The 72,089-nt window shown below is 36.1% G+C and overlaps 1 protein-coding gene and 1 non-coding gene across 2 annotated transcripts; both read left to right on the top strand.

Moving 5' to 3' along the window:
* The first annotated feature begins 19,849 nt into the window (after window positions 1-19,849).
* Window positions 19,850-25,768, top strand: LOC125164014 (disintegrin and metalloproteinase domain-containing protein 20-like). The gene is made up of 2 exons (XM_047856415.1): window positions 19,850-19,972; window positions 23,159-25,768. Exon 2 carries the CDS (start codon window positions 23,295-23,297, stop codon window positions 25,614-25,616), a length of 2,322 nt encoding a protein of 773 aa, XP_047712371.1. The 5' UTR covers window positions 19,850-19,972; window positions 23,159-23,294; the 3' UTR covers window positions 25,617-25,768.
* Window positions 25,769-62,216: 36,448 nt separating this feature from the next.
* LOC125165095 (U1 spliceosomal RNA) lies at window positions 62,217-62,380 on the top strand. Its single transcript, XR_007151981.1, has one exon. It is a non-coding gene; the product is annotated as a U1 spliceosomal RNA (small nuclear RNA).
* The last annotated feature ends 9,709 nt before the right edge of the window (window positions 62,381-72,089 follow it).

Below are 72,089 nucleotides of genomic sequence, written 5' to 3'. Positions count from 1 at the left end.
CATTCTTTTCTCTTGCTGCTTTTAAAATTTTCTCTTTATCACTACTTCTTGTCATTTTAATTATTATACGTCTTGATGTGGACCTCCTTGGGTTAATCTTGTTAGGGACTCTGTGCCTCCTGGATCTGGATGCCTGTTTCCTTCCCCAGATTAGGGAAGTTTTTAGGTATTATTTCTTCAAATAAGTTTTCTTCCCCCTTCTCTCTCTCTTCTCTTTCTGGAATCCTTGTAATGCAAATATGACACTTGATGATGTCACTGAGTTCCTGTAACCTAGTCCCATTTTTTTATTATTCTTTTTTCTTTTTGCTATTCAGCTTGGTTGCTTTCCATAAGTCTTTCATCCAGATTACTGAGACATTCTTTTACATCCTCCAATCTGCTTTTTATTCCCTCTTGTGTATTTTTTTAATTTCAGTTGTTGATTTCTTCATCTCTGACTGGTTCTTTTTTACTTATCTATAAATTTGATGAAGATCTCACTGAGATCCTTCACTTTTTTCTCAAGTCCAGTGAGTATCTTTATGACCATTACTTTGAATTCTTTATCAGGCATATTGTTTATCTTTGTTTCATTTAGGATTTTTTCTTTGATTTTGTCATTTTCTTTCCTTTGGGACTTATTCTTCTGTCTCCTCGTTTTGTCTAATGCTCTGTGTTTGTTTCCATGTATTAGAAATGTCAGTTACATCTCCTGGTCTTGAAAGCAGTGGACTTGCATAGAATAGTTCCTGTGGTGCCCTGTAGCACCATGCTACCTGGTCACCAGAGTCAAACACTCCATGAGTGTGTCCTACGTGTACTACGTGTGCCTTACTGTTGTGGCTGAACCATGTTTGTCTTCCATTCTGTCAGCTACAATGATCTGCTTTGTCTGCTGTGGGCACACTGGGCAAGGTTTGGTCTCTGCACTGTTGAGGGGCCCGTCTGAGCCCAATGGGGGCTTGTAGGTAGACAGTGTCAGCAGTCAGGTTAGCTGTCTTCAGTTTGCTGCAGGTTCATGCACACCAAATAGCAGGACTTTCTTTCTGCACCACCAGCTAAAATATTCTTCTTCTGGAACTTGAGGTGCACTAGTGTGTGCAGTTTTCTCCTGCTCCCCTAGGTGGGAGTCACTTTGCAGTGGCACTGTTTCCTGATGGGGCTGCTTACCAGACATGACTGGGCAGGAGCCTCTTTGGAGTACATTTGCCTGAAGCTAGCAGGTTGGATGGGGTGTGTTTGCATGTGAACATGGGAACAGGGCACACAGTGCCAGCAAGATAGGTGGACAGTGTTTGTGCTGGTTCCCACAATCTGTCTATGTGAGTTAGGGGAAGGAGAGAGAAATGACATCCACCAGCACTTTTGTTCTTAGGCAAGGCTCCCGAAGGTTCCTGTCCCTCCAGTACACGTTCTGAGGCTAATACATGAATCTCCTTCACGTATACCCTAGGCACTTTCTAAACTGCTGTTTCTGTGCTGTCTCAGCTGCTCTATTTGTTTTCTTGGCTCTTTTAAGGGTGGTGATTCAGTTTCTTAATTCCCTCTGGCTCCCTGGGGGCTAAGCCTGCTGATTTTTAAAGTACCCAGAGTTAAGTCCCACTGATTTAAAAAGCATGTAAAATTAAACCCCATTGATTTTCATGGCCAAATATTATGGGAATTTGTCTTTGCGGTATGGGTTCCCCATACCTGGGGAGACTGACATGGGGTCTGAACTTCTCACTTCTCTGTGCTTGTGGTGTTCCTCCAGTTTGTGGTTAGTTTGGGGGGGGGGGTTTGGTTTCCAACCATTATTCATCCCTCATACCCTTTTCAGTGTAGCCTCCTCCCTGTGATTAATCGAAATGTCTGTTCTGCCAGTCTTTGGTCATTTTCAGAGTTAGTTGTACAGATGTATCTGTTATTTCAGTGTGTCTGAGATGAAGTGAGCTCAGGATCTTTTTACTCTGCTATTTTCTCAGAATTCTATTATATGGTATTGTTAATTATTTTTTTATAATCATCATGCTACCTATAAGATCCTTAGAACTTATTCATCTTATAGCTGAAAGTCTACCCTTTGACAAACATGTCCCCATTTCCTTCACCATTAAGGTCCTAGCAACCACTGTTCTATTCTTTCTATGAAGTTGGCTTTTTTAGATTTCACATAAAATGATATCATACAGTCCTCTCTCTCACGGTCTAACTTATTTCACTTAGCCTACTACCCTCAAGTTTCATTCATGTGGTCAAGAAAAAAACAAGATTACCTCTTTTTTTGTCTGAATATTATTCTATTTTATGTATGTACCACATGTTCTTTAATCATTCAAACATAGTTGGACACTTATAACTTGGGTTGTTTCCACATCTTGACTATTGTGAATAATATCACAATGAACATGAGAGCACAGATATCTCTTTGAGATATTGAGTGAATTCCCCTTAGGTATATGCCCAGGAGTGGAATTTGCTGGAACATATGGTAGTTCTATTTTTAATATTTAAAAAACTTTGTATGCTTTCCCATAGTGGCTGTACCAATTTATACTCTCATCAACAGTTCACAGGGGCTCCCTTTTCTCTGTGTCCTTGCCAATGCTTGTTACCTTTTACCTTTTTGATAATAGCCATTCTATCAGGTATTGGATGATATCTCACTGTGATTTTGATTTGAATTTTTCTGAGGTATGTGATGTTGAAGCTCTTTTCATGTACCAGTTGGCCATTTGTATATCTTCTTTACAAAAATGCCTATCAGGTTTTCTGCAAGTTTTAATAAAATTTTTTTGGAATTAATTTGTATGAGCCTCTTATACAACATATTATAATATAATTAATATATTGAATATTAACTCCTTATTAGATAGATAGTTTTCAAGTATTTTCACTTATTCTGCAGGTAGCTTTTTCATTTTGTTGGCTATCTTCCTGTGCAGAAGTTTTGTAGTTTGATGTAGTCACATTTGCTAATTTTGGCTTTTGTTGCTTATCCTTTTGTGTCATATTTAAAAAAAATGCCAAGACCAAAGTCAGTAATCTTTTCCCCTATATTTACTTTTAGGAATTTATACTTTTTGTCTTCCATTTATAGTCTTAATTGAATTTGACTTAAATTTTGTGTTAAATATAGAGTTCCACATTCAATTTTTTTGCATGTGAATATCCAGTATTTCCAACACCATCTATAAAAAAGAATACCCTTTATCCAGTGAGTATTCTTGACTCCCTTTTTAAACATTAGTTGATATATAAACATGGGTTTAGGTCTAGTTTCTTAATTCTGTTCCAATCATCTATGTGTCTGTTTTGTGCAGTTCTGTGCTGTTTTGATTACTGTAGCTTTATAATAAAGTTTGAAATCAATAATTACTCAAAAAGTCACATTTATTTATGAAGTTCTTTATCACTGCAGATGAATTTTTGGAATTAGTGGATAAACTGAAGTAGCTTGTTTTCGTCATGGATGCCATTAATATTTTCCTCATCTCTTTACAAATGCCATTTTCTAATTATAAGATAAATTTTCTGCTTTCTTCTCACCACTTTCTCACCTGCACTTGGATCCAACCTTGTTATATACTTTCTTGACTAACAGAATGTGGCAATAGTGACATTTGGCACTGCTGAAAATAAGCCTAAGAAGTATTTCAGTTTCTTTCTGGGCCTCTCAGAATGTTTGTGCTTTGAACGCTCTAGTGCAATAATAACTCCATGTTTTGAAAGTTGTATTATGCTCTTGAATAACAGACCCTGACAAGCCCAGCCTTCTGTTAAACTCTGAAAAGAAGACAGATCCTCATGAGCAGATGAGACATCGGCTCAATGTCACTAGGTGAAATTTGGTTTTCATCACATAGAACAAAAAGAGAAAATTGCCCAACCAAATCCTGCTTTATTACTGGGCCACACATTTGTGGACTTAAAATAAATGTATTTTGTTGACGCCACAAAATTATCATCATCTGCTAAATAGCAATAAATAACCTGAGCTGATTATGTCCAGTAAGCTTTTCTTTGGGTCAACTTCTCTTTGCTTACCCAGCCACAAAGTAGCCCCCAATTCTACTCTATAGAAAAATTATTTCAAGAAAGGGAACCTACATGGCATAACTTTGCAGGAATCAACATGAACTACATGGGATTATGAGAAGAATATGAAACAAGCTTTTTAAAAAATGCTTCTTACTGATAGCTAATCTTGGGATTTTGAAACTTCTTACTGCCTAAAAAGTAAAAATTGAAACTTTATGAAAAAGACAAATATATGATTTCACTCATATGTGGAATTTAAGAAACAAAATAGATGAACATAGGGGAAGGGTATTAAAAGAGAGGGAAACAAACCGTAAGAGACTCTTAACTATAGAGAACAAACTGAGGGTTGACGGAGGGGAGGTGGACTGGGGATGGGCTAAAATGAGTGACGGGCATTAAGGAGGACACTTGTTGGGATGATGGGTGTTATATATAAGTGATGAATCAGTAAATTCTACTCCTGAAACCATTATTACACTATATGTTAATAGTGTAACTATTATTTAAATAGACTAGAACTAGAATTTAAATAAAAACTGGAAACAAAGCAAAACAAAAAAACCTCACAGATAATTTTGGATTCAGAAAAGTGGGATGCTTCCCTTGATTTTTGGTCAAGAATATTCATAAATCTCACTCCACAAAAATCTACATGAAATATTTGATTGGATTCTTCTATTAGCCTTTTGATGTATTCCTTAACATCTGGACATTTCACTTACCTATTGATAAAATGTACTGTATGAACACATATCTGGGCATTCCAATAACACTTAGGCACTTGTGTCACTTTCTTAATTCCTCAATTAGTATCAAACATTTCTAATCTAAGACTAATTTAGGCTCTGCCTTGGGTTAAAATATTGACAGTTATTTGTTTTCACCAGTAACATTCATGTGGATTCTGATTTTTAAGAAGTGGTACGTTTCTTCAGAGATATCTTTGGGGTAGTAGATGATCTTTTATTTTTCAAGTGGCAAATAAATGTCAATTTCAATTTTTTATATTGTTTGCTTATTATATATTTCTTTAGGATTTAGATATTTACTGATATTTGAGACGACATATCATAGAAGTCATTAGTCTCTTGATATTTCAATCACAGATAGAGCATTTATGTTTGTATTGTCTTGCAGGAATGTGTGATTTTTATTTTTTAACCCAAACCACTGGCTTTTCACACAAACAAAATATCCTTTTCTATCTCTATTCATATGGGTCACGTAGTTAACACCACCTATGAAAAGGAATCTCTACATGAGATGATGTTTATATAAAATGGCTTACAGTGAACTTTTGAATCTAATATAGTGACGTACTTGAGTAGCATTTTAGAGTAAAAAGAAAACAAAATCTCCAAGAGAGTGATCAGCTTTTTTTTTCTTTTTCTATTCTTTTGGTTAGCATGTAAAACAAATAGAACATAGCATTATTACCTTTTCAAGACCCTTCAAATAAAACTAAAGATGTCAGAAAAAGGAAAAATATTTCTTCAAAGTACAACAGTTATTGATTGTTGTATAAGATATTACTCCAAATCTAGTGGTTTAAAACAACACAAATTTGAGAACTTATTATCTTAGAATTTTAGTGAATCAGGCAGCTGGGTATAGAATAACTAAGTCTTCTACTCAGGGTCTCACAAGGGATAATCAAGTTGTTGGTCAAACTGTGTTTTCATCTGGCAGTCAGTTGAGAATAAACCCACTTCCAAGTTCGTTCACATTGCCAGCATGATTTATATACTGCAGCTATATGTATAAAGGTCCTGATTTATTACTGTCAGCTGGGTGTCTCCACTTTTCTGAAAATAACATCCTACTAGATTCTCAAGAAAATTCTCAGAACGTTCATGTTTTACCAGTGATGCTCCTCTGAAAGATCCAGTGATGTTAGCTATATTGTTGTTTAATTCGCTCATTAATCAGCATTCTTAAATAAACGCCAATAGTTCTGTTTCAACTTTAAACCTTGAAGCTTATGACAGTAGGCTCAAGAATTGATAAAAATGGTCTGTTTGGGGAGTATCAACAGTTTTTTTAAATGTTTATTTATTTTAGAGACAGAAAGAACGTGAGCAGTGGAGGGACAGAGGGACAGAGAGACAGAGAGAGAATCCCAAGCAGGCTATTTGAATATATACCCTGAAGTGGAGTTGCTAAACTATATGGTGGACTTATTTTTAATGTCTTGAGGAATCTTTATACTCTTTGCCATAGTAGCTTCACCAATGTACATTCCCATCCACAGTGAACTAAGGTTCTTTTTTCCCACAAACTGAACAACACCTGCTATTTCTTTTTTTTTTTTTATAATAGCGACACTAACAGGTGTGGGATAATATCTCACTGTTTTGACTTGCATTCCCTTGATGATTTGTGATGTTGAGCATTTTTCTGTGTCTGTTAGTCATTTGTATATGCTCTTTTGATAAATGTCTAGTTGAGGTAGAAGAGGGAGAAGATGGCGGCGTAGGAGGACGCTGGGCTCACCGCGGCCTGATCACTTAGATTCCACCTAAACCTGCCTAAATAACCCAGAAAACCACAAGAAGACTAGCAGAACGGAGTCTCTGGAACCAAGAGCAGACAAGAGGCCCACGGAAGAGGGTAGGAAGGGCAGAGAGGCGGTGCGCGCTCCACGGACTGGAGGGAGGGAGCTGGGGTGGAGGGGCAGCCCGCTGGCCAAGCAGAGGCCCCGAGTCTGGCTTGCAAAAGTGGAGGGGCCAGATGGAGTGTGTTCCAACAGCAAGAGGGACTTGACATCTGGAAGGTTATAAGCTAACAGCTCTGCTCGGAGAACGGGAGGGCTGGAGGACAATGGGAGAGAGAGTTGCTGAGCCCCAACGACAGAGCTCAGCTTGGCGGGGAACAAAGGGGATCGCCAGCGCCATCTCCCTTGTCCATCCCCCAGCCAAAATCCCAAAGGGAACCAGTTCCTGCCAGGGAACTTGCTTGCACCGTGCAAACACCCAACACTGTGCTTCTGCGGATCCATCCTTCCAGCGGGTCTGACTCCCTCCTGGTGCACAGGGCCCCTCCCGAAGCAGATCTCGAAGGAAAAGCGAACTGAGCCTGCCCCTTCCGCCCCCGTGCACCTTGCCTATCACCCCAGCTAATACGCCAGATCCCCAGCACCACAAGGCTGGCAGTGTGCAAGTAGCCCAGATGGGCCACACCACCCCACAGTGAATCCTGCCCCTAGGAGAGGGGAAGAGAAGGCACACATCAGTCTGACTGTGGCCCCAGCGGTAGGCTGGGGGCAGACATCAGGTCTGACTATGGCCCCTCCCACCAATGCAAGTTATTCAAGACAGCACAGGGGAAGTGCCCTGCAGTCCCGCACCACTCCAGGGACTATCCAAAATGACCAAAGGGAAGAAATCTCCTCAAAAAAATCTCCAGGAAATAACGACAGCTAATGAGCTGATCAAAAAGGATTTAAATAATATAACAGAAAGTGAATTTAGAATAATAGTCATAAAATTAATCGCTGGGCTTGAAAACAATATAAAGGACAGCAGAGAATCTCTTGCTACAGACATCAAGGGACTCAGGAACAGCCAGAAGGAGCTAAAAATGCTATCAATGAGCTGCAAAATAAAATGGAGACAACCACGGCTCAGATTGAAGAGGCAGAAGAGAGAATAGGGGAACTAGAAGATAAAATTATGGCAAAGAGGAAGTTGAGAAAAAGAGAGATAAAAAAATCCAGGAGTATGACGGGAAAATTAGAGAACTAAGTGATGCACTAAAGAGAAATAATCTACACATAATTGGTATTCCAGAGGAGGAAGAGAGAGGGAAAGGTGCTGAAGGGGTACTTGAAGAAATCATAGCTGAGAACTTCCCTGAACTGGGGAAGGAAAAAGGCATTGAAATCCAAGAGGCACAGAGAACTCCCTTCAGACGTAACTTGAATCGATCTTCTGCACGACATATCATAGTGAAACTGACAAAATACAAGGATAAAGAGAAAATTCTGAAAGCAGCTAGGGATAAACGTGCTCTAACATATAAAGGGAAACCGATAAGACTCGTGACAGATCTCTCTACTGAACCTTGGCAGGCCAGAAAGGAATGGCAGGAAATCTTCAATGTGATGAACAGAAAAAATATGCAGCCGAGCATCCTTTAACCAGCAAGTCTGTCATTTAGAATAGAAGGAGAGATAAAGGTCTTCCCAAACAAACAAAAACTGAAGGAATTCGTCACCACTAAACCAGCCTTACAAGAGATCCTAAAGGGGATCCTGTGAGACAAAGTACCAGAGACATCGCTACAAGCATGAAACCTACAGACATCACAATGACTCTAAACCCATATCTTTCTATAATAACACTGAACGTAAATGGACTAAATGTGCCAACCAAAAGACACAGGGTTTAGGAATGGATAAACAAACAAGACCCATCTATTTGCTGTCTACAAGAAACCCATTTTAGACCTGAGGACACCTTCAGATTGAAAGTGAGGGGATGGAGAACTATTTATCATGCTACTGGAAGTCAAAAAAAGCTGGAGTAGCCATACTTTATCAGACAAACTAGACTTTAAATTAAAGGCTGTAAGAAGAGATGAAGAAGGGCATTTTATAATCATTACTGGGTCTATCCATCAGGAAGAGCTAACAATTATAAATGTCTAAGTGCCGAACACAGGAGCCCCCAAATATATAAAACAATTACTCACAAACATAAGCAACCTTATTGATAAGAATGTGGTAATTGCAGGGGACTTTAACACTTCACTTACAGAAATGGATAGCTCATCTAGAGACACAGTCAATAAAGAAACAAGGGCCCTGAATGACACATTGGATCAGATGGACTTGACAGATATGTTTAGAACTCTGCATCCCAAAGCAACAGAATATACTTTCTTCTCGAGTGCACATGGAACATTCTCCAAGATAAATCACATACTGGGTCACAAAACAGCCCTTCATAAGTATACAAGAATTGAGATCATACCATGCCTACTTTCAGACCACAATGCTATGAAGCTTAAAATCAACCACAGGAAAAAGTCTGGAAAACCTCCAAAAGCATGGAGGTTAAAGAACACCCTGCTAAAGAATGAGTGGGTCAACCAGGCAATTAGAGAAGAAATTTAAAAATATATGGAAACAAACGAAAATGAAAATACAACAATCCAAACGCTTTGGGATGCAGCGAAGGTAGTCCTGAGAGGAAAATACATTGCAATCCAGACCTATCTCAAGAAACAAGAAAAATCCCAAATACAAAATCTAGCAACACACCTAAAGGAAATAGAAGCAGAACAGCAAAGACAGCCTAAACCCAGCAGAAGAAGAGAAATAATAAAGATCAGAGCAGAAATAAAAAATATAGAATCTAAAAAAACTGTAGAGCAGATCAATGAAACCAAGAGTTGGTATTTGAAAAAATAAACAAAATTGATAAACCTCTAGCCAGGCTTCTCAAAAAGAAAAGGGAGATGACCCAAATAGGTAAAATCATGAATGAAAATGGAATGATTACAACCAATCCCTCAGAGATACAAGCAATTATCAGGGAATACTATGAAAAACTATATGCCAACAAAGTGGACAACCTGGAAGAAATGGACAAATTCCTAAGCACCCACACATTTCCAAAACTCAATCAGGAGGAGATAGAAAGCTTGAACAGACCCATAACCAGTGAGGAAATTGAATCAGTTATCAAAAATCTCCCAACAAATAAGAGTCCAGGACCAGATGGCTTCCCAGGGGAGTTCTACCAGATGTTTAAAGCAGAGATAATACCTATCCTTCTCAAGCTATTCCAAAAAATAGAAAGGGAAGGATAACTTACAGGTTCCTTCTATGAAGCCAGTATTACTTTGATTCCTAAACCAGACAGAGACCCAGTAAAAAAAGAGAACTACAGGCCAATATCCCTGATGAATATGGATGCAAAAATTATCAATAAGATACTAACAAATCGAATTCAACAGCATATAAAAAGAATTATCCACCATGATCAAGTGGGATTCATTCCTGGGATGCAGGGCTGGTTCAACATTCGAAAATCAATCAATGTGATACATCACATTAATAAAAGAAAAGAACCATATGATTCTGTCAATCTATGCAGAAAAAGCATTTGACAAAATTCAGCAAAGTGTCTTAATAAAAACCCTCGAGAAAGTCGGGGTAGAAGGAACATACTTAAACATCATAAAAGCCATTTATGAAAAGCCCACAGCTAACATCCTCAATGGGGAAATCTGAGGGCTTTCCCCCTGAGATCAGGAACACTACAGGGATGTCCACTCTCACCGCTGTTGTTTAACATAGTGTTGGAAGTTCTAGCATCACCAATCAGACAACAAAAGGAAATCAAAGGCATCAAAATTGGCAAGATGAAGTTAAACTTTCACTTTTTGCAGATGACATGATATTTTGCATGGAAAATCTGATAGACTACACCAAAAGTCTGCTAGATCTGATACATGAATTTAGCAAAGTCGCAGGATACAAAATCAATGTACAGAAATCAGTTGCATTCTTATACACTAATACTGAAGCAACAGAAAGACAAATAAAGAAACTGATCCCATTCACAATTGCACCAAGAAGCATAAAATACCTAGGGATAAATCTAACCAAAGATGTAAAAGATCAGAATGCTGAAAACTATAGAAAGCTTATGAAGGAAATTGAAGAAGATTTAAAGAAATGGAAAAACATTCCGTGCTCATGGATTGGAAGAATAAATATTGTTAAAATGTCAATACTACCCAAAGCTATCTACACATTCAATGCAATCCCAATCAAAATTGCACCAGCATTCTTCTCGAAACTAGAACAAGCAATCCTAAAATTCATATGAAACCACAAAATGCCCTGAATAGCCAAAGTAATTTTGAAGAAGAAGACCAAAGCAGGAGGCATCACAATCCCAGACTTTAGCCTCTACTACAAAGCTGTAATCATCAAGACAGCATGGTATTGGCACAAAAACAGACACATAGACCAATGGAATAGAATAGAAACCCCAGAACTAGACCCACAAACGTATGGCCAACTCATCTTTGACAAAGCAGGAAAGAACATCCAATGAAAAAAAGACAATCTCTTTAACAAATGGTGCTGGGAGAACTGGACAGCAACATGCAGAAGGATGAAACTAGACCATTTTCTTACACCATTCACAGAAACAAACTCAAAATGGATAAAGGACCTGAATGTGAGACAGGAAACCATCAAAACCCTAGAGTATAAAGCAGAAAAAGACCTCTCTGACCTCAGCTGTAGCAATTTCTTACTTGGCACATCCCCAAAGGCAAGGGAATTAAAAGCAAAAATGAACTACTGGGAACTCATGAAGATAAAAAGCTTCTGCACAGCAAAGGAAACAATCAACAAAACTAAATCACAACTGATGGAATGGGAAAAGATATTTGCAAATGACATATCGGACAAAGGGCTAGTATCCAAAATCTATAAAGAGCTCACCAAACTCCACAGCCGAAAAACAAATAACCCAGTGAAGAAATGGGCAGAAAACAGGAATAGACACTTCTCTAAGGAAGACATCCGGATGGCCAACAGGCACATGAAAAGATGCTCAATGTCGCTCCTCATCAGGGAAATGCAAATCAAAACCACACTCAGATATCACCTCACGCCAGTCAGAGTGGCCAAAATGAACAAATCAGGAGACTATGGATGCTGGAGAGGATGTGGAGAAACGGGAACCCTCTTGCACTGTTGGTGGGAATGCAAATTGGTGCAGCCACTCTGGATAACAGTGTGGAGGTTCCTCAAAAAATTAAAAATAGACCTACCCTATGACCCAGCAATAGCACTGCTAGGAATTGACCCAAGGGATACAGGAGTACTGATGCATAGGGCCACTTGTACCCCAATGTTTATAGCAGCACTTTCAACAATAGCCAAATTACGGAAAGAGCCTAAATGTCCATCAACTGATGAATGGATAAAGAAATTGTAGTTTATTTACACAATGGAGTACTACGTGGCAATGAGAAAGAATGAAATATGGCCCTTTGTAGCAACGTGGATGGAACTGGAGAGTGTAATGCTAAGTGAAAAAAGCCATACAGAGAAAGACAGATACCATATGTTTTCACTCTTAGGTGGATCCTGAGAAACTTAACAGAAACCCATGGGGGAGGGGAAGGAAAAAAAAAGAGGTTCGAGTGGGAGAGAGCCAAAGCATAAGAAACTCTTAGAAACTGAGAACAAACTGAGGGTTGATGGGGAGTGGGAGGGAGGGGAGGGTGGATGATGGGTATTGAGGAGGGCACCTTTTGGGATGACCACTGGGTGTTGTATGGAAACCAATTTGACAATAAATTTCATATATTAATAAAAATAAAAATAAAAGTCTAGTTGAGTCTTTGTCCACTTTTTATTCAGTTTTTTTTCTGTTGAGTTGTAAGAATTCCTTATGTATTTTGGATATTCACCCTCATCAGATTATGGTTTGCAAATATTTTCACCTATTCTGCATGATGCCTTTTTGCTAGCTTTATTTTCCTGTGCTGTGCAGAGCTTTTTGTTTTTCTATGCAACCCCACTTGTCTCTTTTCAAAGTTTTTAAGTCTTTATCTCATTCAGTTAGTTTATTCTTAAGTATGCTATTCTTGCTGACACTACTGTAATTTATTTTTTAATTTCTTAATTTCCTTGTCAGGCTCTTCATTGTTAATACATAGAAATTCCAGTGACTATCGTATGTTTGTTTAGTATTCTGTGCTAAACTGATTTTATTTTTTACTCTTAATAGTATTTTTATGGAGTCTTTAGTGTTGTGCACATTTCAGATTATATTATCTGCAAAGAGGTAATTTTACTTCATCATTCCTAATTTGGATGCCTTTTCTTTCCTTTTCTGGCCTGATAGCTTTAGGAGGGTTTCTAGTACTATGGTGAAGAGAAGGGACGTAAGAGGGCATCATTACCTTGCTCCTAATCTTAGAGGAAACCTTTCAGTTTTCACTCTTAAATGTGATGTTAGTAGTGGGCTCTTCATGTGTGTCCTTTATTATGTTGAAGTAAATTTCTTCTATACCTATTTTGTCGAGGGTTTTTATCATGAGAATCCGTTTAATATTGTCAAAAAATTTCTGCATTTCTTGAGATAATTATGTGATTTTTATGTTTCATTCAATTGATGTGGCTCATCACAGTAATTGATTTGTATGTGCTGAACCTTCCTTGTATCCCAGAGATAAATCCCACATGGCGTATGACCCCTTTAATGTGCTCTTGCGTTCAGTTTGCTAGTATCTTGTTGAGAATTTTGCAACCATATTTGTCATAGATAGTAACCTGCAGGTTTCTTTTTTTGTAGTGTCTTTGTCTGGCTTTGGTATCAGGTTAATATTGGCCTCATAAACTGAATTTTGAAGTATTCCCTCTTTTTTTCAATTTTTTGGGCAAAATAGGTGAGATGATTATAAAATACAAACTTCAATTATGAGATAAGCAAGTCATGGGGATGAAAAGAACGGTATAGCAAATGCAGTCAAATCTATTGCAATAACTTTGGTGACAGATGGTAAGGACACCTGTTGGGGTAAGCATTTGTAATATGTGCGATTGTGAATCATTATATTATACACCTGGATCTAACAGAATGTTGTATATCAAATATACTTTGATTAAAAACAAAAATCTAAAAATCCCTTATTCGCTTAAGGACAATTATTGGTATAAGGACTGTTGTTCAACATGATTTCTTAATAGAAAGGATTTATTTTTAAAAAGACATCAACCTGACCTCACAAATTAAAATATCAGTTATCTCATTGTCTCTCATATAGTCAACATTGTCCAAACAATCTAATGACCTCTATGTAACAAAGAAAAACACACAAGTGACAGAATAAACTAACTCAAACATCTATAAGCATAATGTGGGTAAAATTTTACCCAAAAATGTTTGAATATGTAATAGGGTATTGTGTACAATTATTTTAACTTTTTAAAAAATGTTTATTTTTGAGAGAGAACAGCACAAGTAGAGGAGGGCCAGAGAGAGAGGGGGACAGAGGATCTGACTCCATGCTGACAGCAGAGAGCCCAGTGCAGGGCTTGAGCTCACCAACTGTGAGATCTTGACCTGAACCAAAGTCGGACACTCAATTGACGAAGCCACCCAGGTGCCCCATATTGTGTACCACTTTTATGAGCAAGACGAAGTCAGATTGGAATCTCTACTACAATAGTTATTTCCACAATGACAGTTGAACTTTATTCAGTTACTTCAATAATTTAATTGTTATCTTGTTACTCTAATAGAATTCAAATTTTCCATTTTATTATTTTTATTATTTATTTATTTATTTTTAATGTTTATTTAATTTTGAGAGAGAGAGAGAGAAGGAGTGGGGGAGGGACAGAGATAGGGGGAGATACAGAATCCAAAGCAGGCTCCAGGCACAGAGCCCGATGCAAGGCTCAAACTCGAACCCGCAAACTGAGAGATCATGACCTGACCTGAAGTCGGCCATTTAGCCAACCGAGCCACCCAGATGCCCCTAAATTTTCCATTTTAAAAGGCTAAAGTTTAAATTTTACCTCACATCTCAGAAAATAACATTGTATTTTTCCAACAGAAGACTATCTTTAATACTCCCTGGAGATTAAAACAAATTTCATTTTATAGTCAATATATTTAAAGGAACATATAAAATACTCTCACTAGATAAACACTTCCAGGTCTACTTCATTTTAGATAGTTCTAGGAAGATAAGAAAGGACGTAGATATTTTATATTCAGAATATTAAAAAAAAACGCTGACTCATCCTTGGCCTAAAGATCTATTTTTATTTCTAATAAAAAGGCATCCAATGCTTCAAAATCTCCACAATGCTTGCTCTATGGAATTCTTGCAAAGAGACTCAAATTTTTGTCTTGCTACATATTCTACCTTCATATATTCTGATTTTGTCAGATACTTTCAGGAAACTAGTATATTTGCCCATAGCCATACATCCAAGGGAATTGGTTCTGTGTCCAAAAGGGACATACATTAAGGGATACAGCTCTATATTATATGCAACTATAAAACCAGAAGTGATGCCAAAAAATACCAGGCATAAAACTGTGTCTCAAATTATTATTTCAGATACCGTTAATCATGAATACTGTTTCAGACTCCAGGACATACACTAATCCATTCAAGTAATTATGGTTATAATCATAATACTGGAAAATCTTGTGTCACTGCAGAGCTTATGCAGAGGCACGTTAAAATATGTCCAGAACTAGATGACTTTGAGGAGACTGCATCATCCCAAAACTCTACAGATGAAAGAAAACCTTGCCTGATGTAGACCAGCAGCAATCAAAATATTTCCCTTTTATTTCAGTTGGCCTCTTTGTTGACCACTCTCCTTTCAGTAAACTGGTGTGTACCAAATGTTTGTGCCTCCCCCACAAAATCTGTATGTTGAAGCTCTGAATGAATTCCTATGTGGTGGGATTAGAAGGTGGGGCTTTGGAAAGTTATTAGGTTTAGGTAAGATCACAAGTAGGGAGCTTCCATGTTAGGATTAGTGACTCTTGTAAGATGAGAACATACCAGAGCTTTCCCTCTCCACAATGTGAAGATATAACCAGAAGGTGGCCCTCCTTCAAGCTGGAAAGAGATCCGTCACCAAAGAATCAAATCAACTGGCACCTTGGGTAGGACTTTCCAGGTTCCAGAATAATGATCAATAAATATCTATAGCTGAAGTCACCCCTTCTACACAATATGTTGTAGCAGCCCGAGCTAAGAAAAAACACTTTCTATTTTCTAACTTGCTGTTAGGTTTCTAGTCACTACTTTTGACTAAAGTCTATTTTGTCTGATGTAAGTAAATCTACCTTTTCTTTCTTATGGTCTGCACTTATATAAAGTCTCTTCTTTCATCTTCTTACTTTGAACCTATGTGTCTCTTTAAAATAAAATCAATGTCGGGGCGCCTGGGTGGCGCAGTCGGTTAAGCGTCCAACTTCAGCTCAGGTCATAATCTCGCGGTCCGTGAGTTCGAGCCCCACGTGGGGCTCTGGGCTGATGGCTCAGAGCCTGGAGCCTGCTTCCGATTCTGTGTCTCCCTCTCTCTCTGCCCCTCCCCCGTTCATGCTGTGTCTCTCTCTGTCTCAAAAATAAATAAATGTTAAAAAAAATTTAAAAACAAAAAAATAAAATCAATGTCTTGTAGGCTGCATATAGTTGGGTCTTCTCCTCATCCTTCTTACTCTCCTCCCTGTCCTCCTCCTTCCCCCTTCTACTCCTCTTCCTCCCTTCTCACCCCCATTCCTCCTCTTTCTCCAACCAGCCAAATTGTGCCTTTTAATTACTGAATTCAGTCCATTTAGATGTAGGATTACTGATACGTAAAGATTTACTAAATAGCCATTTTAGTTGTTGCTTTTTGTCTGTTTTCTATTTCAATTGTTTCTTTTCCCTTCTGTTTCTTCCTATATTTGTAAATTAATGGCGTACCATGCTGGCATCCCCCTGGCCCTTTTTTAAATATATTTTTTTTAATTTACTCATTTATTTTGAGATAGAGAGAAAGCAGGAGCAAGGAGGGGAAAAGAGAGAGGGAGAGAGAGAATCTGAATCAGGCTCTGCTCTGTCAGCACAGAGCCCCATGCAGGGCTCAAACTCACAAACCACAAGACCATGACCTGAGTTGAAATCAAGAGTCAGATAGATACTTAACCAACTGCGCCACCCTGGTGCCCCATCCTTCCACCCTACTTTTTTTTTTTTCAACGTTTATTTATTTTTGGGACAGAGAGAGACAGAGCATGAACGGGGGAGGGGCAGAGAGAGAGGGAGACACAGAATCGGAAACAGGCTCCAGGCTCGGAGCCATCAGCCCAGAGCCCCACGTGGGGCTCGAACTCACGGACCCCGAGATCGTGACCTGGCTGAAGTCCGACGCTTAACCGACTGCGCCACCCAGGCGCCCCCACCCTACTTTTTTAATGTTTCATGAATCTACTCTAGGTTTTGCTTTGAGGTTACCATGAGGCTTACAAAAAATAACATATATAAAACAGTATATTTTATGCTGATAGCAAGTTACCTTCATTTGCCTATAAAGACACCACAATTTTATTCCTCCCTTTTGATATTTTTGATGTCACCATTTATCCTTTTTTGAGAGAAAGAGTCGGGGGGGGGGTGCGCAGAGGGTAGGGGCAGAGAAAGAGAATCTTAAGTAAGCTTCATACCCAGTGCAGAGCCCCACACAGGGCTCGATCTCACAACCATGAGATCATGAGCTGAGAGCTGAACCAAGATCATGACCTGAGCTGAAATCAAGAGTCAGGCACTTAACCACTGAGCCACCCAGGTGCCCCTACCATTTTTTATGTTGTGTATTCATTACAAATTATAGCAGCTATTTTTATTTTTAATACTTGTTTCTCTTATTTGTTATACTATTGTTAAGTGGTTAATACACTGTCCTATTTATATAATTGGAGTTTTCTAAATCTTCCTGTATATGTTTCAGCTTTACCATTGTGTTGCATACTTTTGTATGCTTTCATCTCACTGATTAGAGTTTTTTTTCATTTCAGTTTAGAGAACTCTCTTTGAAATACTACTTGCAAGGTAGATCTAGTGATGAGAAACTCTCCTAGCTTTTGTTTGTCTGGAAAAGTCTTTATTTCTCTCACAAATCTGAAGAAAAACTATGTTTGACATAGTATTCCTGACTGGCAATTTCTATCATTTAACACTTTGAATATGACATTCTACTTTCTCCTGGCTTGTAGGGTTTCTGCTGAGAAATCCACTGATAGCTTAATAGGGTTCCTTTCTTAGTTGCACCGCTTTTTCCCTGGCTACCTTAGAACTTTTTAACTTTGATTTTGATAGTTTCATTATAATGTGTCTTTGAAAATGTCTTTTGTCACTGAGGTAATAGAGCAATCTATTAGCTTCCTGAACTTTGGTTCCAAGTATCCCCAGGCATGGGAAGATTTTAGCTACTATTATTTTAACTAAAATTTCTACCCCTTCTCCCTCTGTTCTCCCTCTGGAACCACAATAGTTTGGAGGTTTGCCCTTTTGATTGAGTCTTACAAGTAATGTAAGCTTTCTTTGCTCATTTCTATTTTTTTCTCTTTGTCCTCTTGCTACTGTGCTATTTCAAAATTCTTACCTGTTAAGTCATTTATTCTCTCTTCCATTTGCTCTACTCTACTACAGATGCTCTGTGTTGTATTCTTCATCCAATCATTGAATTCTTCAGTTCAAGATTATTTTTGGTTCTTTTTCATGGTTTCTCTCTTTTTTTCTAAAGAACTCATTTATTCATTTATCTCTTTCTTAATCTCATTTATTAGGCTTTCTGATTTTTTTTTGTAGTTTATAGTTTCTTCAATACAGCTCTTTTCAGTTCCTTATGAGCTATATCGCTGTATACCATGTCTTTAGGATCAGTTGTTAGAGAATAATTGATATCTTTTGTAATCGTATATTTCCTTTATTTATGAACTTCCTTGATCTCACTGCCATAGCAGGAGCGCACACAAGGCAGATGCTGAACAGTGGGGTGAAGTGGGAGCTTAGCAGAGTTTTGTGGGTGCCTACAGGCTGATGATATCCTCCGGCAGGCTATTCCCAGTAGCTTGTGGGGCAGACTTCATGCTGAAGTCCTAAATTTACAGCAGAAACTGTGTTCCTTTCATGACCTTTGAAATTATTGTCTGTTTTTTTTTTCTTTTCTTTGCCCTCAGTCATGGAGGTACCTTCTCAGAAATCAGTGTCTTCTGGAAAGAGACAGGTTCCTTCAGTTTCAACCCCCACAACTAGATTAACCTGAAGATCACCCACGCTTTCCAACTCCTCCTAGGGGAAATCACGTCTTTCCACTATCGGTGTGAGAAACATCTGTGCCGCCACTAACAGAGGGCTTAGTTCCATGCAGTGTCACCTGGGGAGGCAGTAAGCTCCAGTAGAGTTCCTCTCTCTCCACTGCTTCCAAACTCATTTCTATTCTATTCTATTCCAATGGCATGTTGAAATCTCCACTATGGCAGGATGGACTTCTATCCATTTTATGTCACCTGTGTGTTTCCTTGCAGGACAGCACTTTCCAGGTTTTTTTCCTTGACCAAAGCAAGTGGAAGTGGGGCAGGTTTGCTAACTCCCTTGGATCCATTCTTACTAAGGTCTTGTTTATTTATTTTCTGATGCACAGATAGGAAGAAATTCTCTTGGATCCCTCCCAGGTGCTACGGCATTCTTGTTTATGTATGGATGTCTAATTCAGTGTTTAAAAAAAGAGGGAGAGATAAATGAGGAACATCTTATGCCACCATGATGCTGACTTTACCACCCACACTATATTTAATTAATCTCTCTTCTCTTAAATTTTGTTTTGCCATTTTTTGCCAACAATATTCCCTAATAGATAAAGCATATTTATTTATAGATATGAAATATCTCTAAGTTATTCATTAATCTAACAAAGTTATAGACGATTACTGATATTTGAATCCTTGTAAAATGATTTAAATAGGGTCAAACTTCTTTCTGGAACCTGAAATAATTCAAGTATTCCATAATATGGTTCAGTGTTAAGAAAATAATCTTGGACCTGGGCAATAATATGAGCAAAAATACTGAAGGTAAAGTGTCTTTGCTGTGTTCAGGGAGCACATAGGATAGGATAAAAAAATACAGTCATATTTACTCATAGTGAAGGGTAATTAGAGATTAAGCTTGATGCAGATGATTCTTCCAGAGTGGGAGAACTTTTGTCCAGTTGCCACGGTCTTCAGAATTGAGAAAGTGTTGTTGCTAAGCAGTTAAATCTAGAACACAATCAAATGAGAGATGAAAGGGAGCGGATTGTTAGTTCTCTTTTTATGTAAGGTTTTAGATCAAAGTCTTTGTGCATAAAGAGAGGTAGTACAAACCATGATAGGGCTCTAGCTACCAAAGATAATTGGAACCATTAATTCTACTGCTGGTAAGTCTTTCAAGAATTTAGCTGTAGAGGAGAGAAACATTAGTATTAATGCATACATGCATACACACATGCAAATATACACACACCATAATTCTTTGCCATTTTTTATTCTTAAGGAGGATCTGTTACCTGGATTATGTCTTATTCTGGTCTATTTTACTTGGTTGAGTAAACAAAATTGTGTTTTTAGTGGGTTGTTGCTCATACTTTGGAAAAATAAAGCTATAAGAGTGAGAAGGGAGGTGGTAATTAGGGTAGATAGATTGATGAGCTTGATGACGCTCGCAGGAGAGAAAAAAAGAACTTATAAAAGATGATGTATGACCATCTACTTAGAAGTTTCTGTTTCATTATGGCATTATACCACATTATGAATGAAAATGTTATATTCTCTTAGGAAATGTGTCTCTTGAATCATTGCATAAAATAATGTTATGAGGATAAATGCCGTCTGGCTCACATACTCTTGGAATTAGAAATAAATTCTGACTAATTTTTATTGATTAGTTTCACTCTCAACAGCACTCTGTTATTCTTAATTATTTTCCATCACAACAATTGATACTCCATTATAATTACAAAATATATATCAAGAGACTCAAAAGTCAAATCAGTATATTAAGATTTTACTCACAATTTAGAGGTATTGTCCTCAAAGGTTTAATTTAGGAATTTTACTTTCCTTTTTGTGGTTTCTTGGCATTTTGTGAAATATTCCTCCCCATTAGTCCTAGAGAAATACCAAACTACCCTAGGAATGCAGATCTTATTAATGATGTAGATAGTATTTAGCCTGAAATAAATTTCCTGGCTGCTATCTGCAAGAAGAAAGCAAAGACAAAGAAAAATATCAAATCCTGTATTAGACATGTAAGAAATGTTGAATTCTGGATTTTACTGTTTAAACTACCATAACTGGAACTCAATAATAACTACTTGTGAAAACAAAGACAAGGGATTTTCAGGTGAAGGTGAAGATACTCTGTGATTTCTTTTCCCAGGAGTTTTGAGATCTTTCTATGGGCATAGCAAAATCAGGGAAAAAGGATTAACCGAGTTGGAGCTGAAGATTTGAGACCACAGTGCTTGTATTAATGGAGTCTAGAGCCAGGCTATAGATATATGAGGTAAAATTAAGGGAACGTAAAAAGTGGGGGAGAATGAAAAAAAAAGTGATTTTTCTGCATAAATTTGAGAATCAAGTTTTGAATAAGAATAAAAGTTGTGGTTAACTATTTGACATGTAAGAGTCAGGACAATGGAGGGTTATAATAAGGGTTAGGATTAGGGTTATGGTTAGGGTTACAGTTAGAGTTTGATAATAAGATACAGATGATACTAAGAAATAATATTTAGCTATAAGCCAATGGCTAAATATTGTTGAGACAAAGTAGCAAAGCTAAAATAAACTAGGTATTATATAGGTTGCCCATATGCTCACTAAACCCCAGATGTGGGTAAAATTATTGGTGAATAACACATTAATAAATCAGACACCCAATTGCTTGAGGTTTGTGTAGCATTGATTTGGGTGTTGGTGTTTGAGTAAGAAAAAAAGCTAAATAGTGGTCCAGTGAGATGGCTACCGGTTTAGTGGTTTGTAGGTGGCTTTGGTAATCAGTGCCAATTTGGCTCTGTCATCTGCTCTGTATGCCATACAGGAATACTGAGAATGTAAATCTTCCTCTATGCCTTGCTTTGAATTGTTGATTGGTACCTTTAGTAAAATGAAGTAGGAATAAGAAGATTTCCATGAAGAAGTGAAAGTCAAGAGATTTTTGCTTTTCATGAAAGGAAGATTCCATACATGACACAATGATTCTACAAAAAAGAGGTCAAGGGAACATAGCTTCAAGATTTTTTTTTTAATGATTAAGCAAAAATAGGTACAGGGACTAGCAGAGGCGAGGTCCTTAATCATGCATCTTTTTTAAACAATTTTTTAATGTTTATTTATTTTTGAGAGAGAGAAAGGCAGAGTGCAGGTGAGGGAGGAGTAGAGAAAAAGGGAGACACAGAATCCAAAACAGGCTCCAGGCTCTGAGTTATCAGCACATAGCCCAACGCTGGGCTCAAACTCACGAACCGTGAGATCATGACCTGAACAAAAGTCGGACACTTAACTGCCCTTTATTATTATATTATCTACTATGGGAGGTGGTTTGATCAGTTTATATTAGATCCCTCATAGCCGACTTCACTTTCCATGTTTTTCAACTAGACCCAGAGTTCTTGGTGTCATTACTTTAAGCATTCTTATTACTTTAATGATTTCATAAAGACAGTGGATATTCTCATTGGGTAATAAAAAATAAGCAATGCATATACAAAACATTGAAATTTTACAAATTTCTAATGTGCAGTTTTGTCCCAAACACTGCTTCCAAATTTGAGACCATTAATATCTCCAGACCATTACTATCTCAACATATATGTACATGTGTATTTCCTGAGTGTGTCGCACCATTATTTATTTTGTTTCTAATTTTCATGCAAAATATGCATATGTATTTTTATTTATGAAATAAATATATTTTACTGTCAAACCCAAGACATGGTTACCTTGAAATCTTATAAACTCAGAATTTGATGCCAATATTGATGCCTTGATTCTTGCAGTTTCACAGGCTTAGATGAAAAAGGGAATGCAGGAAGGAGCTAGGATAATCAATAATTTCTTTCATGGAAGCATATTTACAGACCATGAGAAAAAATAATAAAATACATGAGTAATTTTTATATCTCTCCTGAGTAATGTGACTAAATAATTTATCATTTGAAAGTGAAAGGAAGACCTATATCATGATATCCATATCCACCCCATATGTGTAAATTGAGACTGCTACATTAAAATATGATAGGTGTTCACATTTCCATTAATACTCTTTTATTTTATATATTTATTGTGAAAATGCTGATACATATTCATATATTTACAGAGCAATATAACAAATCCATATGTGTCCTTTATCTAGATTCTTAGAGTCAACCTATAGCCAATCACCATTGCTTTGTACACGTAGTCTCATTCTGCCTTACCATGATTTATTGAATGCAATGCAATATACTGAGTCATGAGGCAAACGCTGACCCGCTTTACCCCATACCCTTCCTTTCATCCTTCACCTTGGCTTGCTCATATGTTCCACTCCTATATATGTCCTTCTTTGTATTTTTTTCTTTTAGTGCTGCTGCTCTGATGGTGTGACTCCTAGAAGACAGATCTTTAAATATCAGCACTTTATTTATCAGCATACTTCCAGCTCAGAGGGAGGAGACAGAATAGTGATGCTTCCTGATCCGCTCTGTTTTGGTCTCACCAATGGCTGAATATGGTGTCTCCATAATAGCTGTGGGTGAGGTCATGGTACATGTGTTTCTGAGGTCATGGTACATAAGACTGTTTCTGCTCCTTTTTGGATGGTCCCATGTTGAACACTCCTATTGCCATGGCCCCCCAGAAGTGGTGATTCCTTTGAGGGTAACAAACCCTAGCAATGTCAAGAAGCCTCCAGGCTGGATCTCTTACCAACTGCATTTTGGAGGCCAGCGACATGTTTTCCATATGAAGGTAAAGAAGCTTTTGCTGTCCAAAAATTTCCCAGTGTTCACCTACACAGACCAGGGGGCTCTTCTTGAAGACCAGCCATTTATCCAGAAAGACTGTTATTATCGTGGCTATGTGGAAGGGGATCCGGATTCCTTGGTGTCTCTGAGTACCTGTTTTGGGGGCTTACAAGGAATAATGCAGACAAATCACATTGTTTATGAAATTTTACCCAAAAAGCTTTCTACCACATTTGAACACCTGGTATATAAGATGTACGGTGAGGAGAAACAATTCCCACCCATGAGGTGTGGCTTAACAGATGAAAAAATAGCACGGCAAGTGAAGTCACAAGAGAGCAATAATTCTGTTTTGCTGCAACGTGGGTATGAAGGTCTGGGGACCCACAAGAGATTTGTTGAAATGGCAGTGGTGGTGGACTACAATCGATATGCTTATCGCAGATACAATGTCACAACTGTGGAGCTGGAAGTAATTACTACTATAAATAACGTAAATACCTTCTATCAACCACTAAATATTGATGTGAGTTTGGTTGGAATGGAGGTCTGGAATGGAGGAAACCCTGTTGACATAAAGAACATGGACACACTCCTGGATTTATTTTGCGCCTGGAAGAAAGAAAGCTTTAATGCCCGTGTCCCCCATGACGTTGCGCATGTTTTTGTAAAAAAAGGATATGGTGCTCTTGGCATATCTTATGTTGGATCAATATGTAACTACAATGCTAATTGTGCAGTGGATGCTTTCACAAGTGACAATTTGGGTGTTTTTGCATTTGTTGTGTCACATGAGCTCGGTCATTCTCTGGGTATGTGGCATGATGAGAAAACATGTAAATGTGCAGACGATGTGTGCATAATGTATGCAACACAGTCTCAGGCAACTAAATTCAGCAACTGCAGTTATGCTAGATACTGGCACACCTCGGCGGGATCAAGATGTATCTTGCATCCACGAACGCCAAAGAGAATCTTCCGGTATACACGCTGTGGGAACAGTGTGGTTGAAGATGGAGAAGACTGTGACTGTGGCTCCTTAAGTCTGTGTACAAAAGATCCATGTTGTCAGTTAGACTGTACTCTGAGTCCTGGGGCTACTTGTGCTTCTGGGCTTTGTTGCAAAGACTGCAAGATCATGCCATCAGGTGACGTGTGTAGAGAACGGGAAAATGAATGTGACCTTCCCGAGTGGTGCGACGGGACATCCTATCAGTGTCCAGAAGACGTGTACATGCAAGATGGAGCCGAATGCACAGGTGGTGGCTACTGCTATGAAAAGAGGTGCAATACTCGTGATGGACAGTGTAGCCAACTTTTTGGCCCAAATGCCAAGAGTGCGAGTCAGATTTGCTACAGTACAGTGAACGTCCGAGGTGACCGTTTTGGCAACTGTGGTCTCAAGAATCATCAATTTATAAAATGTAATAACTCAGATACCCTGTGTGGGAGGGTTCAGTGTAAGAACGTGGCAGAAATTCCCACTCTGAGAGACCATTCTACTCTGCATTGGCTTCACATCAATGATAGCATCTGCTGGGGTACTGACTTCCATTTGGGGATGCCCTTGCCTGATCTTGGTGAAATAAAAGATGGTACAGAGTGCGGTGAAGAACATATCTGTGTCCAAAGGAAATGCATCCCTTTGGCATATTTGAAAACTGATTGCTCGCCTGAGACCTGCAATATGAACGGAGTCTGTAACAATAGACATCACTGTCATTGCAGCTATGAGTGGGACCCTCCTGACTGCCGGATAAAAGGCACTGGAGGTAGTGTAGACAGTGGCCCACCCCCAAGAAGAAAAGAGACCAATCGGTCACAGGAGAAACAGCAAAAGAAGACTAGCCCACTCTTATTCTGGTTGATACCTTCTCTGGTTTTATTCTGTTCTTTGTTAATTTTGTCTTTTATAAGAAGGGGAAAAGGCATTAAGAAAGAAGATCAAAATGTTACAACCGCACCCAGTAAACAGCAGAATGATCCACAGCAACCTAATCAAGGAGAAGTGAATGATCCACCTGCAATCAGAAACCAAAAAGCTATGATTTCTAGAAAGAAACCCAATCCCAAATGAAATTCCCCGTTTGTTAAGTTTTAGTTCCCTGTAAGGAGAAATGTTACAGCTTGTATCACAGGTCACTGACAGAAACTTCCTGAGACTTTTTATCATTTGGGATCATAAAGGTTAGCCATCGAACAATAAGCAAAATATACTAATTACCGGCACATTTTTACTTTCCATTATTTTAGGCAATTATATCAGTTAATGCTTTATGGAACTATTCTGTGGTTGCAGAGCAAAGGCACTGTCCACAGATAGGGTGTGTGTGTCTTCTGCTTTCTCACACAGGGAATAGGAAACTGCAAATCACATTTCTCCTTTGTGAGTCCTCTCTTATTAGCTACTACCAGTAGGGTAAACTAAAGGGAGACTGGACATGGGAAATGTCCTGAATGTTGTTCATGTCATGGTTGCCTCATTAACTCTCACCCTGGCAAAGGCAGTGCCTTTCAATCTTTATATCACTGCATATGGATATAAATATAGATGTAGACATAGGTAGAAAGATATCATATGTATTATATGATACATGTATTATATGTATATGATACATGTATTATATATACACATATGCATATATCTCAAATATATATACATTTCCTTCCTTGAGTTAATCCCCAGAACCAACAGTACTGTCAACCTCAGAGAAACTGGCACAGCTATCGAGTGTCTTACCCTTGGAGTTCTAGATCTCAGGTCTTTGAGGCCTGCACCAAATTCCGGAGGTTCAGCACCAGTTTGGCCAACCCTCTCCTCAGAGGTCAGAGTCCTAGAGCCACGGGACGTACTCCAAACGTGTGGGTTCCAATAATGGCACCTCGTCCCTTTGATCTCCAGTCTCAGGTTCAAAAGCTGCACTTCCTGTTAGTAAAGCATGGCTGCCTCAGAGGTGGGCTCTTCTTGCGACTGAATTCTGACTGATAGAGTATTACCTTGCATAACAGAGAACGTGGGAAGGAGTCTGACATCAGAAGGTTTTGAATTTTCACACCACTGTCTTTACTATCTTGGAGACATGGTTTATACTTAGATAGAATTACTTCAAAATCTCAAAAGAGAAGAAAATGATACTTACCATTCAACCCCTTGGTAACTTCACTTGTAAAATAAGATAAAGAAGATATTTACAATTCCAAGTAGGATATATAAGTCTTAGCAGACCCTGTTTCCTCTGCAAAGAAAAAAAAAACCTAGAAAATCTAATTTATTTTAAGAACCATATTTGAAGGACATCAGAGAGCTGAGGAAGCAATATGGGATAGATGAACTAACATTTCAGGCAGGATGAAACAATTCTGAAAAGCACTGAATCTTGCCAGCCATTTTGTCCTCTGAGCATTTGCTGATGCCAGATGTGAATTGAGCCTTGGGCTTGGCCCAGGTGGAGCACCTCTGCTGAGGGAAAGAGAAATTCCCAGTGTCTTACTTACTACACGGGTTAGATAGACTGTAAACATTAGGCATCAAGGGCCTCTAATTCACAATCAGATTTCCCCCAAGTCACAATGCTTGAGAGCTTCATGGCATGCTGGTGAGCTCCTCTGAAATTTCTCAAAGGCATAGATCCCCAAAATCATGTTGTATTTTGAGCACAAGCCATATTTTGAACTAACGTTCCCCTTTGAAATGTCATAAAGGTGTCAATTCCCAAAATCGTGTTATATTTGAACACAAGCCAGCACACGCACTGTGTCCCCATAATACACTTACCTGATTTTTGGTGTTGCATGTGGCAAGATGCTGGAGAGCTGGGTGGTGAACCTCTTGGTGATAGAGCACAACCACTGATAAGTTTTCAGAGTTGTGAAAATAGAATCACAGAATTGAAAGTCCAGCAGGCCCATGCCTGACCAACATAAGGAAAGGAGAATTCCCCAAGATGTACTGAAAACCACTCACCTCTGACCTGGCACAACCCATGATTAGAGATAGTGATAAGCTCTTCAGCCGATCTTTCTAACAGAGGAGAGAAAACTCTGAAGGAGTCACCTGGAGTTGCGATGGTTGTTTCATACACAATTCCTGCACACAATAAAACATTACTGTACATGCTAAGAATCAAAATTCATAATTTATTACTAAAAGAAGAATAAAAGGAAGGGAAAAAAAAGAGAAACTGTAAGTATGATCCAGATAGTGGAGCAAGAATAAATGAAAAAAACAAAACAAAACAAAAAAACAACAACCTGTGATTAATACATTTGAAATAGGAAAAAAAACCTACAAAATGCAAAAACAAATGTAGAATATCCTCAGTAATTTGGAATCTATACAAAAATTTCAAATGGATATTGCAGAAATAAAAAGTATCATATAATAAAATAAAAAGATCATTCAGTAGATGGTTTGAACAGTAGTTTGGGCATATCAGATGACAGAATTACTCATCTGGAAAAGGTCAGTGGAAAAATCCCCACACTGCTCTACACAGAAAAATAAAAGAGAAATACAAGAGCTTAAGAACTGGATTTGGGGGCGCCTGGGTGGCGCAGTCGGTTGAGCGTCCGACTTCAGCCAGGTCACGATCTCGCGGTACGTGAGTTCGAGCCCCGCGTCGGGCTCTGGGCTGATGGCTCAGAGCCTGGAGCCTGTTTCCGATTCTGTGTCTCCCTCTCTCTCTCTCTGCCCCTCCCTTGTTCATGCTCTGTCTCTCTCTGTCCCAAAAATAAATAAAACGTTGAAAAAAAAAATTAAAAAAAAAAAAAAGAACTGGATTTGATTTAAGGAATTTTATAACTTTTTAGAGATTGTGTAATTTTAGGTAGGGAAGAATGAGAAAAAACTCAAGTTTTAGTAAACCCTTTTGGGCCTCTGTATGTGTGCTACTATAAATATTGCTTATCCTAATACTGTGGGCATGAGTTTGATAGGAAATTTAGTTGTCCCTTCTTTATCTGCATGAATTTGCAAGTACTTCATTATTAAACATAAAAATGTAGATTTAGCTCTAAGATGGTTTTAAGTAGTCAAAAATTTTCAAACATTTAGGATTTTTCCTTCCTTCCTTTCTTTCTTTCTATTTTAGAGATAGAGAAAGAAAAAGCACAGGGGAGAGGACCAGAGAGAAAGAGAGAGACTCTTAAGCACGCTCCATGCTGAATATGGAGGCCAATATGGGGCTTACTCCCATGACTCTGGGATCATGACCTAGGCAAAATCCAGAGTTGGATGCTCAACCAACTACATCATACAGGCGCCCCAGTTTTTTTTCTTAAAGCTCATCTCTAAAATTTTGAAAAGGACTTCACATTGCTATTTTATTTTCTGCTTTCTCACATCATAATTATACATTTTATTTTACTTTATTTTATTTTGTTTTATTTCATTTTAATTATTTATATTCCAGTATGGTTAACATACAGTGTCACATTAGTTTCAGGCGTACAATATAGTGATTTGACTATTTCATACATCACCAGGTGCTCATCATGACAGGTACACTCCTTAATCCCCATCACCCATTCACCCATTCACCCATCCTCCCACCCATCTCTTGTCTCCCCATCAGTTCGTACTCAATAGTTAAAAGTCTACATAACTATACATTTTTTTTAACTTCTTTAACTCAATTGCTATGAATCATCACATGAAAGGAATCACTGGATTATAGTTTTTAAAAAAAATAGCCAGAAATTTTCCTATAGTACTTATACCATTTTCAAGGGGTGCCTGGGTGGCTCAGTCGGATAAGCATCCAACTTCAGCTCGGGTCATGATTGATCTCACAGTTGGTGGGTTCGAGCCAGCATGAGGCTCTGTGTTGACCGTGCACAGCCTGAAGCCTGCTTCAGATCCTGGGTCTCTTCCTGCATCTCCCCCGCTCACACTGTGACTCTCAAAAATAAATAAAAAAGTTTAAAAAATGTTTTTAAATCAGCCTATCATCCCCAACCACATACACACACAGCCTGATAGAATTTTGATTAGGCTTGCATTGAATCTGTACATCAATTTGGGAAGAATGATTATTTTAGAAATATTGAGTTTTATATCCATGAACATGATATATATCCTCATTTATCTAGGTCTTTTTAAAGATGTTTCAGTAATGCCTTATTGTTCCCAAGAGAGAGGTATTGCATATATATGGTTAAATACCTATGGTGTTTTCATATTGTGCATATGATTGTGCACGAAATTTATTTTCTAACTCTTGTTTGTATAGAAATATAATTCACTTTATAAATTTACATAATTCATTACCACTGACCATACGTTTTAGACTGACTATAAGTGTGTGTATTTTAAAGAGCCGTTGGGATTTCCTGTGAATACAACCAGGTTATCTATTAATAATGTTTGACCTTTTGCTTTGAATATACAATATGAGCTTGGAGCTTCTTTGTAATTCCAGAACATGAAGAAGTTGCTAAAAAAACAACATGCTGGAATGTCAAAAGGACATAGGAACTAACTGAAAGTCCTCTCAGAGATCAAACCTGAACATAGTGTACATTTTCAACATATTGTAAAATAAATATCGGCCCATGCTGATATGAATAGATGACTGAAGAGATCAGTAAAAGGGGGGAGAAGAGACCACTTTCCCACATAGAACAATTCCAAATACTGTATGTCAACACTCTGCTCTCAACTCCCAGCGCTTAACTGGGGCTACCGATAGCGACTACTTTCCAAATCAGTATGGAAATGGAGGCAGGGGATGACCTGAAAAAAGACTACCTTTGCCACAAGATGAATGCTAACATCACATGGATAGGTCATGTTGATAACATGAACCCTTGATATGATGAACCAAAAATGTTACTTTATCTGTGTTACCTCCCTCTCTAAAACCTATAATTTCTGTTTCACCATCAAAAAGATATCCCTAAATTAAAGGGCCTTTTACAAAACAGCTGAGCAAATCTTTTGAAAAATGTCAAGGCCATTATAATAAGGAAAGTCTAAGAAAGTCCCAGCCAAGAGGAGCCTAAGGAGATATGGCAACTAAAAACAATATGGCATCCTGGATAGAATCCTGGAACAACAACAAAACAAAAAAAAAAACAAAACAAAAAACATTGGATACAAATGAAAGAAATTTATAGCAAGAATGGATATTAATTAATAATAATGTGTAAATATGTTGTTCTCACTAGCTATGACAAAGGTACAGTAACAATGTAAGATTTAATAGTAGTAGAAACTGGGTATAGGATTTCATTTACCAAAACTCTGAAGTATTTATGGAACAGTTTTGTACATCTGAAACTAATTTTAAAACAAAAAGCTACCAAATTCATATAAATAAATATATAAACAAAGTTTACCTGATTAAGCTAGCATAACCATAGGGAGTCAAAACACTATTTTAGATTTTATAATTTTGTGCTCATGACTGCCTTGGGGAGAAAATAACCATTAGCCTTTATTTATCCTGTAGTACAGTAAAACCTTGGATTACTGTGTAGGTTAAGAAATTACTTTTCCCTTTAAGTTTCTTTTTTCATACTATCCTTATATAATTGTTTCGTTCTGTTATGCTTCTTTTGTAAAATGAGGTATATGATGTCATGTATTATAAATTAACTTGAAGTATTTGTGTTGAATTTGGATTTTTTTAAATCCTTGAATATTTAGAGACAGACATGTCTGTAAACCTCACTGGGGCTGCTGGTTTTGGTGTGGGTAGATTTTACACTAATAATGCAACTCCTTTAAATATTACAGTTTGTTCAGGGTTAAAATTTATTTCTGTGTTTGTCACATTTTCAAAAAAAATCCACTCAGCTTTTTAAATTTACTCAGGTTAAGTATCCATATTATTTTCAACATTGTATTCATCTCCCTTGGATTTATTGTCTTCCCTTAATTTTTTTGCTCTACAGTTTTTCCTCTTTGCTTTTCTTTTTCCTTAATCACTATCTCCAAAATCTCCCACACACGTATGTGAGTTATTCTGTTCTGACCTCACTTCCGAGGCAACCACTGACTCTAAAATTACCTTTGCTTGTCATTTAATATTATGAATCCAATTATATGTAGCCATTTACTTTCTTTTCAAATAATTTTTTAAAATAAATAATGTTTTTGAGGTTCATATTATAAAATGTATTAGTAGATCATTTTGTTGTTTTTGTTTCTTTTGGTTTTTTGTTTTACTGGTGAATCGTATTCCATTGTATGTATGTACCAAATTTTGGTTATCCATTCACTGGTTCATAAACAATACATTGCTCCCAGGTTTTGGCTAGTGTGTATAATTCTCCCAAGAATTTCAAGTCAAGTACATGTCTTTGTATCGATATGTTTTTATTTTTCTTAGTCCATATGGTAAGTTTATGTATAACTTAAAAATTTTCTAATATTTATTTTGAGAGAGAAAGAGAGACAGATCATGAGCAGGGGAGAGGCAGAGAGAGAGGCAGAAACAGAATCCAAAGCAGGCTCCAGGCTCTGAGCTGTCAGTCAGCACAGACCCCAGGGCTGAAACTCACCAGCCATAAGATCATGACCTGAGCTGAAGTCTGAAGCTCAACCGGCTGATCTACTCAGGCATACCTTATGTGTAACTTTTAAGAAAACTACAACACTAATTTCCCAAAGTGTCTGTAACACTTTACATTCCCACACATAATGTGTGGGAGTTTCAATTTCTTCACAACTTTACCCACACTAAGTATTTAATTTTTTATTACAGCATTTCTTGTTAATTTAGTGGTATTTCTTTGTGGTTTTCATTTGTATTCTCCTAATGAATAACAATGCTGAGAATCTTTCCAATTTCCTGTAAGCCATTCATATGCCTGCTTTAGTACATTGTCTGTAGAAATGTTGTTTCTGTTTTTTTTGTTGTTGTTGGATTTTTGTCCTCTCATTATAAGTCTTGAGAATTCTTCATACACTTTTAATACAAGTCTTTTACAGATGTATGATTAGCAATTGTTGTCTTCCAGTCTGTAGGCCTTTTCTGTTCAATGGTTTCTTTCAAAGCACATAGGTTTTCATTTTGATGAGCCCTAATTTTTTTTTTCTTCTATGAGTCATGCTTCTGCCTTCATCTTAAACTATTTGCCAAAACAAAGGTCACACATATTTTCTTCCTGTTTTCTATTAGAAGTTAAAGTGGACTTTTTTTCTTACATGTCTACAATCTCATTTTGAGTTAATTATCAGAAGGTATGAGATAAGGTTTTACGTTCTTTTTTTTTCCCCCATGAACATGGCTAGCCAGTTGTATAAACAAAAATAGTAGAAAAGACACATCTATGCCCCCTTGAATTAGCTGGATGTATTTTTGGAAAAGTCATTGGACATTTGTAAGGATTAATGAATTTATCTTCAATTTGTCCCAGTTAGTCTACATCCATCTTTTATCTTTTTATTCATGTGACTAAATTTTTATTCATTTGGCTAAAGTTTGCCATTTTTCTTAATCTTTTTAAATTACCAACTTCTAATATCATTGATTTTGTCTATTTTTCCTGTCTTTTATTTCGTTGATTTGTGCTTTCATCCTTATCATCTCCTTTCTTCAGCTTGGTTTATGTTAGCTTCTTCTTCTTTTGCTTTGTTTTTAATAGAGGTTATTGACATAAGCTGTTTTCCACTACTCACTGATTTAGGTGCATCCATAATCCTTACATGTTTGGGGTTTTTTATTCAATTTTGCTCAGTTCAAAATCTTTTCTGATGCCTTTTTTTGATATGTTTTTGAACCACGGGGTTGCTTAGAAGTGTGTGGTTTGTTTCCAAATATTGTGACGATCATCTACCATAAATAGGTTACACAATTAAATATATGAATTATTTGGTTTGGATAGGATATCATTATTAAGTTCTTTTTTACATCTGTTTGTTAAAAGGCTATATTCCTAATATATATTTGAGTAATTCCCTTTTTATTTGAAAATTTATGTAACTTTATAATCATTCAATATATGACAGGGGATACTTGGTACTTTCTATTGCATTTATATATATTAGACTGTCATCATGAAGCATTCTTAGAACTTATTAATACAAATTAGCTATTGAAAAAACTAAAAAATGAAGGAAAACAAAGCTAATAAAATAAATGTTAATGACAGGTTAAAGGTATCCTTTTCAAAATATGATATCTGAAATGACTAATATAGACAAATTATATTTCTTATAAGTCAAATCACTCCTATATTTTGTGAACTGTGAATCCAGGAGAGAGGTATGAAATGGCACAACCTGATATTTTCTTTGAGTTAGATGAGCCAAATATCTGACTTCTTAAACCATGGGCTGTTTTATCAAGATAGGACAAAAAAATGCCACTCCTGACCAGAAATAACTCATATTCTGTGTTGTTAGGAGGTGAGGAAAGAGGAAGGCATACGTATAAAAGAAAAAAGGTAGAACACTATTTACAGTATGTAAATGGAGGGAGATATGGTACACAGTTACTATATAAAGGTGAAACATAATTTTATTTTCCTTGATGTCTACTTGAAGAAAGACTTATGCTTGTCTATGGGGGAAATCAACATGAAAGTCATCATCAGTTTATTGCACATGTCAACAAGCAAATATTCTACTTAAGTATTTTTAATTTATTAGTAGAAATATATAAGTACAACCCAAATAAAGCTACATGGAGAAATAAACCAATAGTATCAGCTGCATAAAATCTCAAAACTTGATATGAACTGTATATTGTCCTGTTCATAATTACAATCACTTAAAGAACTCAGAAGAATTTATGGTCCATATATTCTATGAAGAAAGCAAAGATCTATTGCATATATCAAGTGTACAGGTTCAAAATTTAAAGGCCAGAATGCATTCACCATAAGCCTTTACTGCTTCATACTTTTGGATCTGTCCATACACAATGTTTTTGGAAAACACCCAAGAATTTAGCTTTGTCACATACGTTGATTATTCTACTATCAACATTATTGTTCATTCACTTCTCTCCATTTTAAACACTCTGCAGTAGACATTACATGGTTCTGCCTAACAGAACTTCATTAAAGCCTTTACTGTATGGCACTTCCTGTTAGAAACATTAGGTTTTTACCTCTTTTGGTCGGGACAACGAAAACATACTCAGTTCAGGTCCTAAAACACATCACCATCTAGCCTCATGATGTACAGCTAAGAACTTTAAGTCACTGCTGTCACCCAGAAGCTTCCTCCACCCAATCTGCATTGATATTTAATGAGTATTCTCTCCTTTCACTTAGGCACACACCTTCCCTTCAGGATGAAGTTCTCTGCGGCCACATTGACTGTTGCTTCCACAACAGCTGCACATATTGCATTTAGTCATCTCTTTCATCTTGTTAATAGAATTTTACTTCTGCTTTTTATTGAATGTTGTTCAGAAATATTTGCTCTAAACCTCTAAAGACATATTGTATTTCTTGTGGCATATAGTCCCCAACTTGGAGAATGTGCCCACAGATAAATCCCTCCAAATCCATATTCTGAAAAATGAGAGTGAAGTGGGTATATGAAATGAGGTAGGACTGTAGAATCAGTCCATTTACAATACCATGTCTTTGTGCACAGCATACTCAGTGTTTTCCATGTAGTGGTTGTGGTCAGCAGTAATGATGAGAGCAAATGGTCATTGGTGCTAACCACTGTAATGAGCATGAGTTTTACATCCCATAAAATCTCTGTGAAGTGGATGAAAACACTGCTGTATACTCATCTTAGGTAATTAGCTCAGGAAACCTGGCGCCAGATTACATGTTTTATCACATTATCAACTTTCCATAAAACGTAGATTCAGTTGAATGAATTCCTTAGTTGACTTCTGTATAAAAGTTCTCTAACAAATTAAAAAAAAACTGCTAAAATTTATTTTCCCGTATCCATGGAAAATCAGGAATGCCAAAAGTGGATGACTGATCTATCTTTCCTTGTTGGGTAAATATGTTTCTCATTTCTTCTCTCACACACGTGCACCCTCCCTCCCCCAACACACACACAATGTTTAAGCCGTTTACACTTTAGATCGATTACAAGGACTTTAAGTTTAGTAATTATTTTTGTACAAATACAAAAATTAATTGCACTTTCAGAACAGGGAAAGCCATCTTTCTCAAATCTTCTAAACAAATCATCAGAAAGTCCTTTCTTCACAATTTTATTTCATTTGTGCTGTGACTATCCTTAAAAGATACATTACTAATGAATGTTTATTGAGTATCCACTCTATAGTGAACATAAGGCTAAGCAATATTTTAATACAGGTAATGGTCTATTTTTTCACAGCTTCCCGTTTGTTATCTGGGTATAAATATTCCACCCCTTAGTTAACAATTGGCAGTAAAAGATGGTGACCCAGCCCTGAGTGCGGCTCCCCCTTGAGCTTGCCCACGCTCACAGCTTGAGAATGTACTCTCATTTTAATAACTTTCCTACTTGCGCCACACTACCATTGTGTCTGGCGTGTCCTTGAATTCTTTCTCGTGACCAGACCAAGAGCCTCCATCAGCATCCCAGAGACGGGTTGGACAGAAGCCTCAGGACCCCAGGATCTCCCCAGTCTACCCAGCAATGATCATATCTGCCAAATCCTTTCGTTATGCAAAATAGCGCAGGCACAGGTTTGGGGATTAGAACACAGACATCTCTCAGGGTGCATTTTTCTGTCTATCGAGACAACTAAGTTTCCCGAGGTACCCAGGGTTTCATGATTCGAGCATATCAGATGTGTTTGAGTGACCACATAGAGAACACAGGTGAGCGTAATAGGATACAAGATGTGTGGGGAATAAATAGGGAGCCGGATTTTTCAGGGCCTGACGGCACACCTCTAGGAGTTTGGCTAGTTAGTGGTCATTCTCAGTGAGATGACATCTTGGTAATAAGCGGTATTGTAATGAAGTTGGCTTGGGTTTTAACACATCCGTTATGGTTGTTATTATGAAAGTAGAGGAAGAGGACAAAAAGAAAAGTTTAATTAGTAAATAATTAAAATAACCTAAATAATGGACACCATGAATTAAAATTGAGAAGAGAGGAAGACGGTATTAAAAAGCAAAATTCAATGAAGTAAATTTGAAGATCTAAACTCGTTTTGTTACGTAATTCAGAAATCACACAGAATCCCATCCAGCAAGTAGAGGGACGCTCTGAGAAGCTGTACAAAATGAAACATTTTTGTAGGAAGGATCCTGGGACGAGAAAGTTATTAGCAAAAGTAAAGGATTATTCCTGCTGGAATAATAACAAGGTGGATTTCCCTTAGAGGGAAAAGCAGGGGTCTTAGCAGGCAGATTATCTCACGTTCTTTGAGGGAAGGGGAGGGCCATGTGGCAGATTACTTGTTTGGCACTCATCAGAAATTTCTGACTGACCAGTGAAGACCACATTTCTGGAGGACGTTGAAACTGCAATTAGATTAGGTATTAAGATCCGTTTGGGGATTTGATCTAAGTGATGCTATCCTGGGTCTAGGGTTTGGTTTGTTTTTGTTTTTGTTTTTGTTTTGTTTTATTAAGGGGAAAAGTGTGTGTGTGTGTGTGTGTGTGTCTGTGTGTGTGTGTTCAGTGGTGGAGGCTGAGGTACTACAGTTTGGATTAAGAGCTCAACTGAGGGGTGCCTGGGTAGCTCAGTCGGTTAAGCGTCCGACTTCGGCTCAGGTCATGATCTCGCGCGCGGTCCATGAGTTCGAGCCCCGCGTCGGGCTCTGTGCTGACAGCTCAGAGCCTGGAGCCTGTTTCAGATTCTGTGTCTCCCTCTCTCTGACCCTCCCCCGTTCATGCTCTGTCTCTCTCTGTCTCAAAAATAAATAAATGTTAAAAAAAAAGAGCTCAACTGAGACATATTTTTTCTTTAAGAACAATATTTTGTTTACATATTATTTTCTTTTTTCTCTATTTTTAAAAAAGTTTTCCACTTATTCTTTTAATTTTTTTTTTATTTCAGGAGTAGAATTTAGTCTTCACTTTCATATAATATCCAGGGCTCATCCTAACAAGTGCCCTCCTTAATGCCCATCACCCATTTAGTCCATATGAGACGTCTGTTGGATATACTAATGGTAGCTTCTATTGCAGATGGGTATAGGAAGCTGGAATTCAGGGTGGGAGTTCTGGAACAAGCTGCAAATTATCAACCTATGAATGATAAATGAAGCCATGAAACAGGATGAGATCACCAAGGACACGTGTGCAAACAAAAATGACAAGAGATTCAAACACTGTGCCCAGGCACACTCTGGATTCAGGTGTCTAGGTCAGAACATCCAGACTCTGCTGAACTTGGGGCAACCATATAAAGGCTTTTATAATTGTCAAATACCATCTCTGATTGTTGTGTATATATACCCATTATTTTTACAAGCAACTAAATCATGTGACTTGTTTATTGAAATGGCATATTATATTATTTCAATAAATTATATTTTTTCATCCCATAGAGGATAACTTTTTCACCAACTATTCAAAGTTTATAAAGTAAAAGGCTTTCACCCTATCTTTCACATCATATTTTCAAATTATTAGGCATTTAGTATTTGTATAGTCTATATTAAAATATGCTTTGTGTAATGCAGTATCACAGTTTTTGTAAAACATTCCACATCTTTTTGGAAATTTCATTTGTTTAGTGTATTGGCTCTCACATTTTTTATGACTTGTCAAATTTTATGGTTTTATGATTTGTCCATTGTCAACATTAATAACTAAAATATTTTTTGCATGTAAGACTAAAGAAAGTATTAACAGTGTAAAAATATCAATCATTTTAATAAAAATTTTAAAAACATGATTCTATTTTGTCCTAACTTTAAATGGCATTAGAGATGTTCTAGGCTGCTCTGAATTTATATCAGAAAAGGTTGAATGTATTGGTAAAGGTTGAATGTACTGTTAATTTTGTTTCTTTGTTTTTCTGCAAATTCAGAGATTCATGATTATTATGTTTAAGAAAATGAAAAAAAAATGTATACTTACATTATTGTTTCTTAAACTTGGATATTTATTTTTAATATTTCATTATAGGCCTTCCCCAAATTATCATAACATGATAGGACAATTCCAAGTCAGCAGGACATTGATGTTCTGAGAGTCTATTATTTTATTCTTCAGTTTGCCTGGAGGCAAACTTATGGCTTCAATATGGCTTACAGCATCACCCAGGAATTATTTTTGACCGATTGAGTCTTTGATATTAATTTTTTATTTCAGTTTTATTCTCTTCTTCTCAAGATCTGACCTCTCTCACTTTTGTACCCACAAGTCCCATGATTATTTCATTTTACTATTATTAGCAAATTTAGAGAATCTGTAGATAAAGAGAGGGTCTTATGATTAGGAAATGTAAGGGACGTACTTGGAGCAGAGAATGAAATAAATGGATCTGCAAAGAAAGCCAAAAATGCCATTATTGTACTCTACAAAGATGGCCACAGCAATATTATCTCGTGAGTCTTCTGTCAGTGATGTGTCAACACTCCTCCATGGAAACACATGCCCTTGAATATTAGCTGGCTTTAGTAACTGGCTGCTAATGAAGACAATCAGGTTGAAGTGACCCTGCATAACTTCCTAGTCTACCTGGCTTATCTCCCTGAGCATATGGACCATAAGAGCCCAGTGCTGACAGGTAAGAAGTTCAACATCCATGACACTGTCATCCTGAAAAAAATCATGTGTAGGACCATATAGATGTGATGAAACTTATAGATTCAGACTGATCCAGCCATCAGACTTTTGAGTGTTTTAGTTCAAACACCAGAAATATAATATAGCATGTTCAGATTATTCGCTTCTTACTTTGGAAGCTGTAATCTGGTAAAAGAGAGAAAAGCTACCCTTACCCTCACTGAGATACAGATTTATGAGCAAGGTAAATACTGATATTTTAAGTCACTTAGTCTAAAGAGGTTTTTTTTCTTTTTTTATGTTTTTCAATGTAGCAAATAATAACAAAAAAAGTTTTTAAAGAAAAGAAACAATAATCTAAGGCAATAGTCATCAAACACTGTAAAATTTTGTCCTAATTAAGGGAAAATGCTATGAATGAACAATTTTTAAAACATAAATTGGTATCAGAATTGTAGCTATATCCTAGGGAAAAAAACCAACATTCTATTATTGAAATAGGGGGTATGTGGAGACCTTTGCTTAAAATTGTTTGAAACCAGAAATAACCCAAATTTGTCTCAGTAGTAAAATGGATAAATAAAATAGAACATTTGCACAATGGAATTCTGTACAATGACCACAAAGTATAATAATAAGAACAGAAAGAATTAACCACACATAGTAACACGAATCTCACAGACACATGAGGAGTAAAAGAAGTCAGAAAAAAAATTATATGTTGTTTGATTCCATTTGTGTGGCATACAGTTAGGTAGAAAATACCTACTGTTAGAAGTATTTAAATTATGATTATCTTGAAGGTAATGGTAGGGAGAATGAGGAAGCCTAGCAAGATGTTGAAAACAGATTATATCTTGATCTGGGTATTGGAGATATCTATCTATCTATCTATCCAAAAAGTTTGTATATTTATACATGGATATATTATAATATATAAATAATATCTAAAAATATAGATTTATACACATATATACTTTATATTTATATATTTATATATTATATATAAATGTACATAATTGTATATATAGCTATTGCTCTGCTCCCATAGACCTAATTTCACTGGGAAAAATAAAAACAATCAAAGAGACTCTCAACACTATCTATTGATATCTTTACCAAATAACTCTATCTTCTCTCCTGTAATTACAGAGGTTTTTATGCTCATACAGAAAGCCAAATCTCCCAACTTTGCAGCAGATTTCATTCCCTATGGTTTATTCACTAACATCACTCCAGCAATTCTTTAACCCTTCTCTTTACCTTGGTCATAAAGTCTATATTAAAACAAAACAAAACAAAACAAAACATAAATTACTCAATGATTTGGTTGGTGAGAGATGAAAATATAGTGGAAACAGTAAAAAGTGGAGAAGTTTCAGTCTCAGTTTGTAGGAGCACTGTTAGGTTTTAAGTAATCGATTGAGTTGATGCAATAGAGTAGTGTTGCTTTAGAAAATAAATTACATAATAATGTAATGTGTGCAGTTACTCTTGAAGTTAATGAGAACAGAATGAATGATGTTATACCGCCCTAATGACATATGACCATTACATCTCCATATACTCAGTTGTAAAAAAGTTCAATACTGTACTAATGCCCCTCAAAATTTGCCCATGAAAAATTAAGGCCTATTCCAACAAATGCAAGTATTATATAGTAAAATAGGTTTTTATGCTAAAAGATAAGTTATGGCCTCCTAGTTTCCTTCATGTTTCCTAATTTTCCAAGTCATGCCTTTGGTTTCTTGTTTTTTAGATTTTGTGAATTCTAGAATGCATAGGATGCTGCCATTCTTACATACTCAAATAATTTAAAGAAATAAAAAAATAATTTATTTTTTAGTCTATACTAATATTCAACTAATAGTTGAAGTTTCAAGTAATTTAAAATTGTATTCAAAGATGTACAAAATAAAATATTGCACGCTTTTTTTAAAATTCAAAGAAAATTCACTTAAGTTTATAGAGAATATTTTTCAGAAAAATTTCAATTACATTAATCTACCCAAATTGAGTCATATCTTAATTTCCAGTGAGTTAAAAATCTATATTTTTATTTGTTTGCATTTATTTATTTATTTACTTATTTATTAAACCCAAGTTAGTTAACATATAGTGTAATAATGATTTCAGGAGTAGAATTTAGTGATTCCTCACTTACATGCAACACCCAGTGTTCATCCCAACAAGTCCCCTCCTTAATGCCCTTTACCCATTTAGCCCATTCCCCCCCCCCACCCCCCTCCAGCAGCCCTCAGTTTGTTCTCTTTATTTAAGAGTTTCTTATGGTTTGCCTCCTTCTCTGTTTTTATCTTATTTTTCCTTCCCTTCCCCTGTGTTCATCTGCTGTTTCTTAAATTCCACATATGAGTAAAATCATGTTTGTCTTTCTCTGACTGACTGATTTCTCTTAACATTATACCCTCTAGTCCCATCTACATTATTGCAAATGGCAAGATTTCACTTTTTTGTTAACCAAGTAATATCCCATTGTATACATACATATATATGTATATGTGTGTATACATTACATCTTCTTTACATCAGTAGAGGGACATTTGGGCTCTTTCCATAATTTGGTTATTGTTGATAGTGCTGTTGTAAACACTAGGGTGCATGTGGCCCTTCAAGTCAGCATTTTTGTATCCTTTGGATAAATAGCTACTGAATTGCTGGGTTGTAGGGTAGTTCTATTTTTAATTTTTTGAGGAACCTCCGTACTGTTTTCCAGAGCTATCCTGTTAATCGAGTTCAACAGTTAATTGTAGAGACAGACTAAATATGTCCAGATCCTGTCTAAATTCAAATGTGTTGTCTGTCCCTCCAGGTAATTTCTGTCAGTGGAGTCATCATATTTAAAAATATTTTAAATATATTGAAGGTGTAAAATAACTATAAGGAAATGTTTAATACCCAAATTATCAAGATTTTGCCACATGTGATTGATGTGCTCCTTTTTCCCCTTGTCTTTCTTTGCTAAAGCATTTAAAGCAAACCACACGTCATTTTACCCCTGAAACTCTTAAAAAAAAAAGATACCATTAAACCATTATCATATTAATCAAACGTAAGTGTTTTCTTTGTTTTAGTTAATAATCAAAAATCAATTTTTCTAATGTCATGAAACATTTCTCCATATGTTTATGTAAATGAGGATCCATGTCAGGTTCACACTACATTGCATTTGATTGTATTTCTTTTTTTTTTTTGAGAGAGAGAGAAAGAGAGAGAGAGAGAGAGAGAGAAAGAGAGGTAGAGAGCAAGTGGGAAAGGGGCAGAGAGAGAGGGAGCTAGAGAATCCTAAGCAGGCTCTGAGCCATCACTGCAGAACCTGATAGGGGGCTCAATCTCACGTACTCTGAGACAATGACCTGAACCAAAACCAAGAGTCAGGCACTTAATGTCCGAGCCACCCAGGCACCCCTCAGTTTTGTTTCTTAAGTCTCTTTTATCCTAGATAAGTTCCCCTCAACCTGTTTTCATATTTGTTGTTAATGCCTTTGATTTATTGTGGAAGCCAAATTAGTTGTCTTGAAGAAAACATTTCTTAGATGTGCCTGTTATTTTTTTAAGGTGTACATTAAACTGTTGCTCTATCACGTGTTTTTGTATATAAATGTGATTAGACTCTCAAATTTTGATTATATGCAGATCAGGTCTTTCAGCAAGGAGACATAATAGATTGGCCTAACTGCTTGGAAAGTATACCAAGACTGGTTGTCCCATCTTTGGGATGTTAAAGGTTAATAGAGTTAGACTGTGGGGCACCTCGGTGGCTCAGTCAGTTGAGCCCAACTCTTGGTTTCAGCTCAAGTCATGATCTCACAATTCATGGGTTCAAACTCTACATCGGGCTCCACACTGCTTGCTTGGGATTCTCTCTCTCTCTCTCTCTCTCTCTCTCTCCCTCTCTCTCTGCCCCTCCCCAGCTTGTGCTCACTATATATATATATATTTTTTTTAAATGGACTTAGACAGTGACAGCTTCATTTTTGTATTTGTACAGTATTCCAATCATTTTTTCATGTCAGTTTTCCACTGATTCCATGAATCAATTATTAAAATGAAATTTTTTCTGCACTGACATTGACAGCCACGATTAACACAACCTAATATTGAAAAAAAGAATTCAATGTTTTTCTATTTCTGAACATCATACTTTGAGACAGCAAGATTTAATCATTTCAAGTGAAAATTTACATATGAAATTAAATAATTGTTTACCCAAAAATGTTTATACATTGACCTAAATTATTAATTATGTAATTCTAAACCTAATCTTCCCACTGCTTTCCAAGTCACACACACATGGTGACTATGAATGCTTCTCTAAAAAATAATGATACTACATAAAATGTAATCATTAACTTGTACAGAGGAAACAATACAAAATACAACATAGGTCTTAAGTGGCCAATTTTACGATGATTTTTACTAGGAGAAAGTGTCCCTAGAAAAGCTTCAGAAACCAGTAAAGTCTTATGGAGTCAGAGAATTCACATACAGTATATGATTTGACTAGAGAGTTTGTATCATGATACATTAAAAATAAATTCTTTATAATAAATAAAACAAGATATAATAGGTTTATAGCATAAAATTGAACTGAGATCCAGTGATGATGATCCAGTTCTGGATACAGATCCAGTTCTGCTAATTCTCATTTTAGTTTCTATTCTGAAATGGCCTAAAGCATTTTTTTGTGGTATACCCATTTAAATCTGTAAGACATAAAATGAGATGATAACTAGATATTTTTCATATTACTTTGAAATTCAAATTTTATTCCAATTTATTAAGATATTATGAAAATATAATATATGTAAATTTAATGTGTACAATGTGATTATTTGATACACATATATATACTTAAATGATTACCACAAAAAGGTTAGTATACACCTACATCCCCTGACATAATGTGTGTGTGGGGGGGGGGGGGGTGGGTGTGTGTGTGTGTGTGTGTGTGTGTGTGTGTGTATGTGTGTGGTGATTTAATGTTTAAGATCTACTCTTCTAGAAACTTTCAAGTATATACTATGGAATTGTTAATTATAGTCACCATGCTATCCACTAGGTCCCCAGAACTTATTCATCTTATATCTGGAAGTTTATACCCTTTGACCAACGTGTCCCAATTTCTTCCATCCCCCGTATATTAGCAACTACTATTCTATTCTTTCTATGAGGTTGACTATTTTAGATTTGACATATAATTGATATCTTACAGTATTTGTTTTTTCTCTATTTGACTTATTTCACATAGCATAACACCCTCAAGATATATCCATGTAATAAAATTTGAAATTAGAAATTGTGTTGCCTCCAATTTTGTACCTTCTTCTTAGCATTGCTTTGGCTATCTGGGATCTTTTCTATTTCCATCAATTTTTTAAATTTCTGTTTCTATGGGGGTGCCTGGGTGGCTCAGTCAGTTAAGCATCCAGCTTTGGCTCAGGTCATGATCTCGCGGTTTGTGAGTTCGAGCCCTGCGTTGGGCTCTGTGCTGACAGCTCAGTGCTGGAGCCTGCTTCTGACTCTACCTCCCTATATCTATTCTCCTCCCCTGTTAACACTCTGTCTCTTGCCCTCAAAAATAAATGAAAACATTTAAAAAAATTAAATTTATGTTTCTATGAAAAATGTCATTGAAACTTTGATAGGGATTGCATTGAATCTATAGATAGCCTTGGGAAAGTATGGACATTTTAACAATATTAATACTTTGGATCCATGATCATGAAATACCTTTCCATTTTTCTGTGTCTTTTCAATTTCTTTTATCAAAGTCTAATAGCTTACAGTGTATGAATTTTTCACTTCCTTGTTAAATGTATTCCTAAGTATCTTATTTTTTTAATGACATTGTTCATGAGATTTTCGTTATCTTTCAGATAGTTCATTATTAATGCATAGAAATGCAACTGATTTTTGCATGTTGATTTTGATCTTGCAACTTCACTGAATACATTTATTAGTTCTCAGAGTTTCTTTGGTGGATTTTTAGGATTTTTCTAATAAAGGAGCCCATCATCTGAAAACAGAGACAATTTTACTTCTTCCATGTGATTTGAATGCCTTTTATTTATTTTTCACATCTGATTGCTCTGGCTAGGACTTCCACTACTATGTGGAATACGAGTAACAAAAGTGAAGACTTTTGTCTTGTTCCTAATCTCAGCAGAAAGCTTTCCACCTCTGACTGCTGAGTATGATGTCAGCTGTGGGCATAACGATGTTAGCTGTGGGTTTTCATTATGTTGAATTTATTCCTTCTATACCCAAGTTGTTGCGAGTTTTTGTCATGAAGGGATATTGATTATTGGCAAATACTTTTTCTTCATCTACTTAGATGATTATATAGCTTTTATTTTTACATATATTAATCTGGTGTATCACATTTATTGATTTGCATTTCTTGACCCATTCTTGTATCCCCAGGGTGAGAATCATCCTTGTATCCCAAGGATAAATCTCACATGATCGTGGTGTTTGATTCTTTTGGTGTGTTGTTAAATTTGATTTGCTAGTACTTTGCTGAAAATTTTTGCATCTATATTCATCAGGATTATTGATCTATATTTTTCAGTATTTCTACTTTGTTGGCTTTGGTATCATGGTAATTCTGATGTAAAATGAGTTTCGGAGTATTCCCTTCTCTTTAATTTTTTGGAAGAGTTTGAAAAGAATTGACCTTAATTCTTCTTTAAATGTTTTTGTTGTTGTTGTTGTTGTTGTTTGTTTATTTATTTTGAGGGAGAGAGAGAGAGAGAGAGAGAGTGGTAGAGGGGCAGAGAGAGAGGGATACAGAGAATCTCAAGCAGGTTCTGCTCCATCAGTATAGAGCCCAATGTGGGACTCAAACCCATGAGACCATGAGATCATGACCTAAGCTGAAACCAAGTTCTGGGCACTTAACTGACTGAGACATCCAAGTGCCCCTCTTTATTCAATGTTTGGTAGAATTAGAGGCACCTGGGTGGCTCAGTCAGTTAAGCGTCTGACTTCGGCTCAGGTCATGATCTTACAGTCCGTGAGTTCGAGCCCTGCATTGGGCTCTGTGCTGACAGCTCAGGGCCTGAAGCCTGCTTGGGATTCTGTGTCTCCCTCTTTCTCTGTCCCTCCCCCACTCGCACTCTGTTTCTGGCTCTTTCAAAAATGAATAAACGTTTAAAAAAATTTTTTTAAATGCTGGTAGAATTCACCAAGGAAACCATGTGGTCCTTGGTTCTTATTTACTATTTTTTTTTAATGTTTATTTATTTTTGAGAGCTGAGCTGTCAGCACAGAGCCCAATGCGGGACTTGAACTCACGAACTGCGAGATCATGACCTGAGCCCAAGTCAGCCACTTAACCGACTGAACCCACCCAGGCACCCCTACGGAGGGGGGGTGGGTAATTGCAGATTCAATCTCCTTGTGATTTGTCTGTCCAGATTTTCTACTTCTTCCTGACTCAGTCTTGGTAGGTTACACGCTTCCAGAAATTTATCCATTTCTTCTAGGTTATCCAACTTGTTGGCATATTATTGTTCGTAGTAGCATTTCATTAACTTTTGTATTTCCCTGGTTTCATTTGCATGTGTTCTCTTTCATTGCTGATATTATTTATTTGATTCTTCTTCTTTCTTAGTCTAACTAAAAGTTTGTCAATTTTATTCATCCACTCAAAGAGCTGGATCTTCGTTTGTTGATCTTTTCAATTGCTTTTTTGATCTCCATGTTACTTGTTTCTGCTCTGATCTTTGTTATTTCCTTCCTTTGTCTAATGTTGGATTAGTTTGGTTTTGTCGTTGTTGTTGTTGCTTTTGTTATGATATTTCTTTCTTCTTAGTGTAGGCACTTATCACTACGAACTTTTTAGAACTGCTTTTGTTTCATCCCATGTTTGGTATGTTACATTTGCAATTTCACCTGTTTCCAAATTTTTTTTAATTTCCTTTTCAATTTCTTCTTTGATCCATTGGTTGTTCAAGAGTCTGTTGTGTAATTTCCAAGTATTTCTGAATTTTCCAAGTTTCTTTTGTTACTGATCTCTAGTGTCATTACACTGTAATCACAAAAGATCCTTGGTTTGATTTCAATCTTCTTACATTTGCTAAGGCTCCTTGTTTGTGACCTAATGTGATATATCTTGGAGAATGTCCTTGTGAACTTAAGAAAAATGTGTATTCTGCTACTGTTTGGTAGAATGCTCACTCATTGCTGATGGTAATTTAGAAAAAATGGTAGAGACTTTGGAAGACAGTCTGTGATTTATTACAAAACTATCCTATCTCTTTATAAGATCTAACATCATGTTGGATAGTAGAAATAATTCCTTAATGAACATTTTTATACAAGTGTGGATATATTTTCAAATTTCTTGTATTGATACCTACAGAAAAAGTTTCTAGGTCATATGGAAAATTTATGTGTATAGGTATTACTGAGTTTTGGGAGTTCTTTAAATATTTGTGTATTATTAAATAAAATATATGATTGGAGGATTTCTTTCCCAGAACCCAGGATTGTATTTTCACTTTCTAAGTCATGTTTTTTGAAGCATAACGGTTTAGAACTTTATTGAAGCCAAATTATAATTTCTTCATCGCTTATGCTTTTGGTATTATATCCAAAAAATGTTTGCTTAGCCCAGGGTTATGAATATTTACTACCATATTTTCTTGTAAGCCGTTTAAAATTTTAGGTGTGACATTTAGATCTATGACCCATTCAAGACAACTTTTAGGTATAATGTGAGGTTTAGGTTGAAATTTTTCATTTTGCAAGTGGATATCCAATTGTCTCAGAACTATTTGTTGGAAAGATTTTTTTTCCCCACTAAATTGCCTTGGTGCTACTGTTGAAAATCAAATAACCACAAATGGGAGGCTTCATTTTTTATTTACTTTCAATTCCATTTCATTGATTTATATGTCCATCTTATGCCAGTACCACAATGTCTTGATTAGTGTAACTTTGTAGTAAGCTTTGGGACAGACTCCAGCGTTTAAGTCGTCATATACCTTTATTATCAAGGTCTTTGCCTATTCACAGTACTTTGTATTTTCATACAAATTTTAATAAAAAGTTGGTCAATTTCTGGAAAAAAGAAAAGAAAGAAAGAAAACCTGCTGAGATGTTGATAGAGATTGCTTTAAATTTATAGATAACTTTGGGGAGAATATCCATCAAACTAAGACTCAATAGCCTCTCAGTCCATGAACATAGATTGTCTTCTTTTATTTGGACCTCCTTTCATTTCTTTCAGCTTTTTTAAAGCTTTAAATGCATAAGCTGTGTGCTCCTTTTATAAAATTCACTCTTAAACATTTAATTCTCTTTGATGCTATTGTGAACAGAATGGTCTTAATTTCATTTTTGGATTATTTTTAATAGAGAGATATATAATTGATTTTTCCACATTTGTCTCAGGTCCAGTAAAGTTGCTGGACTGCTTTATTGGGTTCTTGTTCTGTTGTTGTTGCTTTCATGTGTGGATCTCATGATTTTTATATTTGGGATTATTCTATAAGTGAAAAAAGGCAATTTTACTCTTCCTTTACACTCTCAACAATTGCTTTTCTTTTTCTTGTCTAATTATACTGTCAAAATCTCTAATGCAATGTGGAATGCATGATGAGAATAGATATCCTTGCCTTGTCTTTGGTCTTAAAGGGAAGCATTCAGTCTTTCATCAAGTATGAAGTCAGTTGTAGTTTTATAAATGCTGCTTATCAGACTGAGGAAATTCTCTTTTATCCCAAGTGTATTGAGCATTTTTTTTAAAGTCATAAATGGGTGTTGAATTTTGTCAAATGATTTTTCTGATTCAATGGAAATGATCATGTATTTTTCCATCCTTTAGTCAATTATTATGGTGCATTACATTAATTCATTTTTGGATGTTAAATCAACCTGACATATATGGGATAAATACTTTTAGTCATAGACAGTGTTTTCATAGTTTAAATTTTTTTGGAAAAATTTTGGTATTGTGTAAAAAAAGTTTAGTATTATTTTTCTAAAATTTTCAGAGAATTATAATCCTGGATTTTCTTTGTGGAAGACTTTTAATAATTAATTCAATCCCTTGTATGGGCCTATTCATATTTCCTACATTTTCCTAAGTCAATTTTAGTAATGTGTATCCTTCTACAATTTGTCCGTTTCATCTAGCTTCTCTTATTTGTAGACATAAAGTTTCTTTTTTTTTTAATTTTTTTTTTCAACATTTATTTATTTTTGGGACAGAGAGAGACAGAGCATGAATGGGGGAGGGGCAGAGAGAGAGGGAGACACAGAATCGGAAACAGGCTCCAGGCTCTGAGCCATCAGCCCAGAGCCTGACACGGGGCTCGAACTCGCGGACCGCAAGATCGTGACCTGGCTGAAGTCGGACGCTTAACTGACTGCGCCACCCAGGCGCCCCTGTAGACATAAAGTTTCTTATTCATAAGCTTATCAACTTGGAATTATATTGACATTTTAAAAGAAACAATTTTTGTTTTATTGACTTTTTCTGTTTCATATCTTATTGATTCCCCACTATGCATAGTAATTTTTTTCTTCTGTTTGCTTTGGGTATAGTTCACTGTTCTTTTTCTTGTTATTCAGGTGGCAGCTTAGGTTAGTGATTTGAGATCTCTCTTCTTTCCTAATGTAATCAGTTTATTTTAAATATCTTTAATGTTTTATCATCATGCATGTAGATTAGGTCAAGAACTGTGTACAGAAGAGTCCTCTGTTTAAGATTAGAGCTGTATCTTTTAATTCTTACAAAGTTCAAAGGGAATCCGTTGCACGTTAGTGCCTCGTCTTTCCTATTTATGTTACCTCTTTCACTTTTCCTTGTGCTCTGCCCTCCTGGCCCAAATGAGTTCAGGGCTTTCAATTCAGCTTTACATGGCTGTGATGATCAGTACAATCAAATAACTGTTATTTGGTTTTTCTTTATTGGAGTTAATACATCTGAATTCAGCTTTTTTTCTCCCTTCTCATACAACCACAAATCTATTTCAAGGATTTATCTCCATACTTCTCCAGTCTGGTTGCACAGAAGTGAGAAACTTGTATGTAGAACATTTGCAAGAAAATGAGACAAATTACACTGTAAAATCACCTGCTCCTAGCAAGTTTCTTTTTAGCTTTTGTGATAAAAAAAAAATATCTGTCTCTTTGATTACTTAAAACTCCATTTCCCAATATTTCTTCCCCTTTGGTATTCCAGGCTGATAACTTTCAAAGAGAGGAAAAAGTATTAGTATTGTCCAACCTTTAGGAAGAGAAGCATTGCAGGTGAAAAACAAACAAACAAACAAAAAGTCTTTATTTTTATACTTAGCATTACTATTATTTGTTACTTCAAATTCATATAAAAAATGTACATTAGAATTTGTGTGTATGAAGACTACTTTGTAATCAGTTCAAAATGTCAGATTAATTTTTTCAATTAAATGTTACTGTAGCCTGTTAAGTGCTAGCTATTTTTCTTGGTACGGAAACACTAAGCTGGAAGTCTAATGAAGGAAGAAAGGAGCCACGAATATGTATGATACTATACTTCAGCGAAATAATCATAAAATAATATTTGTTTTTTCTTTTGCCGGGCATCTGAAAATGTTTATGCACCAAAAGTGGTTAAAACAAAATACAAACATTTTTAATTGTTAAACTTTTCCTAATAGTAAGGGATTTTATTCTTGAACATCAGAAGTAGATCGATGTGCTTGGCTCTCACAAGGATATGTAAGATTTTTATATGCCAAATAGCGATTGCCAGATGTGCTTTATCTATATTAGATGGAAGAGGAATATAAATGAGGTCAAGTACTCAGCGTGCATAGCATGACATTTCAAAATGTTTCTAGTCACACATCTTATTTTCAGTAACATCTTAAATCTGTCAGTTGGTAAAATTAAATGACATTCCCTAAGACATCATTATTTTAGAACCTGGAAAGGGAGAATACTCATTTAGTATCTTCTTTTAAATTAGCAATTTCGAAGAGAGGATTACATCATTGCTTAAAATTCAGGGGTGAAAATAAAGGAAATTAATTGGCAGGACCCTGAAGTATAACTTTGATGTCATGAATCTAAATGTTTGCAATAACTATAAACCTATGATGTAAATGTGATATGCTTATACTGACTGGTGCATCCTCCAAAGAAAAATTAAAAGCATATATCTCTAACCAAGGAAAGCACAAAGTTTGTTTTAAATATTGATGCGCTGGTGATAGATGCATGTCAGTCCAGAAGAAATACAGCTATTGCCAGCAATGAAGCAAAATAAAAAATAATTCTTATAAAAAGCATCTTAAAACAAAATCATTACAAAACGACTACATCTTTCATCATCTGCCAAGTTTTTGAAATTGTTAAATTATAATAATGCAGGAAAGGACAGCCTCATCAATAATTGAGAAACTTCATAAATTGCATTTAAATGATGTGTGAAGAACAGAAAAAAATAACATCGGACTTTGGAAAATATAGAAAAAGTAAAACTTTTACTGATTGCCATCTCTGTAGTACCTATAATAAGGTGTCAGGAACTATGATACAAGATATATGTAGATTATTTCTAATAATTTAAACATTGCTGAAGATGTGTGTCCTCTTTTAAGGGTGAAAACTCCTGTTTGATTTTTTTTTTAATTTTTTTTCAACGTTTATTTATTTTTGGGACAGAGAGAGGCAGAGCATGAACGGGGGAGGGGCAGAAAGAGAGGGAGACACAGAATCAGAAACAGGCTCCAGGCTCTGAGCCATCAGCCCAGAGCCCGACATGGGGCTCGAACTCCCGGACCGTGAGATCGTGACCTGACTGAAGTCGGACGCTTAACCGACTGCGCCACCCAGGCGCCCCTGAAAACTCCTGTTTGTTATCACTTACTGGCAGTTGGAAAAATGAAGGTTTGAACTGAGTTTACCAAACCTAAATTTCATGGGAAGAGTTTTTCAGGTCTCAGGTATCACTACCATTTATCTAATTATTTCCTTATTGACCTGAAAAATATTATTCATTTAATAAATGTTTTAATATCTTCTTTGTGCTAGTCATTAATCAAGTTTGTGGCAGAAAACAGTGGATAAACAGACAAAAACCTATGTCTAATGGAGTTTATATTCTAGTAAGCTACTCATATACACACAAAAATAAGCAACAAAATAGAACATATAAAATGTTAAGTAGTGAAACATGTCACAGAAAACAATAAGGCAGGGAAAATTAGAATCTGGTTGGGAAGGGTCGTCAATTGTAATTCGATTAGCTAGGGAAAGGCTCGCTAAGACAGTGATTTTGCACAAAATGTGAAAGAAGTAAGAGGATTTATGGGAATTTTATATGGAAAAATAGAACTCTAGCATGAGAAAATATTAAGTAAAAATACTTTGAGATGGTAGTATGTTTATATTTTTGAATACATGTTAATTTGTATAACTACTTTGCCATAAAACTTCCATCAACTTTTCATCCCATTCATAATAAGGATCAAAAACCTTACATCGGTATTACAGCTGTATTTTTCCTATATCTATCTCCTCTTGCCTACAAGTTGCCTTCTTCCACATTTCTCTGTCACTATAATTATCTCTTTCTGTCTCAAGGATCACTTGAACTTCTCTGTTAAGTGTAAACTATAGATAACAATGGAAAAAAAAAACCAGAAAGAACACTTAATAGACCAATAAAGCACTCAGAGATGATAGTTGCTTGGACCAGCATGGTAAAGTGTAAGTGACAAGAGAAGTGGTTGGATCCTTAATATATTTGGAAGGAATTGCCAACAAAATGTTATGACTGACTGATGGTGGAGGGTAAAACAGATTCAGAAACAAGTGCAGGGTATTTGGCCTATAAAACCAGAAGGAAGGAGTTATCACTTACTGAATTAGAGAAAAAAAGGAATAGAACAAATTTGAGGAAAATATCAGGAATTTGTTTTTGACTATCTTTACTAAGCACATCAAACACACTATTGGAGGTATTAAATCAGCATATATAAGTCTGGACTTCAGATAAAAGTCTCAGATGGTTGATATAAACTTAAGAGTCGATTTCAATAGGCTTTATTATTATTTAGACATGGGGGGCCAACATTATCAGGTATGGTCAATAAGGAGGAGAATGCCATTGATACTTTAATGACACACTGTTGCAAGGTAGTTTTTGATACAAATCTCAAAAGAGAAGGAATACATGTCATGCCATGGGGGATGGACTACATGGGGAAACCCCAGGATCAGTCATGAAGCAGGGGAAAGAGAAGACCCATAGGCAAGAGATTTTATTGTGGTTTCTGTGGGAAGGAACAGGTAAGATGACGTAAGAAAACTTAATACTGACTAATATGACTAATGTCAACGGACTCTGGGGCATAGGTGCTGTCCCCAGTTGTCTGATGTCTAGTACTGGAGCTATCAGGGCAAGTGTCTAGTGGCCTAGGGTGTGAGAGTCTGAAAAAGGAGGCTGGTGGGATTGTAGACTCTGTATTTGTTGGTTGGCACCTTGAAAGGGTACCCCTGGGAGATGGATTCTTCTCAAAGAAGAGAGTGATGAGGGATGCAGGAAACCAAGGCAATGTGACTCAGAACAAGGTGTTTCTAGCATATGTATGCAGGGCAGATGTTAAAGCATCAAGTTTACATAAGTTAGAAACATGTCAAATACAGAGTTGTCACTGGTAGGTGGTGTTTAAAGCCATGATTATGAATATCTTTAAAGCAGAAATGAAAAGTGAAGTACTTGAAATGATTGGTAACAGATAGAAGTGCAGTAAGAGAATCCTCAGGGTCACAGCTAATAGCATCCTCTGTGAGGAAAAACTGAGAGCTTTCCCCCTAAGGTCAGGAACACAACTGGGATGTCCACTCTCACCACTGTTATTCAACATAGTGTTAGAAGTCCTAGCCTCAGCAATCAGACAATACAAAGAAATAAAAGGTATCCTAATCAGCAAGGAGGAAGTCAAACTTTCACTCTTTTCAGATGACATGATACTCTATGTGGAAAACCCAAAAGACTCCACCAAAAAACTGATAGAATGGATACATGAATTCAGCAAAGTCACCAGATATGAATTCAATGTACAGAAATCGATTGCATTTCTATGCACCAATAATGAAGCAGCAGAAATAGAAGTCAAGGAATCCATCCCATTTACAATTGCACCAAAAACCGTAAAATACTTAGGAATAAACCTAACCAAAGAGATGAAAAATCTATATGCTGAAAACTATAGAAAGCTTATGAAAGAAATTGAAGAAGGCACAAAGAAATGGAAAAACATTCCATGCTCATGGATTGGAAGAACAAATCTTGTTAAAACGTTGATACTACCCAAAGCAATCTACATATTCAGTGCAATCCCCATCAAAATAATACAAGCATTCTTCACCAAGCTAGAACAAGCAATTCTAAAATTTGTATGGAACCACAAAACACCCCGAAAGGCCAAAGTAATGTTGAAAAAAAAAGCCAAAGCTGTGGTATCACATTTACAGACTTCAAGCTCTATTCAAAGCTGTAATCACCAAGACAGTACGGTACTGGCACAAAAACAGACACATAGATCAACAGAACAGAATAGAGAACCCGGAAATGGACCCACAAATGGATGGCCAACTAATCTTTGACAAAGCAGGAAAGAATATCCAATGGAAAAAAGATAGTCTCTTCAGCAAATGGTGTTGGGAAAACTGGATAGCAACATGCAGAAAAATGAACCTGGACCACTTTCTTACACCACACACAAAAAATAAACTCAAAATGGATGAAAGACCTAAATGTGAGACAAGAAGCCATTAAAATCCTCGAGGAGAAAACAACAACCTCTTTGACCTCATCTGCTGTAACTTCTTACTTGACATGTCTCCGGAGACAAGGGAAGCAAAAGCAAAAATTAACTATTGGGACCTCATCAAAATAAAAAGTTTCTGCACAGCAAAGGAAACAACAAAACTAAAAGGTACCAATGGAATAGGAGAAGATATTTGCAAATGACACATCAGGTAAGGGTTAGTATGCAAAGTCTATAAAGAACTTATCAAAATCAACACCCCAAAAAAACAATCCAGTGAAGAAATGGGGAAAAGACATAAAGAGACACCTTTCCAAAGAAGACATTCAGATGGCTAACAAGACCCATGAAAAGATGCTTAACATCCCTCATCATCAGGGAAACACAAATCAGAACCACAATGAGATACCACCTCACCCCCATCACAATGGCTAACAATAACCACTCAGGTGACAGCAGATGTTGGAGAGGATGCAGATAAAGGAACCCTTTTTAATTGCTGGTGGGAATTCAAGCTGGTGCATCCACTATGGAAAACAGTATGGAAGCTCCTCAAAAAATTAAAAGTAGAATTACCCTATGACCCAATAATTGCACTACTAGGTATTTATCCAAAAGATACAAAAATGTTGATTCTAAAGGGCACATGCACCCCAATGTTTATAGCAGCGCTATCAACAATAGCCAAACTATGGAAAGAGCCCAAATGTCCATAGATTAATGAATGGATAAAGAAGACGTGATATATACATTTAATGGAATACTCCTCGGTGATCAAAAAGAACGAAATCTTGCCATTTACAACAACGTGGATGGAACTAGAGTGTATCATGCTAAGTGAAATAAGTCAGAGAAAGACAAATATCATGTGATTTCATTCATATGTGGAATTTAAGAAACAAAACAGATGAATATAGGGAAAGGGAAGCAAAAATAAGATAAAAATAGAGATGGACACAAACCATTAGAGACCCTTAAAAACAGAGAAGAAACTGAGGGTTACTGGTGGGATGTTGGATGGTGGGGAAGGGCTAAAGGTGTATGGAGCATTAAGGAGGACACTTGTTGGGATGAGCACTGGGTGTTATATGTAACTAATGAATCACTAAATTCTGTTCCTGAAATCATTATTACACTATATGTTAACTAACTTGGATTTAAATTTTTTAAATCATTATTACACTATATGTTAACTAACTTGGATTTAAATTTTTTAAAAAAGCTTAAAAAAAGATATGCAAAAACAAAGAAAAAGGCTTCTGCGCAAGTGAAGAAAGCAATCAAAAGAATTTGTCCCTGAGAAGGCATTTATGTTTAAGAGACTAAGATTTTCAATAAACTATTTTAAATATTTAAAAAAACTAAAAGAAGTGGGCACCTGGGTGGCTCATTCAATTAACTCGCCATCTCTTGAATTGGGCTCAGGTCACGATCTCATGGTTCATGAGATCAAGCTCCATGTCAGGGTCCACTTATTAAAGATTGAGCATGGAGCCTGCTTAGGACTATCTCTCTCTCTCTCTCTCTCTCTCTCTCTCTCTCTCTCTCTGTCCTGGCCCCCCACTCGAGTTCTCTCTCTCTCAAAATAAATAAATAAACTTTAAAAAAACTAAAAGAAGTTATACCTAAAGAACTAAAGGAAAATATGAGAACAATATCTCCCAGAGACTATCAATAAGGAGATAGAAATTATAGTAGAGAACAAAGTAAAACTCTGCAATTGGAAAATACAACTGAAATAAATATTTTATCATTTAGAAGAAGAACAGTGAAGTTTAATATAGGTCAATTGAAATTATCTAGTCTAAAGAGCAGAGAGAAAAATAAATCTATAAAAATCAACATTCTCAAAGACCCACGAGGCACCATAAAAATTATCAATATGTACATAATGAGAGTGCAAGAAGGTAAAGAGAGAAAAAAAGGATTAAATGAATATTTGAAAAAAATAATCACTGAAAACTTACCAAATTTGATGAAAACATGAATCTACCCACTCAAGCAGCTCAATAAACTCCAAATAGGATAAATCTAAAGTTATCTATATTTAGACACAATGTAATCAAACCATTGAGAGTCAAAAAGAAAAACTTCAAACGAGCAACAGAGGTGACTCATAATGTACAAGAAATCCTCCATAAAAGTAAGACCTGAATCTTCATCAGAAACCCTGGAGGGTTGGAAGTTTTGTAGGTTGTGAGATGATACAAAGTCCTGAAAGAAAAAGTTTATCAACAAAGTATCCTATATCCAGTAAAAGTATTCTTTAAAATTCAAAGAGAAATGAAATTCCTAAATCAACAAAAAATGAGAGAATTTATCAATTGTGTTACCAGTTAAACCCTACTTGGTAATGGTGGTATACATATGGTATACATATGGTATACGTATGGTATATATACTTGGTATATATATACTTGGTAATGGTGGTATACATATGGTATACATATGGTATACATATGGTATACATATGGTATACATATGGTATACATATGGTATATATATGTTGCTGGATTTGGGTTCCTGGTATTTTGTTGAGATGTTTGCTTTTTTTTTTTTTTTTACAGGGGATATTGGCCGTACCTTTCTGTTTTGTGTTGACTTTTGTCTGATTTTGGTATCAAAATTAGATACCTCATAGAATAATACTGGCCTCATAGAATAAATTAGCAATATATCATCCCTTTACAATTTTTGAAAGAGCTTGTTAAAGATTATTATTAATCTTTGAGTGTTAAAGATTAATTAAAATTTGTTTGCTAAAATTTGCTGGTGAAGATATCTAGTCCCTTTTATCGTAGGAATTTTTAAATCATTAATTCAATGATTTTACTGGTTATTGGACTATCTATATTTTTTATTCCTTCTTGAGTCGGCTTTGGCAGTTTATTCTTTCTCAAAGTTTGTCTGTTTTTTCTTGGTTATCTATTATATTGGCATACAATTGTTCACTGTATCCTCCTGTAACCCTTTTTCTGCAAGTTTGGTAGTAATATCCCACCCTCATTTCTTTTTTTTTCAACGTTTATTTATTTTTGGGACAGAGAGAGACAGAGCATGAACGGGGGAGGGGCAGAGAGAGAGGGAGACACAGAATCAGAAACAGGCTCCAGGCTCTGAGCCATCAGCCCAGAGCCTGACGCAGGGCTCGAACTCACGGACCGCGAGATCATGACCTGGCTGAAGTCGGACGCTTAACCGACTGCGCCACCCAGGCGACCCCCACCCTCATTTCTTTACGTTCTCTCTCCTTCTGTCTTCAATCAGTAGCTAAAGGTTTGTCTTTTTTAATCTTTAAAAAGAATTATATTGGGTTTATTGATTTTCTCTATTATTTGTCTATTTTTTATTTAATGCATGGCCATTCTAATCTACATCATCTGCTTTTCCTGCCTTCTTTGTGTTTGACTTTTTTTTTTAATTTTTAAAATTGGGCTATTATTGATTTGAGATCTTCCTTTTTAATATTCAAGTTTATAGCTGTAAATGTACCTCCAGGCACTGCTTTCGCTAAAGCTCATATGTTTTGGCATTGCTGGATTTTCATTGTCATTCATCTCAAAGCATTTTCTCCTTTTTTTAGGATTATTTTTAAGTCGATGGTTATTTAGTTTTGTGTTGTTTAATTTTCACATATTTTATAATTTCCTACGTATCTTTGTTACTATTGTTGACAGTATCCTTGAGTCAAAAAGTGTCTGAAGAACTCCCGGTGTCCTGAGCCAAACTGTATTGTTCGACTCAATGATCCTTGATTTCAAAAGGGAGATTCCTATTTACTCCCCCTTTGTGCAGCCCTTCTTTCAATCGGTTCACCTGAATAATTTTCATTCTTTCTTTAAGTGTCAATTTAAGTCACTTTTTCAATCTATGAAGTATTCCCCCATGTATATATTTTCCTTTCATTCATTAATACCTCTGTCAAAGCACCTATTGCTTTCTATGATCATTACAAATTTTCTTGTCATCATCTCATACCCAGTTAGAGCCCACCTCATACCCAGTGTCTGACAAGTACAATAATATGTACTGAATAGGTATTTGCTAAAGGATTATGAACCCTAAACGGCATGGTCCCAACTCCCTGTTGTCCTATTACACACTCACTCACTTTGCTCTGGCTGCACTACATTCCTTGGCATCTCCATTTACATGGTCATGTTCCTGCCTCAAATCTTTGGCATTTGTTTATTGCCCTTGCCCTGAACTATTCCCTTCACAGCCTTTTCCCCCCCATCTCAAATCACAATAGGTCAAACTGGATCTATTACAGGCTTATACTTGTATTTATCACTCATTATTATATGCTTAGAGCTTCAAATATTGTTCGAGAAATAATTTTTGAAAAAACAAGTGAATAGATGAATGAGTGAAAAGTGGGTGGGAATGGGGAGACAAAAAGATAGGGGATTTCTTAGGAACATAGTTTAATATGCAATAATACCTTTGAGGTGGGCGCCTGGGTGGCTCAGTCAGTTGAGCATCCAAGTTCAGCTCAGGTCATGATCTCGTGGTTCATGGGCTCAAGCCCCTCGTCGGGCTCTGTGCTGACAGCTCAGAATGTAGAGCCTGCTTCAGATTCTGTCTCTCCTCTCTCTGCCCCTCACCAACTCATGCACTGTCTCACTCTGTCTCTCAAAAATAAATAAATGTAAAAAAAATAAATACCTTTGAGGAATATTAAATAAAAACTTGTGCCTATGTACCAAGCTGTTTTCTAGGCATTTAAAATACAATATTTAATTGAATCTTTTGAAGTCCTTTTGAGACAGATATTATTAAAATTTTAAACAATAATTAATTTAAAAAATTTTAAACAGTATTTATGTGGCAGAGCCAAGGCTCAACCTATTATTTGACTTGAGTGTCTTTTTTTACAACATATATTCTAAGACTTAGAGTACAAAATAACAAGGTGCCAAATATTGAGGGAGAAATTTAGACCTGATTTAATTTCTTTGAATGATTAGAATTCACCTTGGAATATAAAAAAAAAAAAATTTATTTCAAACTGTCAAGTTTAAAGCTAATTAATTTCTTGTCAAAATCATTTCTCTAAAATATAGCCAGTTAACAAGGAATGTTAGTGAGAAACATTAACGCATTAACAAATAAAACAGTATTATTCTAACTCTTTAATATATGCACTGCATTGGTAAAATTATTTTCAAAAATCTGGTTTATAGTAATTATTTGGGTATAAACATACAGATACTTCAGATGGATTATTTTTTCAATCTCCTTTGTTAGCGGTTATTATGTTAAAAGATTAAAAATAGGGGTGCCTGGGTGGCTCAGTTGGTTGAGCAACCGACTTGAGCTCAGATCATGATCTCACACTCTGTGAGTTCAAGCCCCATGTTGGGCTCTGGGCTGACACCTCAGAGCCTGGAGCCTGCTTCAGATTCTGTGTCTCCCTCTCTCTCTGCCCCTCTCCTGCTCATGCTCTGTCTCTCTCTGTCTCTCTCAAAAATAAATAAATATTTTTTAAAAATTTAATATTAAAAATAAATAAATGGTTTGTTCTAAGTTTCTACAAATGGTAAACTTATAAATTGATTTTAGTTGAGGTATCAACATCGTAACAAATATAAATATAAATTATGTATATATACACTTTCTATTCATTTTAATCACTCTAGAAAGCAATAAAAATATACAAGTTCAAGCAACTATTGTGTAAAATTAAAATTTCCAAATATTTTCTATGTTTTCTGACTTAACTTTTTTGTGTTTGTTCAAGATTGTTTTGTCAATGTTTTCTTTCGCCAACCACATCCCACAGTTCATTGTTCTGGGGTAGCAAGCCTTACGCTCCATTTAATATTCCTTGCTTATATCATTTTTGGGCGTAGACCTCAAAAGTGACCCCATTTCGGAAAATAAACCAGATCTCACTCCGTCTCTGAGATTATTTTTGTCAGACCATGTGGCCCTTATCCACAGCAGCCTAAGTGACATTCCAAGATAGTGAGGACTCTTCTGAGATGCTTCAAATTGTATCCTTTCCAGAATCTTAGTCCACAATCTCTTCTAGAGTGCTAACTATCAACACAGAGAGGAGTCAAAGATCCTCCCTTATGAGAATTCTACCCTCTAGAATACAGCTGGCAACAGATGATCAGATATTTGCTAATACTGCTACAGTTTGAGATCTAAAGCAAAAAATCACCAATTATCTTCAGATTTAAATCAGATTGAAGATTGACACAATCTTCAATCACAATAAAGTTTGAATCAGAAAAAATCCTTTACTTCTCAATAACCAGTATCTCAATATGTACCACCAATATATTGTAGGAGAAGTAATTCATGCACCTTTGTTTCTCTACCTTTATTTGAGATACATTATTTTTAGGTAATTAATTAATCTGGATTATGAGGAAGGAAAAAAGAGAAACAAGATATTTTTGAAAACATATCAAAGGGTTTATTTCCACATATGCAATGTGCCCTTGAATAGCCAATAATTTATAATGATTGAAAATGCATTTTGCCCATGAAACATATAACTGCTTATATTATTGCTTAATATATCTTATACTTACAACTAGACAATGCCCACTGGTATATTAAAGCTCTATGATTCCAACAGAAAAGAAACTTCTTACATAGGATTTTAGAGTTGCTGGAAATTGTTTGAACACACTTTTTTCCCCCTAAGTAATATTACTTGATACCAATAAAATTTTTCTTTGAAATCTTTCTCTACTGCAGAGTGACTGATGCTTTACTTCCGTGGATATCCCAAATGTATCACTAAGGCAGAATAGTAAGGCATGACCTTCTGCAGTCTAAATAAATAAATAGGTTGAGGTTTTACTTTTGTAACAGTGGCAAGATTAGTTAACTTAATCATTAAGCTAGACTTTACATATTACCATTTAATACACTCCTTCACTGAGCACGCATGATTTCAACTTATTATGATTTTACTCTGATTTTTTAACCACTATCTTTATAGATAATCAACACCTCAGAAAATGAAAGCTTGGCAAGGGGAATTATTAAGCCTCTTCAGTAGAACATAAACTGGCCCAAGAAGCATTATGACCAAGACATGGTAGAATTGACCCATCTTAGGGGCTCCTAGGTGGCTCAGTTGGTTGAGTGTCCAATTTCAGCTTAGGTCATGGGCTCAGGTCATCCTCCCACAGTTCGTGGGTTTAAGCCCCAATCAGGCTCTGTGTGGATAGCTCAGAGCCTGGAGCCTGCTTCAGATTCCGTGTCTCCCTCTCTCTCTGCCCCTCCCTTGTGCTCTCTCTTGAAAATAAATAAACATACTTACCTGGCAGGGGAGATACCATGATCACGAAGGTGGTTTTCCCAGGACAAGGCTTATCCATTGCACTCCGGATGTGCTGACCCCTGCGATTTCCCCAAATGTGGGAAACTCGACTGCATAATCTGTGGTAGTGGGGGACTGCGTTCGCGCTTTCCCCTATTAAAAATAAATAAATAAATAAACAAACGTTAAAAAAAACAAAAGGGGTTGACCCATGTGATTTTTTTTTTCTTTTTCTTCTCAATCTATGACAATACTGTTAAAAGCTGAAAGACTTCTATCTAAAAATATTTCAGGAAATCAATTCAATATCATTCAATATCAAAATACAGTGGTTTGCACATAAAAAAGATTTTGGAAATTCTGCTGTTTTATGTTTAACCACCTTAGAAAGCCAATAGGAAGCACTGTCAACAGAAGTTGAGTCCTGTATCACAACTAAAACAAAAATGTCGCTGATTCAACTAAAACCTTCTATAGGGCATGAAATGGTAAGGGAAAAGGAGTGGATAAAATCTACATAAAACTTCTGTCTTGAAATAAATTCTGTTCTTCAGGATTCTCTGTTATATCGATTAGTTTCTTGAATCTTTTGTCAATGCCCACTGCTATCTGTGTCCCATCTTCAAGTAACTCTTGCTTCTCAGCTTGACCCTAATGACTACGTTCTTCACTCTCCTCCATTATTTTCCAAGTTTCCACCTCAGAGGACCCAGTCTACTTTTCTCTTTTTGTTCTATGATGGGGTACACCCCTGATAAAGTGCCATTATAATACCCAATTCACAGAATTGCAGATTTGGCAAGCTCCAGTCACAGCCCAAAGATGCACATCTAGAGGGCCTTAGATTCGATGGGATGACTGTTTTGTACTCTTGAATTTTTATTTTCCAAACCGGGTTAGCATTTTGTTTATCAACTTATTTGATTCACAAATAAATAAATAAATAAATATGTATTAAAACATTTATCTTTGGACTTTTAACTTCAGCTCAAAAATGTAGAGAGCTGGATGGATGTCATCCTCCACCCGATGAGAAAAATGCTGGATATGTTCCAAGTTAACAAACTTGTTTCAATTCTTCAGAGAAATGAGGTCATAAGGCAAACAACCAACCTGAAATGGAGGCATAGAGAAGTCGGGGGCCTGCAGTTTAAAACAAAACCCACACACTAGTTTTCATGGGGAATGTGCCACTAGACGCCAGAGAAGCCAGTAGGAAGATGAAATTATAAAATGTAATGCATTGCTGAAGGCTGAGCGTGGGCTAGCATGGAAGTGAGAAGTCTATAGACCACTCATATTTGCAGTCTCCGTCCTTTCTCAGGTGTCACCTTTAGGAAACCCACCAGGCTTTCTTGGGGGAGCGTAGGAGAGAACACCCCTGACGTGCTGACTTGGGTAAGAAAACAGCAACTGCAGGGATTTGCTAACATCCTTTGCCCCTATTTCCCTTATAAATTAAAATGCTTAACCTGGGGGCTCCTGGGTGGCTTAGTTGGTTAAGTATCCGACTCAGGTCACGATCTCACTGTTCATGGGTTTGGGCCCCATGTCAGGCTCTGTGCTGACGCCTCTCAGCTGGCAGCTCAGAGTTTGGAGCCCGCTTTGGATTCTGTGTCTCCCTCTCTCTGCCCCTGCCCTCCCCACCTTTCTCTCTCAAAAATAAGTAAACATAAAAAAAAAAAAGGCTTAATCTGTAGAGGGAAAACAAGGAAGCACTATCCTGCAAGCCAATCCAAGAACCTTAGAGAACTCAAATAGGATAAATAACAGAGGTAAACAAACAAAAGCCCACACCTAGAAGCAGCATGTTTGAGCTGCAGAAATGCAAAAGATAAAGAAAAAATCTTGAAGGTATCTGGCAGAGGGCGGTGGTGGTATACTTGCAAAGACAAGAGAATAAAAATTACAGCATTCTTTTCATTGAAGACTCTATAAGCAATAAGGCAATGAAGTGACCTCTTTAAACTGTTAAAAAAGAAGATAAAATCTTATTAACTCAGAATTTCACACTCAGCAAAAATATCCTTCAAAAATGAGAAAAACAAAGTGCTGCTCAAGCAAACAATAATTGAGGGAAATTATTGCCTATAGACTTACTCTGTAAGAAACATTAAAGGAAATTCTCCAGTGAGAAGAAATATGGTATAGCAGAAACATGGAATATAATAAAAATCAGAAATGGAATAAATAAAGTAAAACTCTCCTTTTTTAATTTCTTGTTGTTAATTGCTCTAAACAATAAACCATGTCGAGCAATGATAATAACAAAATATTGGCTGTAAACTGAATGTCTGACAACAATGGTACAAGGGATAGGAGGGAGAAATTGGGAATAAGTAGGATAATATCTTTACACTACAGTTAAAGAAGTATAATAGTATTTGAAGGTGGACTCAGATTATTTAAAATCTCTATTTTAAACCCTAAGGCAACTACTAAAAAAGTTAAAAGTTATAAATATTATTAAGTCAATTGAGATAAAAGGAAATAATGGGAAATTGTCAATTAAAACAAGGAAAAGAATAGAGAAAGAAAAAAGATATTTAAAAACTACAACAAATAGAAAACAAGCAAGAAGATACATTTCTAATCCAACTATATCAATAATAACTTTTAATGTTAATGATCTAAATAGTTAAGATACAGAAATTGTCAGATCTGATTTTAAAAAGCAATAAACAACCCATTTATATTTACATGAAGCCTCATTTTAAATGTAAATACCTTTATAAATTAAAAGCAATGGCTAAAGAAATATATATCATTCAAACACTAACCAAAAACAGCTGGAATAGCTGTATTTATTGCAGGTAAGTTAGACTTCAGAACAGAGAAGATTATCAGGGATAAACATAGACAGATAGTATATAACAATAGAGACACATTTTCAAAGATGATGTAACCCTCCAAAACATGTATTCAGCTAATAGCAGAGTAGTATAAAACATGAGGCATAAAACAGTAAATCTTAATGGAAAAATAAACAATTCCACATGACAGGGGCTATGGTGAATACAGAATTTATGCTCCATTTAATGCACCAACACTCAGAGGAAATAATGCTATTGTATTAAGAAAGACTGTGACCCAGTATATCCTAATATGCTTAACTCTACACAAATGTGCAACTTTTGAAAAGAAGTGAGTCATTTACAAGGGAACTGGTTCTGGGAGAGGAAAATGAATGATGGGCATTATGAGGAAAGTCGACAAATACACATGCTTTATAGTGATCCTGTGGGAGCAGTTTTCTTTGGGATAGCATTCCTGACTAACCTCCTGCTGGCGGTGGTTTTAATAGTACTAGGGCATGTACCAGGGGCAATGAGTCAAGGCTAGACATCTCCAGTGAAATCCTCCCTATACCTCTGAAACTCTTACTTTTCTTTCTCTTATCAGCTGCATTTAATATTGGAGGGGAAAGTAATTATGAGAGGTGCCTGTCAGAAGCCACAGGGATCTGTACGTCAGCCTATCTCCATTGATGTTTTGATTACTGTCGCCTCACAACTCTTAACATAAAACTAAGCATTGGGATGGGGTAACATGGAGACATAACTACGCACAGCTGCTTCCTAAGCTACATTCTGTATCTCTGAATTAATAGTGTACATTAAGTCTCTCTGACTTAAAGTGCACAATGGGAAGCACATTTGAAAAATCCAGAGTTACTCAGCTTCTCGCAGATTTTCTGAAATACCTCTGTTCTTAGTGAGTTACAGGTGCTTTTCAGCCATGTTCCCAGAGTTTTCTGGAGAATATATGCACATATATGATCACTGAACTCTACAATCGATCTACGTGGACGCACGTACAGCAATTTGGAGCTGAATTTCCGGGTCTGGCATTCTAAGTACTCTTCTGATATAGTGAACCACATTTTATTGTGACGACTCGTTTCTTATACACTTTTGCATTAAAAAAATAATTGGACATTGATTATGAAGAGTTTTTATCATAGTGGTCTCAGAAAATCTGAAATGAGAAAATACAAAACATTTAAGGGATTATTTTAAATCACGTAGACTGTACATTATTTTCAGGCTAAATTCTGAGACTACTTCCATGGTTGCTACTCAATACATATTTATTGAATAAATGATCTCATCCTGTCCTCACTCAACAATTTTAGGTATCATATGTTCCAGTTATCTATTGCTGCGTTGAAAATCATCCCAGAACTGAGTCTCTTAAAACAACTATCCGATACATTTTGCTCACAAATCTGCAATTTTGGGCAGGACTTCGTAAGGACAGTTTTTCTATGCTCCATATTGTATGAGCTGCAGTGGACCAAAGATGGAAGTAACTAAAGATTCAGCCACTCACATACCTAGTAGTCAATTCTGTCTGTTGTTAACAGCTTCACTGGGCCTCTGACTAGAGCACTTATACGAGGCCTTTTTGTGCCTTTGCTTGATTTACTCATGACATGATGGATGGTTAAGTTCTAAGAGTAAGCAACCCCAAAGAACAAGAGAGCCAGAAGAAAGACCACTGTCTTTTCTGACGTAGATTCAAATGATGCAGAATCACTTCTGTGGTAATCTGTTCATTCAATATGAATTAATAAAATTTGCATGGGTTCAAGAGGATGAAAATATGGTATCACTCTTTAAAGGGAGGAATCTCAAAGAATTTGTGGGCATGTTTAAAGCCACTCAAATCCTCTGTCTGGCCACATGTTATTTATATTTCTTCCATAAGCAAAATTCATTAATTCCCTTTTAAGACCCCCTAAAAACTTGTCTATTCAGTATCAGATTTCAGCTCGAGTTCTAAGATCTAAATTATGTAAATATGTACTTCAAGTATTTTTCTTGAATATGCCAGCGAGAGTATGGTTCTTCTTTATCTGAAAACCTATTAACTAAAGAGATTTCTCTTCATTCCACACAACAAACATACAGTGATTCAAAATGGGAAAAAAATAAAAATAAAAATAAAAGATAGGTGCACAACAATCACTAGTCCATAGTGATTCCGAAATCCATCAGGCATATTGCCAGTTCTTTAATTAAAGTTTAAAAGTACTTTCCAGAAGTTGTTCACCATGGCTCCTGTCTCTCTCTTTCAGGGTCTTGGTTCCCCTTTCTGAGTCATTCTTTCTTTTCTGTAAAACATAGACCATATTTTCAATACTATAGATTTTCTAGCCTATCTCTGACCTTGGAGGTTTAGGGATCTAATTACTTATTTAAATTGTTTCTCTCAGTACAAGCTGGTATATATTCCTTAAACAAGGAATTGACTTTTTAAATAAATCAATTTATAATCTATTGCATTAGACAAAAGCAATACCCACTAATCTCTTGGGTTTATGAGACAGTGGCCTTATGATTCCTAGAAGCTCTGTTGTTTAATAGTATTCTATTCATTAGTAGTGAGTCAATAGCCAGTTCTAATTCCAGGGACAGGAAACACGACTCCACTTCTGTATGGGTAGAGGAGAGTCAAAGAATTTGCAAACAACTTTAATACCTCAGTGTCATATAAATTTAATTTTGATTTTAAATATTTTTTGCAAATTTAATCCAGTTTGTAAGTACAGAGTATTCTACGTTAACTTGGTGAAGGAGTAAATAAAATATTATTTCTTTTGAGCTAAATTGAGTGAAGTCATTTCTAGATTGTGTGCCCCAGTTTCTTTTCAACTTATGTCATTCACATTTTAAGACACCAGGTGTAATGTAAATGGAATAAGAAAATATGTGTGAAAGAGATCCATAGGCAGGAAAGTTTTTCAGAATTAAAGCATAGAATTATCATCATTACCAGGAAGAAACTTTTTTTCCTTAATTGGTTGTAATTCCATTGTGAATTGACATGCTATCCCATAAAAAAAAATTGCTTTTTCTTTAAAATGAGAAACGATTATTTTTCCTTTTTGGAAATGTATATTTCTTTTTTTTTAATTTTTTTTTTAACGTTTATTTATTTTTGAGACAGAGAGAGGCAGAGCATGAACGGGGGAGGGTCAGAGAGAGAGGGAGACACAGAATCAGAAGCAGGCTCCAGGCTCTGGGCCATCATCAGCCCACAGCCCGACGCGGGGCTCGAACTCACAGACCGTGAGATCGTGACCTGAGCTGACCTGAGCTGAAGTCGGACGCTTAACCGACTGAGCCACCCAGGCGCCCCGGAAATGTATATTTCTAAGGTCACAGAAATGAGAAGGTTTGCTCTAACATGAACTTTCTCTTAGTCTTTCTGCATACCAAGTTTCCTAAATCTAAAGTGCAAAATGTAAAAATAAATAAATAAAGTGCAAAATGTAAATGGTATTAGACACCCTCTGCATCTATATCATAATCATTAATTATATGTGAGCTCTTGGTAAAACATTATAAAAATATGAAATCTATATATAGCTGTAGTTTTCATTAATTCTATTAAATGTATTTAATGATATAAGCCTATTTCAAAAATAATACATCCGAATTAGTACATGACTGTCAAATTATAAACCCCAAATACAATACTATTGAAATGACTCAACCATTCAAATTCCATAGAATTTACATGGTCATTGCCCTCATTCTCATGGACAATAGTCTCTAGGGAATAAAATTAAAAGAAGCACTGTGTTTATGTTGCTTTAGCCATATATTTATTTTACACTGAGATGTAAAATATCTAGGCAATAAAAATAAGTATCTCCTTTTTCTTGTTTAACCAAAAAGCACAAAGACAAGTTAGTCAAAATTGTGGCTGAGAGGGAGGCTGTCTTTATTTATTTTTTAATTTTTAAAGCTAATTGTTTAGCATGCTTAAGCAACTTTAGCTATTTTCCACCTTCCTTCACACTCATTCTACCAATTGCAGTGATCCTTTGCCTCTGACCAATATCCAATAGCATGAAACCTTTCCAGCAATGCTTATTCGAGTGTGTTTCACATTAATGATCTCGGTCTGCTGGAAAACCAATTACACATTTTCCATTTAAGCTCTGCTCTGTAATGGATAATGTTTGCATTAAAGATCTGTCAGCTGTGGTTTGCTCCCAGTCGAGGGGCATACATAACTGAGATGGCTTTAGGAAAAATGGCCCAAGCAAGATGTTATTTTCAAGAAACTCTTGAAATAAATAAAGATAGTGAAATTATTTGTCATTATTTTCTTTACTTAATAAACCATATTTACCTATGCTCTAATGTCTCAAATGACATACCACTTATGCTATTTCAAAAATGGAAGTTAATAAATATATATCCAATGTCTTTCGTGGGAAAAATCGGGCAAGATTATGAAAAATCAATTCAACCATAGTCTATTAAATGCTTAATATATGCAAAGGACTGTGTTAAAAGCTTAAATTTTATTACTTTATTTATGTGAAAAAGATAGTATTTATAGACCTAGGTAAATATATATAGTTATATACTTTACATATTTATATATTTATAATATATATATTTTTATTTTTATACATAATATATTACTATATATTAATATTTCATATATTAATGTATACTCTATATTCATAGTAATATACATAGATGCTAATAATAGTTACCTCTATAGGAAAGTAGTTGAAAATCTACAGAGGAAAGGTGACTTATTTGTTTTTCTGAATACACTTGTCATTTTTACCATGTGCTTATTTTGCCTTATTATTTAAACATCTATTTTATTTATTTATTTTTTTTAATTTATTTTTGGGACAGAGAGAGACAGAGCATGAACGGGAGAGGGGCAGAGAGAGAGGGAGACAGAATCGGAAACAGGCTCCAGGCTCTGAGCCATCAGCCCAGAGCCTGACGCGGGGCTGGAACTCACGGAGCGCGAGATCGTGACCTGGTTGAAGTCGAACGCTTAACCGACTGCGCCACCCAGGCGCCCCTAAACATCTATTTTAAAAATAAAAAATATTTGGGGCGCCTGGGTGGCGCAGTCGGTTGAGCGTCCGACTTCAGCCAGGTTACCATCTCGCAGTCCGGGAGTTCGAGCCCCGTGTCGGGCTCTGGGCTGATGGCTCAGAGCCTGGAGCCTGTTTCCGATTCTGTGTCTCCCTCTCTCTCTGCCCCTCCCCCGTTCATGCTCTGTCTCTCTCTGTCCCAGAAGTGAATAAACGTTGAAAAAAAATAATAATAAATAAAAATAAAAATAAAAAATATTCAAACCCAAACCAGTAGACCTATATCAATTTAGCTTATCAGGAGCAACGTACTGCTATCATTATTAAAAAATAGTTAAATGATTTTAGGGAATTAGTGTTTGAATCATTAAAGCACAGAAGAATAGTAACTGTGACTAAACCAACTGAACAGGCCAAAATATTTCGTGCATCAAGGATGTCAACGTACAGGACATTCAAAAATCTCAATCTTTCTGGGAAAAGTATTGAATTAGCAAAACTGTTACTGGATAGAAGCACATCTTTGAATATATGAAGGATTAAAAAAAATTTGACTCAGCACAAAATCTTTTAAGTATCCATATTAATTTATGGCATTTCTCCAAGGGTCTCTCAAATTCATTTGACTCTTTCAGATATCACCCAAAACTAAAATTGAGAAAGATGATAATCCATATGTATAATTTTTCTTCCACTTGTACTCCTTACTGTTCCTAAAATTTGGAATGGTGTGAAATGTTGTTAATACAGTATACTTTAGTTAGTCTAAAATTTTCAGAATCTATCTGCATAAAAACAGAATATATTATACTTTTAAAGTACATTTATTTCCAATTATTTCTATCACAATGTTTTATAAATACATTAAGTAATGGTATTTCAGCTGAAAATTATAATCATAAGTTCTGATATTCTAAAACCTCAAACAGTCAGTTTTTTCAAAGTGCCTTACTCTAGACTGGTGCTATCACTCACATTTATCCTATTAAGGTTTCTATAAGAGTGTCTCTGCTTATCAACTGCATCAATTTGAAATAAAAAGATTTGTAAATCAAAATAAAACATTTTAAATACATATCTAAAAAAATTAGACATTAGGAGAACCTGGGTGGCTCAGTTGGTTAAGCGTCTGACTTCGGCTCAGGTCATGATCTCATGGTCCGTGAGTTCAAGCCTCGCGTCGAGCTCTGTGCTAACAGCTCAGAGCTGGAGCCTGCTTTGGTTTCTGTGTCTCCTCCTCTCTCTGCCCTTCCCATGTTCATGCTCTGTCTCTTGCTGTCTCTCAATAATAAATAAACGTTAAAAAAATTTTTTTAAGTCTAAAAAATTAGACATTAGACCAATTACTATTTTTTCAAAATATTTGCAACTCATTTGGTTGACTGGCCATTAACATTTAGTGAATTTCTTGATCTGAACCAGGCTTCATGCTAAGGGCTTTATACAGATTATCCCACTGAGTCCTCACAACAAACAAAATCTGTTTTATAAATGAGATATACAAGGCTTGGAGGGGTGTGGTAATTTTTCTGGGTACCACAGCCCTTCAATAGCAGAACTGGGTTCCTATTCCTGGGAGTATGACTTTATGTTCTAAGCTCTTAAAATCTAGTTTATACTCCTAATTTGAAAAATGTGCACTTAGTTTTTGTTTGTTTGTTTTTGTTTATTTGCTTTTCTGCAACATATTGAGAGTTCAGATGGTTGATTTGAATTGATAAAAATGACCTCTCTATTCATGCATGCTGTACACATACCTGAGTTAAGGTAGGTGGTAAAGGACAAATATATATTAGTTTAACAAACTGAGATTATAATTCATTAGCATTGAAATCATTGCTCAAGTAGATTTTCTCTTTCTTTGGAGAAACTGAAGAATGCATGCAGAAGCCTTTATAATTCTTGCTACATATATATAATATTTAGAATTTCCCCTGAGAACACTGTATGATCTCAGAATAACTCCACGTGTCTCCAGTTCAATAAAAGAATTTAAAATATATG

Source organism: Prionailurus viverrinus, chromosome B1, assembly GCF_022837055.1.
Source record: "Prionailurus viverrinus isolate Anna chromosome B1, UM_Priviv_1.0, whole genome shotgun sequence".
NCBI classification, from domain to species: domain Eukaryota; kingdom Metazoa; phylum Chordata; class Mammalia; order Carnivora; family Felidae; genus Prionailurus; species Prionailurus viverrinus.
Note: the sequence above shows the minus strand (reverse complement) of the source record. Positions and strands in the feature narration are given on the sequence as shown.

Excerpts from the sequence above, each read along its gene's own strand:
- LOC125164014 (XM_047856415.1), top strand. The coding sequence starts at position 23,295 with ATGGCTGAATATGGTGTCTCCATAATAGCTGTGGGTGAGGTCATGGTA.